Raw genomic sequence first — 71,534 nt, 5'->3', positions numbered from 1 at the left:
AGATCATAATATCTCACGTCCTAGAGCAAAAATAGCAATAGTAGCAACACCCCAAGCAATATGAAATAAAGCCTAGTTTCAAGGCTCAAAAATCAAAATGTCTTGTATCCAAGAGTAACAACAATAATAACAACACAAAAAAAAATAATTAGAACAATTAAGCACTCATAGTAGTGCCTGGACTATATAGTATATATTGCACATATAGCAAAAGCTATAGCCTCACTGTCCATGATTAGGGCCATGACCATAAGGATAAGACCCAGGTGGAGAAGAAGCCCCAGTATAAAAGCCATAGGAAAAAGGAGCTAGCGCCGGAAAGTCAAGATTTGAAGAAGAACCAACAACGTCAAACCGATCGCCATGATCAGTCTCACGAACATTTTGAAAGTACAAATCATTCAACATCAATGCTGGATTAATAAAGAACCCCTGATGATCTTCACCAACTTGAAAAGTCAGATTCATTGGAGGTAAGAGAGGTGGTGTAGAAGTAAGCAAAGGAGGAGGGCCCTGCGCATCTGGAAAATAAGTGGTGCGCCTAACAGAAGCGTCCCCATGTATAATATTTTTAGCAGCTTCATTTTGACGATATCGCTCCAGAAAAAGAGTGAGAGGACCGATATAGTTGCTAAATCCAAGCCTTGCACAAGCATACAAAAGATCCTCGGCAATGATGGTCTTGCGTTGCTCACAGTGACAGCGTTCATTAGCTTCCCCAGTGATGAAGTGAATGTACTCTGAAAGACATTCTTGGATGGTTGTCTTGACCTCTTCAGAAACCTTGACATTTGGCGGCAAGATACGCTTCATGATGCGAAGGATATTAGTTATTGGAACCAAATAGTCAGGATGATGCCTTGGGTATGGCTCGGGTGTCCCAGAATTGTTGTTGTTGTTAACATTGCTACCACTGGCGCTGGGGTTTGTAGCCACGTGACTTGCAGCATCTCCTGGTTCTCGAATCACTAAAGCTGAAATTAACGTTAAACCCATATATTTTAGTCATCTATCCTTTATGTATATGTTTATTCTCCACACAACAAGGAGTCTTTGATTAATTCAATCTTAAGATTCATTTTCTATGTCTTAGTTTTTTGTTAATTACCAATGATACATATGCATGATATAGTATATATTGTCATGAAATGGAGCTAACAAAATATGTCTAAAATCATTCAACAAGTATCAAGTTTATAAATATCATATAAATTCATCAAACATTTCAATTTCTAAACTTCTTCTAGATTTGAAAATATATTGGAGTTAGAATTATGTATAACGCATTATTCTTGATAGAGATTAGCAAACAAAATTTCACAAATATTGTCTCCTTCTCTTTTACTCCATTTGTCCATTACTATAAAATCAAGGAGAAATAAGCCTTGGCAAGCGCTACAATTGGACTATGATTTGTAACGGATGACTTGGATTTTGATTTTGAAACTAAAGAAGGCATCTTGGAAACGTGAAGTGATAAGTTGAATCCAATATTGTATTCAATGTGAATAGTAGAATATGACAAATTTTTTGGAGTATGCAAAGCATGGTATTGGTCCCACGAGTGAGTAATCAATGCTTCTAAGTTTGCCCCCGCTAGTATGCAAAGCATGGTATTGGTCCCACAAGTGAGTTGTCAATGGTATTGGTCCCACTCTCTTTGTGTCTATCTCACTCTCTCTCTTTCTCTCTTGCATTTTCTCTCTTAATGTGCGTGTCTACACTAAAATGAAATTTGGAATCTAAAGAGCAAGTTTACACATATCCATTTAGCATTATCATATGATGTAGTTCCTTTCAACTCTAGGAAACTATGGCTTCTTTGGACCTAAACAAGATGAATGTAGGAAACGATCAACTTCTATGTGTGTTTAGATTCAAGGCCAGATCAACTACTTTGAGAGCAATGCTCCTTTACTCAATTAAATAATAGTAATAACTAAAACACCTATTATGTAGAACAATCGAGTTACACATATCCAATATAATGTACAATAAAGTCCAAATCTTGATCAAAACAATAACAAAACTGATGATGGTTTTTCTTTTTTTTCGATCTAACTCGAATAAGTTCCTCCTTAAATGTAACAAAAACCTATCATACTTCGCTAGTTGTGGAGCTATAGATAATTTTATATATAAGATAAGTGGTTGGCCAATTAGCTAAGAAGGTAACTAATTATTGTTGCAACTAATGTGGAAAGGTAATATTTATAGTTAATACGTGTATGACTAAACAATCATATTTTCTTTTAAAGAGCGCATAATTAAAATTCAAAATTTTATAAAGAATAAATAAAATAAATATTTTTTTTTAATTCTTCAAAAATGTCATTTAAAAATATATTTCATACAAAAATATGTTAATCCTTAATTGACTAAAAAGAGGCTTTCTTTTAAATGCATAAAGAATTGGTTTTTTTTAAACTTTTTCTTACATGAATTAGAAGTTTTATAAAGAATATTAGTTACTTAAATATATGTGTGTGTGTGTGTATAAGATTGAAAATTTATTTGAAAAAAGTTTCAAACTTCCAATCTCCAACCTATCTCGATCTAAAGAGTATAAAGTAGAAAAAAATTTCCCTAAAGCAAAATGCATTAGAAAAACCAACATGAAAAATGATTGAAAAGGTAATGATTATAGCAAATTAGAGTAAAATAACTAGGCTAATTACATTTATATATAGGTATAACTTAACTAAATAGATAAGATATGGAGAAATAAATCCTCTCATTCAATTTTGACCAATGTCATTTCCAAAAATTCATCCCTATAAAATTGAACATCTTAAATGTAGCAAATAAAAGAAAAACATATTAGTTTTAAATGGATATATCACCATATAAGCACATAAAAGGAGTGGCTATCAACTTAAGAGAAAAAAAATTTGAGATGTAGATAACAACAAAATCTAGGAGATTTACAAGAATTAATTGGCATAAGAATTAATGATATCTAACTAAGAATAAATTTCGCATGTAAACAACAACATGCAAACATCACGTAGCTCTAAACAAGCATAAAAGAAGAAGGGAATAGTTTTTTGGTGAGAAGAAATGTAAGTTATCTCATTACCGGAATTTGATCCTCTACTGCCTCTAGATTTGCAACTTCGACTGGAGTTTTGACTGTTTTCCATTTTTTCTGCAGTGTAAGAGAAAATTTTGTAATTCTTTGCTTCTTTGAGTATTGCTACTTGTGACAAGCACATTATATATAGGGAGAGTAATACACATTAAGGTAGAGAGAGATTAAAAGGGAGGGGGAGAACGGGTAGGGGTAGCTCCACGCTTCCCTGGGTCAAAATTTTGTAAAATCTAAATAGGCCACTAAAATTCTCTAAAATCTATATATGGAGTATTAATTTTTTAAAGCGAATTTTATCACTATGCTCCTTTCCCAATATGTTCGTCAATTTCGCTTTTAAATATCAATTAAAGAATCTCCTTTAATTTCCTGATAGGGTGCAAATTTATCATTTAATCTATAATTAATTTCCTTTGTTACCTTACAAAATGTGGATTAATTGTCAGATTCTACTCACTTTTAAAAATTTACATTTATTACACGGAGTAGAACAAAAATACCATAACAAGTGCCAATTTGACGGTTATCAGAAAAGGAGTTCAAGTAGCAGTCAAATCTGCTCCCTTAATCCAGGGGCACTTTTGGAAAAGGGGAACTTTTCCCCTTTTGGTAATTGCCCAAGAGAGAAGAGACGGAACAAGGCTAGAGTCTCCCTTTTCTTCCTCTGAAGCAGCTGCAAAGAAAAAGGCAGAAAGTAGATAGGAAGTAGAGATAGCAGACAATGGGGACACTTTTTAGTTTTAGCTTTTGACTTTTCCTTTTTCATCTTCTTGTGGTTTTCTTCCTCCGGATGTCAAGACCAAGGAAAACAATTGGTCATACTTTGTAGTCTTGGCTCTTCTTTCCCAATTCGAACGAATTGAATCATCGAAATCAAAGACAATGTCTGCGATTGCTGTTTCATCAACTTTGTGTGGGTGTTACTCATCAGGGATGAACTAAATCCCTTTTTTCTAGTCCAGAAACAACGGAGGATTTGATTCATTTAAAAAATGTGAGATCAAATTAATTTTATTTATTCCTCTTATTTACTGATATTTGCATATTCTCTGTTTGTAATGTTTATGGTTGCTTTGTTAATTAAATATCCTGGGCCCGGACGTTGAATTAATTTAGCAACCTGATGTCAATTAGAGTATTGAATCTGTAATTGTTTAATTGCTCTAAAATAGTGACAACTGGTATGATTAGGTTTGTGTCAGGAAAATACGCAGGCAAATCTAAAATAACCCTGGTAGTGTGTTATTTGGTTAGAATAGGGCTCCTCTAATACGTAAGGCAATTGGAGAATTAAATCTTACGGGCGTACTTAGAATTATTTCTCAATTAGAGCAGTGGTTAACGGGCGTACCTTAATCACTGACACAGTAAGGAGGGGTTAACTGTCATCACTTGTTTGGCAATTATAACCTATTTATTAGTAAATAATTGGAGTTACCTTTGCATCGATGATCAATTAGGTGAACCATTGCTGAAGTTATTTCTTAGCTAGACCTTTAGTTATTATTACTCTGGTTACCATTGCTGGTACTTTTCGAGTATATGCCCCGTTCTTCTCGTACAGGTGAATTAATTTTCGATCCCAAGGTAGAGAAGACTGTGCGTAGAACAAGGAAAGAGACCAGACAGCTCAGAGAAGAGCACTCTAGTGCTGTATCTCAGAGACTTGAGCCAGAAGTTGAACCAGCAAATTCGTTTGGTGATACTTCGAGTGACTCGGATCAAGAAAAAGTCACTATGGCTAATGTACAAACACTAAGGGAGTTGGCTGCCCCAGATTTAAATCAGCAGCCATTATGCATCACTTTCTCAAGTTTGAATGATAACACTCCATTTGAGTTAAAATCTGGTCTAATTCATCTCTTGCCATCTTTCTATGGTTTACCAGGTGAGGTGAGGAGCCTTACAAGCACTTGCAAGAGTTTGATGTCGTTTGCAATAGCATGAAACCCCCAGGAATTACAGAAGAGCAAATAAAAATGAGGGCATTATCCTTCTCTTTGAAGGATTCCGCGAAAGATTAGCTGTACTACCTACCACCAGGTAGTATCACCACGTGGGACCAGCTGAAGAAAAAATTCTTAGACAAATACTTTCCGGCGTCTTGAGCTGCAAGTCTAAGGAAAAAGATATGCGGTATCAAGCAGCATCCAGGAGAGTCAAACCGATCATTATTGGGAGCGGTTCAAGAAGTTATGCAACAAGTGCCCTCAACACCAAATAAGTGAATAATTGCTCATCCAATATTTTTACGAGGGGCTCCTTTTCAGAGATAGGAGTATAATTGATGCTGCAAGTGAAGGGGCATTGGTGAATAAAACTCCTTGAGAAGCGTGGGAATTAATTGAAGGAATGGCTGAAAATTCGCAACAGTTTGGTGCGAGGGAGGATGTCCCGACACGCAGAATGAGTGAGGTAGAGACATCTTCTATTCAACAGCAGTTGATTGAATTAATATCATTTGTTAGGCAATTGGCTATAGGAAATGCATCACAAGCCAAGGTGTATAGGATTTGCACTGCTATGGGTCATTCTACAGAGATATGTCCGCTGATTCAACAAGAAAGTGCGGAGCAAGTGAACATGGCTGGTCACGTGCCCGCGCCAAGAAAGCCATATGACCCGTACTCAAATATGTACAATCCGGATTGAAGAGATCACCCTAACTTCAGTTATGGAGGAAATAGGTAGTCAAATTTTGCACCAAATAGACAGCAAGGGTATCAACAACAGTATCAATCTCGCCCGCCACCACCCCCTTCAAATTCAAGTCCGTCTATGGAAGAGATGATGAAGCAATTAATTGCTAATCAACAAAAGACGGATTCTGACGTACAACGTATGAGAAATCAACTGGGACAGGTGCAAGCAATGCAGAGTCAGATGGCAATAGCAATCAACCTCCTGGAATCCCAAGTTTATGAAAAATTGCCGTCTCAACTTGAACTACACCTGAAGAATGTAAGTGTAATGACCTTAAGGAGCGGGAAGGAAATTCAGGGACTCGAACTCGTGATCCCGAAGGATAAAAATGAAGATCAAATTGAAAAAGAGCTTGAGGAGGAAGGAATGAGAAATGCAAATCCAAAGGTAATTCCTGATTCTATAATTAAAGTTGGAACTAACTCACCGCCTTTTTCAAGTAGGTTAGAGAAACCAAAGAAGCAAGATAAAGAAAAGAAGATTTTAGAGATGTTTCGAAAGGTGGCAATCAATATCCCTTTGTTAGACGCAATCAAGCAAGTGCCAAGATACGCTAAATTCTTGAAAAACTTGTGCGTCATCAAGAAGAAGTTAGGGGGGATGAGCACATTGTGGTAGGTGTGAACGTTTCAGCGATTTTACAAAGGAAACTACCACCTAAATGCAGAGAACCATGTATGTTTATTATCCCCTCTCAGATTGGACTTTCTAAGATTAAAAATGCCATGCTAGATTTAGGAACTTCAATTAATGTGATGCATAAATTAATCTATGATTCCCTAAATTTAGGACCTTTAAATGAAACAGGGATAATAATTCAATTGGCTGATTGTACATTTACTTATCTGAATGGGGTAGTTGAGGATGTTTTAGTGCAAGTAGATGGATTATTTTTTCCTACTGATTTTTATGTGCTTTACATGGATGATGGAAGTGCCCCAAATCCATCACCCATTATATTAGAAAGGTCATTCTTGAGTACTGCCCAAACTAAGATTGATGTTAGTAAGGGTACTCTCACAATGGAATTTGATGAAGAAATAGTCCACTTTAATATTTTTGATACAATGAAACATCCTGTTAACTCTTACTCTGTGTTTGCTATTCATGTTATTAATCCTTCTGTACAAGAATTTTCTGAGTTTGCTTGTAGGGATAAATTCAAAGTTGCTGCGAACAACTATCAGGGAATGAAAGCAGTTTATGAAGTGAAAATGAATAGAAAATTAAGAAAGAAGGCTGCACTCAATGGCTATTTGGATCCCGGAGGAGGGCCACCGATTACAAGAAAATTTGAATTACATCCAGATTTGAAGAGTGGTGTTTAACGTCTAACCAAAGACGTTAAAGAAATGCACTTTTTGGAAGGCAACCCAAATATTGGTTTTGTAGTTTTTTATTGTTCAATTCTTTCAATTTGTCGTTTCTCACTTGGGTACTGATTGCTTTTGATGTTTTCCTCAACTGTGGCCAGGGCAGGGAAACTTGGCATGCCCGCGCGAGGAGGGCACGCATTAATGTTATAAGTCCCAACCTCATGGTCAGTATACTTTTACCAATCTTCGCGTGCCCACGCCATGTTGGTAAAACCTCCACTGTTCGAAACGCAAGCAGGCCAAGGAATCATGGCATGCCCACGCAAGGAGGGCACGCGTTAAATTGCGAAAGGTGACTCCCAAGGTCAGAATATTTCTTCCAATCTTAGCGTGCCCATGCCGTGTTTGACAACCAAAAAAAATTAAAAATAAAAATATTTTCTGTTTTAACCTTCAATTTTGATTTTCAAAATTCAAATTTTAAAATTTAAATTCCAAATACAAAAAAAGGGAGAAAACACCAAAAAACTATTTCTTTTTCTTTCTTTCTTTTTTTTCTCTTCTTTTTCTTTCTTTTTTCTTCCTTTCTTTCTTTCCCTTTTCTTCCATTCTTCCCCCGCTTTCCCATGTTTCTCCTTTCCCCTCTTGGCCAAAACTCGACCGCCGCCACCGCCTTCTCCCTGCTTCGCCGCACGCCGCCATCGCCATCGCCAACCTCCACCCAAGGTCTCGCCCTTCTCTTGCCGCGTGACTCTCTCTCTCTCTTGCTCTTCGAGTCAAACGCACGCCGACATCCTCACGCAACCCCACACACTCTCTCTCTCCTCGCAGCGACCGCTGCACCACACCGCTGCCGCTGCCACCCATGACCTGCGACGTAACCGCGTCGCCTCGCCTCATCTCTCTCCTGCTGCTCTCTATCACGCGCTCCTCAACGCGCGCTGCCGCTGCCTATCGCGCACTTCCCCCCTCAGCGTCGCCTCCTGTTGATCTTGATGTTAACAAAACAAATGGATGATACTAATATTTCTTCAAGATATATTTTCAGTTATGAAGTTATTTGATTCCATGAACAAGTGCAATTGAAAGAAGACAAAGTATGCTGAAGCTGTCGGACGCTCAAAAAAACTGCATCGGACGTCCGACAACCATTGAGTATCTTCGGACGCAGAAAACCAGCCTATCGGACGTCCGAAAGAATTGAAGAAAAAGTCTTAAACTCTCTGCTTGCTGTCGGACGCATAAAACAGGGCTATCGGACGTCCGACACTGCCAATGGATAGTTGACTGTTCAGCTACTTTCTATCCGTTGGAAGCATTAATGAGGCACTTTCTTGGTCCTATATAAATAGTGGTTGGTCAGATACTAAAAATAACTTTGGCACACTGAAGATACAAAAGATCTAGAGAGATTTTAGTGAGAAAATACTCTTCAAAGAAGATTTGTAGTCTTAGTGGTGTGAGGTTCATTGTAAACTTTTCATTTGTGAGTGAATACTTCATGAGTGTAGCTCTGTGAGGGTTGTCCTGAGGGATAGTAAAACGTCCTGGCTTGACCGAGGGAGTTCGGGGCAAGGAGGAGGTGAACCTTCCTTTGTACACAAGAGTGATTGTAATTCATCAATTTGAAGTAGCTTGTTTGAAGCTCAAGAGGAGCTGGGTAGTTAATTGGTTTGTAATTCTTTCCTTTTACTTATTGTTACATTTATGATCTTTGCATTGTTTATCTCTTTCACTTGGTTGTTTCCGATCCTAACACCTCCTTCACTACACTCTTGCGTGAGACAGGAGCCTTACCGTCGCGCAACTGCCGGCATCAGCACTACTCCAACCCTGGTGTCAGGTTTCTCGCGTAACTGTGCCCCAGTCGAGCCCTTTCTTAATTTTGTGATTCATACACAGTAACTTTGCTATTTGGCATTTATCGATTGACTATGTGTGATTGCATGTGTTTGACTGCCGGTATCTGATTTTGATTGATCGATTTTAGATTGATTGCATTTGATTGAATTTGGATGATTGAAGATTCGTTCCTATTTTGCTGTGAATTTTTGATACTGGAACCAGTGGTACTAGTTGGAGTATTTTGACTAGATTTGGTAATTCTATCTGATTGGTTGTCTGATTGACAGCTAAGAACTTGTGACTGAGTTGTTATTATCAAATCTCTGAACTGCTACTGCTGGAATTGTTGAATTCTTGAGGCATTTGCTACGATTTTGATTGGTTGAATTGTGCAGTTAACTGTATCATTGGGGACATGTATTGAGTATTTGGGTGGACAACTTTTGCATTTGACTATTGAGTTGGGGAACACCAATGGCTATTGATTTGCATTTACTGGTTCCTATCTTTGTTGGATATTCTGTCTTTTGTCGCTTGGGGTGATAATTGGCGAAAATGGTGAGTGGCGCCACTTACGAGCACAAGTTCACAACGTAGATGAGCGGGTGACGAATGTCACCAATCAGGTGGCTCAAATGTCTCCGAACCTAGCCGCGTACTCCCACCATATCAGCTTCACTCCGCCATTCCCGCCTATCCTATAGCCGCCCCCGAGGGAAGTTTCAGTGTCTTCTCTGCTTGATTTGCTCTATTACCTCCATTGAGGCCAATGTCGGATTTAGGTGTGGGAGGGAAAAACTGTGATACAGCTAGTATTTATAGTTTCTAGTTTTTAGTTTTTAGATGTTTTTCCTTTATTCTTTTGTTATTTGTTCTATTTTTCATTTCTTTTCTTTTCTTTTCATTTATTAGTGATCAGCTCTTCTATGACTACCAAGGTTTGATGATGGTCGTTGACTCTAATTCTACTATTGTCAAGTTCTAGTAATAAAAGTGTATCAAGTTAATTTGATTGAGTCCAAAAATATCTCTTTGGTGAATATCAATGATCTTATGACTTATAATTTTTGGTTACCTTTTCTAGGCAAAGGGTATAACTGTTTGGCATTTTCATGTGAATTGGTCCAATTATTAACTTTAGTTCTCCATGTTTGAGGAAATAAGACTAGCTATTGCTATTTTATGTGAGATTTTGAGTTACTTTGTTGCCTGGCTGTGAACAGAAGTTGACTGTACTCCGCTAGTTATTACTACTGAGTAACTGGGGATCTTCACCAAAAGTGTCGATTCTCGCGTCAAAAGTAGTAATTGCTATGAGTACGTGGTCTCATAGCGATAGGAGCTGAGTAACCGGGCTCTTCCATCTGGCAAATATTGGAGTTCGAGTCAAAAGGCTCAATGGCTAGAGACTAAGTCTTTTGTTACTATTGAAAAAGAAAAGAATAAAAAAAATGAAAAAAAAGAAGAGGAAATAGAAAAACGTAATAAAAAGGTGTGAAGGTGGTGTCAATATGTGATTAAAGTCAGCTAGCCGATGTGTGGATTTAATGTTGAGATTTTGGTTAATAGTTGGACTATTTACTGATAAATGTTGAGCGACAATTCCTTTTTTCTAGATTAGTTAACGTGAAACTGGAGGAGTTTGTGGTTTAGAAGCTAATCGGGGTGATGTTTCTTGGATCTTGATCACTGATGCTTGATATATGTTTTTCTTGGTATTTTGGCAATAAGGTAGATGGAGCAATGGCCGTTGTCAAATATTGGTGCTTGTCTGCTGCTCTCATGCTCGAGGACAAGCATGGTTTAGGTGTGGGGGGAATTGATAGGGTGCAAATTTATCATTTATTCTATAATTAATTTCCTCGGTTACCTTACAAAATGTGGATTAATTGTCAGATTCTACTCACTTTTGGAAATTTACATTTATCACAGGGAGTAGAACAATAATACCATAACAAGTGCCAATTTGACGGTTATCAGAAAAGGTGTTCAAGTAGCAGTCAAATCTGCTCCCTTAATCTAGGGGCACTTTTGGAAAAGAGGAACTTTTCTTCTTTTGGTAATTGTCGAAGAGAGAAGAGACGGAACAAGGCTGGAGTCTCCCTTTTCTTCCTCTGGAGCAGCCACAAAGAAAAAGGCAGAAAGTAGATAGGAAGTAGAGATAGCAGACAATGGGGACACTTTCTTGTTTTAGCCTTCGACTTTTCCTTTTTCATCTTCTTGTGGTTTTCTTCCTGCGGATGTCAAGACCAAGGAAAACAATTGGTCATACTTTGTAGTCTTGCCTCTTCTTTCCCAATTCGAACGAATTGAATCATCGAAATCAGAGACAATGTTTGCGATTGCTATTTCATCAACTTTGTGTGGGTGTTACTCATCAGGGATGAACTAAATCCCCTTTTTCTAGTCAAAAAACAACGAAGGCTTTGGTGCATCTAAAAATTGTGAGATCGAATTAATTTTATTTATTCCTCTTATTTACTGATATTTGCATATTCTCTGTTTGTAATGTTTATGGTTGCTTTGTTAATTAAATATCCTGGGCCCGGACGTTGAATTAATTTAGCAACCTGATGTCAATTAGAGCATTAAATCCGTAATTGTTTAATTGTTCTAAAATAGTGACAACTAGCATGATTAGGTTTGTGTCAGGAAAATACGCAGGCTAATCTAAAATAACCCTGGTAGTGTGTTATTTGGTTAGAATAGAGCTCCTCTAATACATAAAGTAATTGGGGAATTAAATCTTACGGACATACCTAGGATTATTTCTTAATTAGAGCAGTGGTTAACATGCGTAACTTAATTAACGACACAGTAAGGAGGGGTTGACTGTCATCACTTGTTTGGCAGTTATAACCTATTTATTAGTAAATAATTAGAATTACTTTTGCATCGATGATCAATTAGGTGAACCATTGCTGAAGTTATTTCTTGACTATACCTTTAGTTATTATTACTCTGGTTTTAGTAAATTGTCATTTAATTTTTAATTAGCTATTTATTTTTAGTTGAACTGCTTTAATTGTCATCTTTTATACAAAAACACCCCTCGTGTTACGTTGGATTTCAAAAGAGACAAATATCCCCAATCCCTGAGGAGACGACCTTACTTGCCCTTTTTACAAATCAATAATTTCTCGTGAATAAGCAACCTCATTCTGGTATATCGGATTAAGCAAACTCTTCAGGAACATGGTGAATCAAGTAACCCATTTCACACCTAGAGTCCCTGCTCTAGTACTTAGAATTGGGTTTTGATTACTTTAATTGACAACTAAGTTTATTTTTATTATTGCACAGGCGTCGACAACCTGTCATTTCCTTTGTGACAACATCCTATGGCAATCTTACTTTCCTTATATTTGCATACGATATAAAATTAGTATTAAATTATGCTCAATATACTATTAGTAGTTGATGTAACTTTTAAATATCAAACAAGGGGTCTCTTTTAATTTCTCTTTGTAAAAATATTCTATAACAATCCGACTCTTAGTTTCCTTATATAAGTATGCAAATCCATATCACTTTAATGTTAGTATATGATAAGTGCTTAGCATAACTCTTACATAACAATTAAGGAAATACTAATTAGCTCTCTTTGCTGGAACTTAATTTCGTCTAATTTCTTTATTACATATGATTATTATACCTTGATACTAAATTTACTTGAACATAGACAAAAGAAAAATGATGAAGTATCAATAAAAAAATAAACGCAAAAACAAAAGCTTTGACTTTTGTCTCTGTAACCAAGCATCAATCTTTCCCAACTCCATTGAGCTTATTTCATGCATTAACTCCGCTAAATTCCACTTTTTTAAGGCAATTCTTTTTCCTTGCAAAATATCTTTCTTTTATAGTTTACATTTTAATTATTGGTTATTTAAATGATTTATTTTATTCTAAGTTTGAAATTTAAAATTTTATATCAATTTATAATTTACAATGGTGCCATCTTCCTTAAATCCCCTGCAACAAAATTTTGAGCTCAAATTCATCAAACATACCTATTTGTTAACACTATCCCAACGTGCCTCCTTTATTAGAAAATCAAATTAACTTAATTCATTCATTCAGCATCCAATCATATTGAAATATACTGAAAGTTGAATCACTGAACCATTTATAATCCTTATTAATAGAAAATAGAAAATTTGAATAACTAAAACTTTTAAAAATATATATCGTAGAATGACACAAAGGAGAACAACAAATTAATCAAAAAACTGAAAAATTCAACTCAAATGATATGAAAAAGTACAATCAAACCATATAAATTTAAGCGAAAGACAAAAAAATATTAATACTAATAGAAATTAAAGTTGCTCTTAGAACAAAAGAAGTCTTGTTTCTTGTGCTTAATTTGTGTTGGTGAGAGTAGACCAATTTCAAAAAAAAAAAAAAGAAGAAGAAGAAGAAACAATTCGATTTATGTTTTGTTATTGTTTGAATTAGAGTAATTCTATTAAAACCATCCAGTTTCTCTAAAAAAAAAAAAAAAAGAAACCTGAAAACATTTTTGTTCACGGGCGCAAATCACATGATCCATGACTAGTTTCATACTAAGAGATACAGTTAAATTTTTTTTAGAAACCAGTGGTGTGTGATAATGTATGTTATATTTTGGTATATGCTATCCTCTGCATATTCGATACTGACTATTATTTGGAGTCTTGTACCCTATCAATATTTCGGCAACCACATTTGTTGGACGTGTAATCATCAAGAAAATCAGCGTACAGATGATTAGCCACAATTGTATTGACACAGCAAAAATGAATAAATACTACTGCATAGGCTATACACCATGCTTTGGTACTTACTAATTTATTATTGAGCATTACATATACACAAACTTGTGCTTTTAACATGAATCGACTCCATCATTGTGCCTACGTCCAAATCTCAAGTCCAAACCCTTATATACAATCACTCATCTCCAACCCATGTATAAGGTTATATGTCGCCCTTGCGTGCCACTTTTTGTAGTATGCCAACCCTTACCTATTTAATTTATAAACCACATTACTTGGCCAATACCCAAATAATAACAGGAAATAAATGTTAATTCCTAAACTGGTTTAAAATAGGAAATAACTCATAATTCCTAAACTCATACAAATAGGATTTTCCTTTGCTACTATGTCAAGTAACTAAAACTAATTAGAAAGCTAGTTACTTGCACACGAAAGAAAAAATTTTCCTAAAAGAAATTAATCCAATTTCCTAACATTAATGGCCAAGAAACCTTGAATTTTAACTAATTCCGTGGTTGACAGTCACCTTTGTGCAGTTATAGTAAATTAGCAAATAACTTGGTATAGAAAAGTTGAAATTGATTGTTGTTGGTTGTGTTTGAAACTATACTCAAAGATCTTTCCAATGGTGTAAAATTCAAGCTCTGATTCATTTTCTATAAGTACTAGAAAATCTATAAATCTGGCCGAAAATTGGAAACTGCATAGCCCAAAACTGAAGAATTGTAGTGGCTTGTGACTAAATTTAGGCTAGCTTATGATCTGAATCTCTAAGAGATGTCTCTAAATATTTTTAGCCCTTCAATTCTAGTTTCTAATCGCACCAATTTCATAGTTTTTCGATGAGTCTAACTTGAGTTATGCTGATTTAATCGAACACTGTTGCCACTAAAAATCTCGAGCCAGCATCCTTATTTCGAGTAGCTTATTTGCTTAATTTGTCTGGCATCTAATTATCCTATAGATATACTAAAAGTACCTCTAGCTTGTTATTGCAGGAGAAGACAAAGGAGGCATTTTAGTAACTTTGACCAGAATTAGGGTTTTCTCATAGTGGGTAAGTGGCTCTTTCATACCTCTATGATTTTTTAAAATGTCTTCATAAAAGACTTTATTAGCTAATTGTTATGCAAAAATATATTTTGCTATATTAAAATGGATTGAGCATATATAATTATTTGATGGCTATGTGCCTATCATGATTGTGCTTTATGTTTAAAAGCGATTGCTATGCAATATTTGGATATGTTGAACTTGTTAAATAAGTAAAGGATAGGAAATGGCTATAGAATTGCTACTTTTGAATACTGATACATCCCTCCCATGGGATATAATAGTGAACAAATTGCCCTGTCAGGGAAAAGAATAGTGACCATAATAATTATCCAGAACTACATTTTAACTGATATATGGCCCTATTATGAGAAAGAATAGTCATATTTAATGGTTTTGCCACAGGATACAGTAGTGGTTGTAGCACATTCTTTAGCTAAAGGCAAAATGAAAAGAAAAGGAAGGTTCCACGGATTATAATTAAAGAATAATAAAATATGAATTTATGCATAATTATGCTTTGAATATATAGTATGCATGTCATGTGCTAATTGTTATTTGCATCATATACTAATTTCTTCAATCTTATAGTATCACTTGGTGGATTTTTTTTTCCCTTTAGAGTACTAAAACTTAGCCACGAGATCCATGAAACTATTTGTCGTTAAAAAAGATTTCATATATACTAATGTTTTCGACACTAACAGTGTAAAAAATTCTTTGCACGAGTTACTCTAGATTCATGACACAAGTAAAAAAATGGAGGCTTTGCACATCAATAGAAAATATGTACGATGATTTAGACAAAAAATAATTTATATTGACAGTGTAAAAAATTTATCCTTGGTTAAAATGTAAAAGAAGCCACGACATACACAAAATTAGGAGTATTTGATTATGTAAACGGATTTCAACTGATTCTATTACTAAATACACATACAACTTCATCGTTCTATGATTGAGAACCCAATTTGTTCACCAGGGAACAAAAAAGTACAGGCACTAAAGGAATGTTGGCACAAAAAAAACATGCGAAGCAATTTTAACATATAAAAATATGTGAGAAGAAAAGGAAAATAAACACACAAACAAATGCTCAACTATTTATTAACGTAAAACTTAATAATAACAAATATCAAGTCGTAGTCTTTCGCTCACAACAACTCGCAATTCTCAACTATAAGGCTTTCCCTCAAATCTATTTTTCAAGACTCAACTCAACTCTTCAAGGAAACATTAAAACACTAGCACCCAATTTATATACTACCAAACGGATTCAAACCACTCGTAAAAGGAAATTCGCAAAACCAAATACTAACAGGACTAGACACAATCTACCCTAATAAGGAAGCTGCACTTACCAGCCAAATAAGCTTCAGGTTGGGACTCCGGCCAACCGACAGAGAATTCGAGAAAAACTTGCTAACTTAGCAACGGCTATGATCCCATGCAACTTCCATAACTAAAACTTTTACAATCATCCAAACTAAATAACTAAACGCTACTAAATTAGCTTGATTTAATTTCCTTCAAGGAATTAGGATCCTCAACTACGTTGTTCGATAATCACATCTCATATTTGTTTTTATTTCTTTCTTTAAGAAACGCATTTGTTTTTGTTTTTTAGCACATTTTATCTCTTTCAAATATGTTCCATCCACAGCTCCTTTACTAGGTCCAGCTAAACAATTCATATCAACTAAATCCATGCCAAGCAGCACATAGTAACTCTGACTATAAATTTTATTTACTTTTCCTCAAGGAGGCTTAGTTCCAGGATCAAAAATTCCTCCAATGCATCGTTGTAGCTATAAAGTTCTGTTACTAGACATGTGGTTTCTGAAACATCGTGACTGCCCCCATCCGCAGAATCCGATCGATCAACAGCTCTTGCAGCCTGAAATAGATGATGGTGCAGAATATTGCATAATTAAGGAACTTAGATGATAAATAAGTACTTCAAACACACAATTACGTATCTCAAAGTTTGACAATGAAGCGCAACTTTGGTGGTAATTGGTAAGACATTTCAATTGTAACCTAATAAAATACCCATGGTTAGAAACTTAGGTTGAGACCAATTTTGGCCCACTTGATTTTGTAAGGGAAATAAAATTAGTTTCGCTAGAAATGAGAGACGAAAAAATTCATTAAGTGAAACGTGAAAGACATTTTGAGCGATTTTCCCTTTCTTCATTGACAAAAATTATGGACCCTGTAAATTCGACAGAATATGTAAACTTTAGGTCTTCCTCAACATGATTTTCGTACATGAAACGGTTAATCTTTGGGTAAAAGAGAGAGTTTGTTCAATGGCAAAGGAGGAATACGAATTATTTGCAGTCTTAACTTATTACATCAGGAACTCTTGGAAAGCCAAACTGTTTGATTGTAAGGATAATGATCCCATGTCCTTGGTTAGTTTTGCTTCTGGAATGTTATCTTCTTTCAAGGAGGCCAATTCCCAATCACACACACATACATATACAATCTTGAAAATTATATTGCGTAAAACTAAGAATGCAGACCTTGAAAACTATATCGAGTAAAAATAAAAATGCAGACTTCATCATTAGGCAAAGAACGTGACCAAAAAACAGAAATTTCAGCATATTCCTGCAAGAAAACCAATGCACACAAGCAACTGTAACATATCTTTAGTTGAGAAAAGTTACTAGTTGCAATTTGAATTGCATACCAAACAATGACAGAAATAAGTATGTTATTCCCTAAAAATTACTTCTATCACCAGCAAAAAGAGTTCCCGATTTTCTATACTCCTCCTTCAAGCTAAATAACCAGTCCACCTAAAATCATTAGAGACAGAGCCAAGCCCCAAGGGTGAAGGCAGAGGAGAGGAAAGAATAGATTCAATATACTGATTAGGAATTAATAACATTTATAAATTACAAGATGGTCCCTTTTTAAAAATATTTATATAATATACCCTACGGATCGAATACTCGCAGGTTTTTGTTTCCTGATTCGTATCTATATCTGAATTTTGCAGATACTCGACCCTCATTTGCCCCGCTAAGAAAATCGGATCGGATACCCTATTTTTCACAGTAGGATAAATCGTATCCGTCAGTTTTTCGGATCGGAAATTTTTTTTTGCCTCCCGCCCCCCAGGTATAGGTATGAGTATTGAAACATTGGAATAAATTCTCAAAATTTGGTGATTCTCAATTCCCAATCAATTTGGGGGGTTTTGGTTGATTACCAAATTTGATTCCTAAATGGAAAATGAAAATTCAAAAAAAGCAATTTCCATCTTTTCCAAATCTCTTCCCTCTCGTACATCTCTCTCCCCTTCCCAAGCATCTCCACCACCATGCCTCCCTAACAACCAAACCTTCTTTCTCTACTTTCTTGCTTGCCATCGGCCTCCGCTCTCCTTCCTCGCTCATCTCTCTCCTCCAGAAAAATTTTCCTGTGGTTAAATCTCTCTAACAGCAAATTATTTTAAAAAACTTGGCAAAGTTTTCCATCTAAACACAACAGCTTACAAGCCTTGCGTGATGATGAAGTTGAGGGGTGATTTCTACAGCAAAAGAGCATGAACTTTACCTGTACTTGAATTACATAGGAAGATGACCATTCTGCATCTTGGAAGCATAGAAAGATGACCATTCCGCATCTTGGATTTCCATTTTTAGTTTAGATCTTTGATTCGAAAATCTTGGAAATCCTAAACATGGTTCAAAGTCGCGGTCCCGGTCGCGGTCGCGGCCCGGAACGTTCCACATCGGTCTCGGCATATCGGTCGCGGTCTCGGTGAGACGCAAATTTTAAAGTATTTAATATTTTAAAAATTGTTAATAATATAAAAAAAGTATGCTAAACAAAAATAATAAAAAATAGCAAAAGAAATGGCCGAGTCAATCCGTCGCGGTGTAACTCGGCCGATTTCTCGTCTTGCCTCGGGATAACTCGGTGTGACTCGGCCGAGTCAATCCGTCGCGGTGACGTCTCGGCTAATTTCTCGGCGAGTCAAGTATCTCGGTATCGTTTCGTCACGGTATCGTATCGGTAGGAGCCGAGACGGTGACGACTCGGCCGAGTCGTCTCGGTCTCGGCCGAGACTTCGAACCATGAATTCCTAAACTCAACAAAGCTTAGGAGCTTCAAATTAGTAGAACTAGCTGTGAATTTTTCTTCATTTTGAAGTTGATTGGTGGTGGCTAGGCTACCCTGAGATGTATGGAAGGAAAGAAATGAAAAGCTCCTCAAAAACAAATACAAATTTTCATTTTGATACCCAAACTAAGAAGTTTTTACCAAGCAATCGATATTGTAATGATGCCATAGGCTTATACCCACACTAAAATTTTGTAAATGATACCATTTACAATTCCAATTCCAGAACCTAAACCAAGCGAATTTATGAAAATTTCATGCTCGACTCCATGAGCATAAGTTGGAAATTTTGCACGTAAAATCAATTTACTTGACTTTAATTCAACTTTAGCTCAATAATAATAAAGGCTCATGTGAATTCAAATTTGAAAAGTAGATTAGCCAGATTTGAGCACAATTTACCCAATATGAAGTATTGTTACATCTTCACTTCATGATGGTTCACTCACTAATGGAATTCTATAACAATACACACTATTAAAGAAAACAATTATCATGTTTAAATTGTATTTTAAGTTTTGAAATTTTGTGGTTGACAGCTTTAGCTACCTGAAATATATGGCGCAGAACATTGCATGATTGGCTTGAAGAACTTGGATGATTAAGTACTTTAAACAAACATTTACATCCCTCAGAGATCCAGTTTGTTCTTGCAGCAAGGATAAACAGTGTGAGTGATTGCAGAAAAATTCGGACAATCATTCCCCACCAAATTCCCTGAATGAATTGGGTTAAGAGGACATACTGTTTTTCAGGACATTCATCTGATAAACAAATGCTGATTGTTAAACAGGAGAAATAGATAACTTAAAACACCTCCTGAGCTGGTCTTGAAGCATAGAACACATCCAATTGGAAGACCAATGATATATAGTAGGTAACCAAGTTAAGATAGCCAACAACAGTTTGCCATCCACTCCCAATGGCCACCCCTGAAATTTATACAGTATGTTACTGAGTATGCATTTGATGTCTCAACTTGAACAAGCACTAAGCTGCTCAAGGAACCTTACCAGACAGTATGGGTTGAATGCCATTTGAGAAGACAGAGATGGCAAGCAATGGTGTCAACTCTGGCACAGCCTTAATGAGATGAGCGTCGCTGGTGAAAAATTTCACTCAGTCCAACCCTAAATATCAGCATTGTTGCTGCCAAAATTATATTTATTAAAGTGCTGGTTGTGGTTACAACAATGACTGAGAACTTTGCAACCATTGGATGGCCTGATCCAGGTTCGTTACTGACTCGAACGCTGCATTAGTGTACCAAAATTAATCAATTTATTGTCCATATGAACATTTGCTCTTTAATCCTGAAAATGTAAAGCATCCAGCAGAATGTAAGAAGGTAGTTATTCAGTGAATCTCATACCTTGCTGCAGCTGATATCCCAAGCATAAACATCATATCCCAGTTCCGGTAATTCATGCTGTCATTTCACTTAAAACGTGAGCATTACAAAATCTGAAGGAGACAGTAGAGAGTTGTAGTCAACTTTACCATATAGAAATGGAGTCTAGTGCAATTGCAGGATTGGAAAGGAGACCTGATATGGGAACAAGACCTTGGGGGTACCATATATCCAAAGCTGCACCATCAACAAAGCCTCACAAATCAATTTTGCAAGGAGTTTTGAAACTCATTTATGCATGTGAAAAAGAAAGAATGCAATGAACATACCATAACATAACAGCAGAAGCAATGGTTAACTTGAAATAAGGCCAAATGCCTTTGAAAGCCATTATGGAGAAACCTGTCCGAGTTTCTTTGCAGGATGGACTAAGAAATATGTAAATTCCATGGAACAGGACCAGCAACCACCAAGAAAAACTAAGCGATAGAGAAGCTTCCAATAGCCCATAGTTAAGGACATCAATTGCCAACCAAGTCAATAGGATGTGCATGAGGAACACACCAGCAGCAATATAAGCTACCTGGAGAAATCTTTGCATCAGGCAATTTATGGCAAATGCATAAAGTTGGAGAATCAGCCCTCAAGCAAAAATTTGGCCTTGTTCTGCTATATCATTTGATTGCCCCTATTGCTCTGAGGACTGCACCAGAGTACCAGTTGTAGGAATGTCAGGACAACAGCTGCAGCGATGTGCAAGACAATTGCCCTCTGGCAAATCATTCCCATCGCTGAATAGCGTTTTGCCCCATAAGCTTGGCCACAAACCATATTGTTAATTCATATTGTTAATTCTGAGCTGTATTATCAATTGTTTTTTCACTTTTTAAGCTTTTTCCTATGCTACACAAATTCATATAGAAGTGTGGACATTAATCAGCAAGATTATTAATAGCATAAAACCAAAAAATGTTGATGAAGCATACATATACTCATCTCACAGGTATAATCAGAGGTTTCCTACAGCCAGTCCTTTATATGAGTATTAATAATCAGAGGATTGACTGGTTGGTACACGAGTTTATCTGCAACTAATTAAGTTTACATTGTTAGAGAATGTTAAGGTGGATACTTGATCCTATTCCAAGAGTCGTAGGTCGTTGAGCATACAAAAACCATTAAAGATAGCACATATTCTATTCCTGGATGAATAGGAGGTCATTGTCGCCAAGGTACCGTCCAGATATAAAAGGAAGATGTCTCAGGTCTCAAGTCTCAACTAGGGATGCAAACAACCCGAGTCGAGTCGAATTTTGACTTAATCAATCCGAGTCTCAAGTTAATTTTACGAAACTTGAACTCGAGCTTAAAAAAATAAAAAAAATAATTATTTTTTTTAAAAATGAATAAAATAATAATTTTTTAATAAATAATAAAATATTATAAATATATATGTAATTTTACTATTAAAATGAAAAATAATATATATATATATATATATATATATATATAATTAAGCTCGCAATTTGGTATTTTTGAATTCAAGTTTGAACTCGAGTTCGACTTGATTAGCTCGCACTTGATTCGAATTCGAGATTAACCGAGTTCGACTCGACCTCGTATCCGATTTGCAACCCTAGTCTCAACTACCAGCCCGAGGCTTCAAGCTTCAAAAACTTCAAACACCTATTCTTATGGCACTAAAATTTGACTGCAAACGAAGTGAAAGGCAGGCAAAGGACAGAAGACAGTTGTACGGTCAACACTAATCCATTAATACCAAAAGCAATGGCGAAAATTGCTGTGTACCAGAAATCAAATCTACCTTTCCTAGTTTCAACCACAAATGTTGCCTTAAAGCACGCGAGTTTTATTCCTTTCTCTTTGCCCCTTTTTCTTCTATTCTTCAATATGTAGAAGCAGAATGAACATGTACACATTTCGCTACCTTATGAAGCAAATAATCAGAACTCCCAACTTTATTCGGCTTCAAGGAATTAGCTTCATTCATGCGAACTTGGGTATTTGACTTGTTAACAATAAATCCAGGAAAAATAACTAGTGGATCACTGAAAAAGTTGTCCAACTCCAACATCCTGGGAACGAGTTCAAAGCAGCAACTAGCGTTTTCAGTGGCAATTTATTTTCCTAGTTAACATTTCAGCACGGATAATCACCATGTTATTATGGAAATCACCGTAAACCAGTATTCAAGAAGCCTGTTAATCATCAACGTTCAATTGCAAAGGTCAACCGTAAATTGGAAAAGATTAAAAGAAAATAAAGACTCCAGAATAAGAACAATGAAAACTACACGTACAAGAAACTCAAGCTTCTGAACAAAGCTAATAAACGTAAGCGGATGAAAGCCTTCAATTTTCACCCACGCTTTTCCAGAAATGCTTCAGCTTAAAGTGCTCAAGAGATACTCGGAAGTGTGCTCTGCTCAAGCCTTTTGGCTTCCACACATTTTCTACACTTTTAGTCCATGCTAAATGAGCTAAAACGACATCATTCATGCTTTGAGATCCTAGAGAAGTTCACTAGTTTCGTTCTGGATACTGACCATGTTGGCATCATCACGCGGTTTGATCGCCCTATATAATCGAAGGCAAATACAAATGGAGTATCAGATTATCATTTACACGGTCATTCTCTAAGAATACAAGCTTCCGATGCACTTCGACTAATTGGATGGTCAAGTTACATTACATCCCCACTGACCTAAGGAGTACAAAAGAAATATACTGATGCAAAGCGAGGTCAATGGTACAACTGATATTGTACAAATAACCTGTAGAAAATTACTGACCCACTAGGTATTGCAAGTCATCAGTAGTGCAGTGATCCCACGGATGGGATCCCATTCATGCTATTTCTGGTTTCCTTCTGGCTCATATAATCATCGCAGCTATTGCCGCTGCTGGGAAGCCTATGCAGTGGAGCAGAATTAGGAAGGTCAATGCCCTCCTTTCCCATCTGCTGCACTTCAAGGGGAGACAGTATCTTGATATACCAGACATTGTTTACAAACTCCCTGCAGAAAGCAACAAAAAATACCAGCTTGTCAAACATATACGGTTGTGGTTTATATCGTTGGATGAGAACAGTTCATTTTGCCAAGTTAAACATGCTGCATAGCAATTAACAAGGATTACCAACCAGTAAAATTCTGGAAAAGCCCTGGAACTTTTCTCGTATTGCATGCAGGTATTGCAATTAATTAACTATAAGCCACTGAAAATGTGAACACAGACGAGTACTAGTGCACTGATTGTGCTAATAGGTTGCATAATAATACCCGTTTTGGGTTCAGGAGAACAGCAAGATCAAATCAGTAGACCTCTTAATGAGTGAAGCATCTTACTAAAAGATTCCCATGAAATTTGGATATATTGAATACATTCAAATTTGTATAATTGAGACAGAAACAGAACAGATGGAACCAGGAGGAGGGGATATCATGCTTCCTTTAGTTTGGTTTAATCATTTTGTGAGCCAAACCATTCACATCAATTTGGAAAAAGGATAAAATAGAACATATCTGTGTGGTGCATTTCTTTAACAGTTTATGCACTTTGAGCCATTCAGCTAACTAAACAAAGTATACCCATCTCATATATCCATGCATGTGCGTGTGTTTGTTTTTGTGTGTGTGTGAGAGAGAGAGAGAGAGAGAGAGACCGACAGACAATATAAAGTAAAAAATAGTCCAGGGAATCAGGAAGTTGACAAAAAATAGTATCGGGTAACACCCACCGCGAATTTCACAAACTTGGAATGGACAATTCTACAAAGAAGCTAAGAAGCAAGAAAGTACATGGCACCAATGAAACTACAGAATATATCCCCATATATAAGAAGCTCCTAAATTCATGGTTGAAACTTGGTGAGCCTCATTAAATCAAATAACAAGAAGCTTTATACAAAAGACATAGTTCTCAAAAATGGCTCACACATAACCACCATCCCATTGGTTAAATTCTTCTCCTGTTTTCTGAAAGAAACCAAAACTGCTAGTGTTGGTTTCATTCAATTCAATTCATGTCAAAGTTAGTAAAGGCTAGTTAGTCCCTCTTTTCTTGCTAGGTAACTATGTTCTGCTTGCATACCAACCTAAATGCCTAAGTACTAAATTACTATAGATAAAACAGTATTCATAACAAATCTAACATTTCAAATTGGCAGAATGCTAAAATGGGGTCCCTCTAAAGGTATCACAAGCATGTAGACCATTTTTCAAAGACTACAACATTAGAGAATCACCAATACAAGTACAAAATAATTAAGATGCTCATGTGTACACAAGGCAACATTATTTCAGCAAAAACAAGAAAAATTGCTAGAAACTAATGAGTGCTTACTGCCAAGGGTCATCACCGAGGAGAAGAACATCATTCTCTCGGTCAACAAATACAAGCTGCCAGCCTGATCTCTGAGGGTCCTCCAACAGGCCTTCAAGGCCAAACATGCGAGCCAGTTCAATCCGCAGCTCATGGTAGCTGCTAAATTTGGAGATATCAAGCGATCGTCCGAAGGACCCTGATTTGTGAACCTGTCGAAGTAGACTACCATCACAAAATACTCAACAGTAAAAAGAATATCTTACTGCTCCACTCATAAAAGAATTTATGGATATAATGAACCAAATTCAAAGGATCATCTACCAAGTCACAAGTGCAGGATCTCAAACACAGAATCAAAGAAGTCAAGTTTTCAGCTTATGCTCCTGATAACTGACAGATTAAAATGCAAGACATACGAAAATTTGGACCAATATACTTGCCGGCTTAACAAGCTTACCTTCACAAAGGTTTTAGTTGGTGGGTTTGCTTGGTCCACGTTTTCAGCGGACTGCATGAAGACTGATTCATCCATACAACTTGAGGTGGTCATGTCTGAACTAAGTGGCAAATCAGTGCCCAAAGCACTTGTATATGTAGAGGTAGCAAATGGTACAGAAAATGATTCGCTTTCACCACTACCATTTATAAGATGTGAAATCCCATTTTGCAGCATAAGGGAGGAGTCACTATTAATTCCAAACAAACCATTGTTCTGAGAATCAGTCATTCCTTTAAATTGCGCAAATTCTCTACCTGAAACAGGAGGCAATAAAGTGGAAAGGTCAGAGACCTTAGAATCAGGTGTTGACATGTTGTCTGCCCGGGCTGCCACGGACTGAGTAGCTCGAGAAGAGAGCTGAGAGTCCAGTGCAATTCTCTTTGATGAAGAGGAAGGAGAGGCTAGAGAGTAGACGCCATGCATGTTGAGTAGGTGAGATGCTCCATCACTGGAAAATGAATTAAGAAGACTCTGCATTGAAGAACTATTAGTGCTTGTTACATGATTGATATCAGAGAAGGTCTGCTGCTGGCATGTTGAACCCAAGGCCTGCAAAGGTGACAATTGGGATTGGGTAACAGACTCTATTGTAGAGAAGTTTGAGACGTTCTTCGAGATTTGTTGCTGCTGCTGAATTTGTGCATGCAATTGTTGTGAGGGCTGAACTCGCTGCTGTAAATCACAAGAGAGATGACGCTGCAACTGTTGCTGTAAAAGCTGAGCCTGAGCAATTACCTGGTCTTCTGGAAAGCTTTGGATAAAATTTTGCTGAGACTGAGATTGCTGCAACATCTGACTCTGAACAAGTGAAGCAGATCCACTGGAGGTATTCTGTGAAAATGGCAGAAGGGACTGATTTGCAACCTTGGAAGGATCAAAATTTCTTGTTTCTTGGAGTGCAGCAGCTGTCATTGCTTGATAGATATCCGGCTGCAAACCAAGCACAGAAGCATCAAGCCGTGGCTGCATCCAGGGCGTAGCACCAAATCCTTGAAAATTTAGTGACTGAATCCCCTGAGCCCCAATATCACCTCGAAGCCATGAAAGTTGGGCATTTATGTTCATATCACTGCTGTTGAGGCCTGATAATGAAATATCAAAAGGATCAGAATCAAAGACTTAAGCCCAAAATGAATCTGCATATATTGCAAAACTAGATTATGTCAAACTACATGTTAGGAACTAAAGCCAACCTGGTAAGGAGGGTAATCCTGACGGCCATGGTCGTTTTAGTCTAAGGGAGAATGGAGAAGGATACATAGGGAAAGTAGTCAATGGTTCAATCTCCCACAAGGAAACTCTAGGCTGCCTCTCCCCTGCTGTTGATTCATCCCATCCAACCTGCATAAGCAGAAGAACATGTCAGATATCTGGTTCAACAGTATTCATCACAATATACAAAAATGCTGCTCTAGATAAAGGAAAAGAAATTGTTTGCTTTATATATTGTGTAGAAATAAGAATGAGCTGCTGTCTGATTGACTTATGCTACGTCAAGGGAAATTGACTCCGACATTAAAGACACTGACGTACAAGCCACAGAAGAGGCAGCTAGACAAAGGAGTTATGTATTATACTGTATATGGTTGAAATTAATGGAAATTGTATTCATGCGATCATCAGGACCATTCTTCAAGCTTAATAACAATTGCTTAGAGAATCTGTGATTTTGCCAATTTCATATGGAACTGACAAAGCAAGTTATAAACTAGTAAAGTTTGTTTTAACTTTTATACAAAACACATATTGAAGGGACAAACATTATTTCTTGCTTAGCAAATATAGAAGATGATGACAGATTAATCAGACAAATGAGTTGAATGTCTTGCGTGATTATCTAACAGAATCCCCATTGATAGCTGGTGAAAGGAACAAAAGTTTGGGCTGTTGGTAGAGGGGAAGCACTGTTTACTTGAAGTCACCCTTCCAAACCTGGGAACCTTTTGGCTAATTATAGTGCAAAACCAATAAAGTTTTTGGAGAGAAAGTGCACTTAGACATCATGACCACGCTACAACAGTTATCTATTACCAACCAGACACAAGCCCCAGGTTTCCCTCTCCTACCCCAAAGACGAAAGATCAGAACAAAAAAGCTAAAATAACAAAGAGAGACAATGTTTTGAACATTAGTTACTTGAGCATATATAAACGCCAGTATAAGTCTAATTTACACAGGCATCCCTCCTCTCCATGATCACTCTTAATAACTCGTTACAAACCTTCACAGATCGCCAATGTGAATTTGGCCAGCGAACAGGATCTAGATCACTAATGCCAGTAATTGTTCCCATGTATCTGCATTGAACAGGATATAACATGTTAGAACAGTTCATATCATATGCTGTGGCATGCAAGTTAATTTGCCTGACAATGGGAGTTTATGAGTACCCCATCCTTTATCAAAATTAATTACATGGTGACCATATTCAGTCACAAACATGTGCCCAAAAGATCTTTTATTTTTTAAACAATAACTGTATGTAAATCCATCCTTTCTCAAACCTGGATATTTAAAAAGAAAAAAAAGCTTAAATTTAGAAGAGATCACAATCTTGGTCTACAACAAGACTTCAAAAGCAAAGCAAATTAGCAACATAAAAGCAGCACAAAACATTCATTAGAACCAACAAAAGACTGTCCTGCATGATGTTCTACTCAGGAAAACCATCATTTCGACAACAACCATACTGCTCATACAATCTCCATCAACCCTACTCAATTGCAGAGAGGAAAAAAAAAAAAGTCAATGCTGCCAAATTCCCTTCCTTTGAAAGCTAAAAAGCAACTAAGATATGGTCAGGGCTTAAGCAAAGAAAATTTTCCACACTTTGCCATTTCAATAGGAAGGTGGAACCAAGAGAGAGAACACTAATATGTTGTCATGGATTCAACCCCAGAAGAAAATTTGAAATCACAGGCACTGGATGTTTCCAAAGCATGGTACAGTTTGAGCTGCCCTAAATTTTGCGATTCCATTAACCAAAACAGGTTGCATGACATCCATTTCCCCTAATCATGTAGCAAATATCAATACTAACTTTTGATTCCCCAGTAGCTTGTTTATACATTCAAAAAGCAAGCACAAAAGCAACTTGAACAAGCAAATTAATGCAAGATGGTCATTGAAATTTGAGTTAAAACAAATCGCTTGCCAAACTCCAATTCCCAATTTATCCTTCTTTCTCTACATGATTGTAACAATTGTAGCACCTATCATGTTCCTGCACTTCCTTAGCATGTGAAAGGTAAAAGCACTATTTCCCACATAGAATGAAGGCCTACCTACGAACACTTGATTCTTCTGTTTCAAATAGCATCCGAAAGCGCATGCCAACTGAAACCCTTGTATGATATACAGCCTTAGCATATTTGGCTAAAGGTATAACGAATTCTGATGGACTAGCCCTGAATATACAACAAGATTGTCAGATACTTTCCCTCTCCATTAACATAAAATGTATACGCGGGGAGCACAGAAGGGGGGAAGTATGCACAGAATCTTACCTAGGATTGTAGAATATAGTAAAGCGGGTATTGGTTGCAGCAGCATGAGCTGCAGCAGCAAGAAGACCTATGTGCATGCTATCACTTGATAATACTGAGGAAGGCATGATAGTTTGTGGGCGGCTAGCACGCCTAATCCCCAGAAGCAACTGATTATTTTCATTCCTGGGAAAAAGATTAAAACTTGATCATCAAGTTGATAATGCATCACAAATCCAGAAAAGGAATGGCAGAAATTGCTGCATTATTTTTTCCAAGTTAAGCACCTGTTAAGACAAACAGTTTCCTCAAAAAGGCAAAGAAAATGCATGCTTTAGGCTTGAATTCAACAAGCCTTGAGATGGATTTACTTATGAACCATCTCAAGCGGAGACCTAGGATCAAAGTTTAGGTTCTGTTTCTCTAGCTTAAACGAATCAGATTGTTCTATGTAAAAATAGCAACTAATAAGGATAATACTGCAAATAAGGATTATGTTCCTGTATGGACCATATCTTAAGAATTTAACTGTAACTTTACGAAAGTATATCTTGTAAAAAATGAGATTTGTTCCCAAGCAAGTATACTGTCAAATCAAAATCGCTATTAAACTTAACTTCCTGCAGAACTTCAGCTGGATTTAATCCAGAGCATAATTTGTACAGCTTAAGCATATTTCATAGCAGCCCTAGTTGCTTATCCAAACATTAATGCAAAACCCAGGTCCCAAAAAAGACGTAAGGCCTTTGTCAATGACCCAAAGATCCTTGATAAGCATAGTCAACGCACAAAAGTTCAAATACGAAGTTGGCTACATGCTAGGAAATGAAAGAGGAAAAACACCACTTCCCTCCCCAACACCAAGTATTCACCAGCTGAATGAATTATACAGAGGTACAAGATACACATTTCATAGATTAAGAGAGTCAGATGAAAAACACAACTTTGACGTTAACCAGCAGATTGTAGATTGACTTACCAGATAAAAATTACAGAGTCACCAGCAATAAGCCTCTTTGCACTTACAAACACACTCCAACCTGTTGTAAGCAGATGCCTCTTTGGCTGGCCTGCAAATCAGAAAACGCAAGTGAGCAACTGAAAAATATTCAGCATTTAAATCGCCCTATCCAAAGCAATTCCACAAGTGTTCATGACTAGTAACATTGAAGTGTAACTATGATTCCTGCATATCCATGTAATGACTGTAACATGCACTGTTTTATTTTAGATCAGACCACATGATCCAGCTCATCACCAATAGTGGGAAACAAATCTATAGTACTTAGCTTGGAGAGACATCCATAGTCAACCCACATAACTGTCACTCATAGACAGTGAGATAATGTTTGAAAGTTTATCAACCTGGCAATTAAACTAAAATTAAATGAATAAGGTCGCTGCATCCTAACTTATTCTTTGTATTTCATAATATATGCATGAGAGTACTTCTATTGAGAGGAGTTATTAAATACATATGTAAGATGAAGACTCCAAGGTCCTGCCACTTCCAGTAGTCACAATTTGTTTATCACAGTTCACAGCTGTAAATTGATCAGACTTCAAGTCTCTACAAGGCATACATGGCATTGAGATATTTTCACCTTATGAATAGTACACATGAAATATGTAAACCAAAAGGAAGTACAATGCTTCTGGATACAAAGACCTTGAAAGCAAGGAGTTTATCTTGGAAACTTCTCATCATAAAAGATGAAAGCAATGGAAGAGAAGAACAACTTTCAGCTTTTTAATCCATGGAGGAATTTTAACCATGATTAAAGGCCCAATGGTGGTGCACAATTCACAACATTGAAAAGGCTAATGGTGGACCTCATCATATTCAGACTCAACTTTTAGATACATTTCCACGCAGTCAAAGAAAGAGAAGTATTTTGATTCATCAGCTATACAGATTGTCACTGAGAGTTGGAAGCTTCACCAAACTTTCAGGTTCCAACTTAGAATTCTATATTAACTCAACTGGATGAATAATCAATCCAGACTTCAAAATTTACTGATGACTGAATATTGGTATGGCTAAGGCAAATGACTGGAGATGGATATAGGTATTATAGCAAAATTATCAGGATAAGAAAGCTTTCAAGGTTCCAAATGTTAATCAAGCACTAACACGTGCAGTAATATAACTCACAAGCAACTAGCAGCATATTGGTCAAGCAGCCACTAAAGATCAAATCATAACCAGAATGACACATTAGGGAACGGCAATGAAGATGCGGTATTATGAGAACAACATCTTAGCTTGTAACAAAAAGCAAAAAGTCAAGTTAAATGGCATATGCGTACGATGCAGCATATCCAGAGCAGGGAAGAGAAGCGGATAAAAAAGCAAACAAATTAAGTATGAGACCAGATAGCCTCAGAAATCTGGAAGGAGACAAGCAAAGGAATGTCAAAGAACAATTTAAGATGCAGATGACCTTAAACTAGACAAGGAAAGTTTGCTATAGATGAGTGCTAACTGTTCAGTTTCCTTCTTTTAACCAAGTTTCTCTTTTGTTTTGTGAAAGAAAGAAGACAATAGTTCGGAATTATAATGTAAACTGAAAGGCAAGGCAACGGCTGCAGCAATTATGAATTATCTATGTCAATGTCTATGAACTTTAGATCTAACTTCAGCTTTGCCAAAAATATAACTCAATTATTCACAAGATTAAACATTACTGCATGTATGTAAGATAATCAAACAATTTATGTTGCAGGAAACAAAAATGGAAATCATCATGTTCAAAAACATTCATGCACAAGTCAATACAAGAAATTCAAAGCCCCGACAAAAAGTAGGCTTTGACCTACTTTGACTATGTCCTACATCACTAAGTGAAAGTGTCTCACAATTCTCAGTCATTGCAAGCACGTATAAGTATGCCATGAAATTTAATCTTTATCAGGGTTTGTTGGAAAAAAAAACTCACCACGAAAGATATGCCGAAATTTCCATTCATTGCCATGAAGATCTTTTGCAATCAACTCTTGAGCTGGAGGCTGCAGAGTATAATCCTGAAGTATATATTCATAAAAGGATGACGTGAACCAAAGCCACAACTAGCCACGTGTCATAACTAATAAACCAAGAACAGGCAGTGGAGGTATACTAATGTGACCTACAAGAGTAGGAAAAACTTTTTCTGCAGCTCGACGAGGAACAGAAAATCCACCATGAGTACTCGTGTCACTTGCAGTCAGTGTTTTACAGAAGTAGTTAGTTGGCTGCTTGCTTGCAGTGCCAAGTTCAGCAGGTAGTAGACAAACATCTTTTTGCTCTTGCTACAAATACAATTGCAAGGAACCTTAAAATGAAATACATGGTTCAACAGGCAAAAGGAGGCAAACAAAAATATGGCAAATGAACATACTGCACTTAGCGGCTGCAGGGTCATCTGAGCATATACTTCATCAGTTTCCACATCAGCCTGAAAGTACAAATATTCCAATTATAATAACTTTGGCCTAAATATAAGGTCAGGAAAAACAATCAAATTCAAAAAGACAGAGATTAAGTAAGCATACATACATGCATGGTCACATTGTGAAGCTGACATATGAGCTGTGCTGGCAAGCCAGGATAGTTAGGGATATGAGCATCTACCTCCTTGTTGGTTGAGGCAGCAACCTGTTAAAATAAAAGAATGAGGACCAAAATTAAAATAAAACAAGACAAGATTTACCACAAAATTAATCTGGACAAAAAAATTCTGAATGCTTCACTACAAATTTGCTAGAGGGACAACTTCTCACCCTACTACTTTATCAATTATGAAAAACATTTTGTTCAAGAAATGCCACTGAAGTTCTTGACCAAGCAGACAATATTGAACAGAGTCAGTTGATAAAATTCATCTCAAACACTGGTGACCAGCAATTGTACTTTTCCTTATGCAATTAACTAATTTATTTTTATCTCTTAGCTGAAAATATGTTTGTTCTCTTGGTGAAGGAGGAAACTGCAACAAGTCATAAATTTCAAAAGAACTAACATTCAATTATGGCATCTTAAAAGGAGTAGAAGAGCAAGAAATCCGGCTGACTTCATCGGACCAAAACAAGACGCAGTCAAACAAAGTCATCTGCATCCAGTCTTTGAGGAAAGTAATATGTTAACTTAGCACCATTGAAGAGGCCTACTAGAATGGAAGTGCAAGTATACGAAATTCATGTATATCGCAATTTACAACAGAAAATCAATTTCTTCATACAATTCCACAAAAAGAGGTTACTAATTCATAATGCGCTAACACCTAAAATGCATTCACAAAAACCAGGGTACGGCAGATTTACCTGCTCACTATGACCTTGAGGAAAATACACTACTCGGCTTCCCACAGCTGGAAGGGACACCAACGGGCCAGCACAAGCATGCCATAGCTCTGCATTCAAGCACTTCTTCTCCCCTGTAGCCCATGAAATCATGGTTCACCAAAGAGTCAAAAATTTTGCCAAACAACAACTCAAACCAGAATTTTCTTAAACAGAATTAACTATTTTAACTCAGAGAATATGTATGCAAAATTGCAAACCAAACAAAGGAAATGATATGGGACCATTACCTTCCTCTGGCTGAGGAGGAGTACTCAACCCTGGAGTAGATAACCTCATTGCAGAATAACCAAAACCCACCTAATAAAAACACTACCCTTTTCCAGAAAAAAAAAAAAAAAAAAAAAACCAAAAGAAAAACCCCCCAAAAAAGTTCCAAAAAAATAAATAATAAGAAAACCCAGGTACTAGCAACAGAAGCTAAAAACTACTCCTTTTACCTCCCACCCCCCCACCCTCCAGAGAAACACCCAACCAAACACAAGATATACATAGTATTACAACAACCAGTACTAATCACTCATCCAAACCCACTCCAGCAACCAATCACTCCCATTTCCAGCTCCCTTAAGCTCGTCCCACAAGCTTCCAGATCTTCCAAAATGCCAAAACAATGAAAACCCAGAAATTATTTTACCCCAAAAAGTAAAAGAAAACCCCCAAATCTACTCTCCAACCCTTTTAGCACAAACCCAAAAATGGGAACTTTCTGGTTCACAAATCCAGCAGATCTCAAAGCTTCCCTGCTACAGTTTGAAACCCTAAATAGATTTCACAAAGAGAGAAACAGAAACCAAGACAGGGTAGAAGAAGAGCAAGCAGATGAAAAAAAATAGTAGTCCAGCAGTACTTTTGCGGTAGCAGTACTAAATACTACTACTACTTTCCTACCACTAACTAATGAGTAATGAGTAGTAGCTTTTTCTGAGCTTTCTTGGGAGTAATAGTGGAATACTACCAGATTGTAGCTGTAGCAGTAGCAGTACCAGTAGCAGTAGATCCCTAGCTCCCCCTGCTAGCTGGTTTTGCCTTTATTTTAGTACTAATAAAATTTTTTGTTGTATTATATGTTGGGTTGTTAGTACTTAGTAGTGTATTTTTGTAGTAGTAGTAGAAGAGTAGCAGTACTCCTTCATATTTTTTAATACAGTTGGGACTAGTAATCTAGCGAGTTATTCATTCAAGTGATTAATAAGGGAAGCATATTCAAGTAAGATTTCTTTAATGAAAAAAAAAAAGAAAGTAAGATTGCTTTAATTGTATGATTATCCAGGTGAAGAGCACTTAACACTTATGAGCTTCCAAGTAGTGCATCTAGTTGATGTATTTTTTTTCTTTAATTTAGTTTACTGATTACTAATGAGTTCATCTAACGAGTGGTCAGCCACGAAATTCAAGTAGTATTAATTTTTAGAAAAAAAAATAACACCGAATTTGGAAAGTGTGTAAATACAAGAGAGAATAGTTATTGTAAATCCATATATTCACATGTTAAGTTTCATATATTAAAGTGTATTAATGAGTGATCAATGACAATACTTTAAAAAGCTACTACTTTTTGTGTTTATAGACCTATTTAATTATTATAAATATTTGAAAGTAAATAAAAATTTGTTATATCTGAATTAAGTCCTTCAAACTAGTTTTTTTTAAGGATTTTGCATCCAACACCTTTTGTTGAATTACAGTTGACTGTATTTAACTTCTCAATGCTAGGTTAAGATGAATCCTAAATTTTTTTCAAGTGTTTTTTTTTTTTGGAAAAAGAAATTCACAATGGTTTTCATACACGAATTTTCTCTTGTCGTTTGCCCATATCAAATTTTGTTTGATAACTATGACGAATCTATTATTGGGTGACATTAAAATCGAATCCAATGTCTTTGCAATTGCAAGGACACTGAGTGTTCAGTTTAAATTGTACTACATCAGCCTAGTCCAGCTTAGTCCAATTTGAATATCACAATTGCAAGTGCACAGAGTGCTCAAAATATGGTAATGCTTGTGAGGATGTATAATAATGCTCTCGCAATAATGATTATCACGAAGATCATCATTTTGGTCTCCATATCAAAATAAAATTGCAATGTTTTCTTACAAAAAAAAAATCTTAACTTTGTCCTTTACTTTAGAAATTTCAATCAATTTGATATTGAACTTTTTTTTTAAAGTATTGAAGTTGTGCAATCAGCCAATCACAGCTAAAATTAGTGCACCATATAATATGTACAATTTTTGAAAGCCTGCCTCTTCAAGTTTATGTAATGGTTTTCTAAATTTTTGGTCTCACCTATGCACTTTAAATTGTACGTGGACAAGCATAAATTGTACGTAGAAAAAGTGTATTCTCGAAAATATGCAAAGTTTTCACTTTTTACTCTTCATTGTCTATGTGAATAAATCTATCCCCTAATTTTTTATTTATTTTTCCTAATATGATACAATCAACTTAGCGAACCCCATATCGAATTTGACTCATCATGTTAAATAAACATATTACATAAAGATGAGATATATACTCTTAGTAGCATTAATAATATGATGAGAAAAGTTAAAAGTGGGATTCACATGTATAATGCAAAGTCAAATATATCTTTTTTTGGCAAAATAAGCAAATTATGGTTCAGAGCCAAAATGCCTAAAGTGTAGTGGAAAGTTTTTGAAATGCAACCTAATTCATATGGACACACAAATTTTTTATATATTCCAAAAACATCTTCAAAAATATTCTAAATACACATAATTTCAAGTACACATAACAAAAATACAAAACAATATATAAAAATAAAGTAAACCTTACCACTTATTTCTTCTCCCACCTATCACCACCATCTACACATACCGCCATTGCCACCATCCTTCCCCTCCTGCACCACCACCGCCGCTTCTCTTCCCTCCCTCTTCCTTTCCCTCTCCTTCCCCCTCCCCATCCTCTCTTTCCCTCCTTCTCTCGCAAGCTCTCTTTCTTTCCTTCCTTCTCATTTGGCCGTGACGAAATTTGATCACGGTAAAAAGGGAGAGGAAGAGGATTGTCGGAAAAAGGGGGAGGGGAAGAAAAGGAAGGAGGAGGAAAGAGAAGAGGGAGAAGCAGGAAAGAAAAATGATAGGAAAGTGAAAGAGGTAAGAGAGAGGAGGAGGAGGGTGGCGGCGAATGTGGCTAGTGGTGGTCGGTTGTTGTGGTAAAAATTTTTAAAATCATCCCAATAAAACTTTAAATTTTGAAAACACTTCCAAAATACATCTATGGTAAAAGTTTTTTTGATTTACAAAATTACAGTAAATTTTTTTAAAAGTACTCGTAAAACCACATAATTTGTAGCTAATCTTAAATGAAATATGAATTTTTTAAAGAGTGACACTACAATGAAGTTTTTTAAAGAATGACTTTATAACACGTAACGCGTCAAGGAACATATTGTAAATTTGTAGCTAATCTTAAATGAAAGATATTTTTTTTTTTAAAAAAATTTTTAACAAGCATTGTCCAAATTATAGCATGTTTGGATAGCAGGTTTTTTCAAATAATATTTTGCTTGCATCATAAACATATTTCCTAATCTACCTTTTTATATTCTCAACCACCTTTTTATCTCATATATATCACATTACAAAAAGTGCTACAGTAATTATTCCAAATAATGTTTTAAATAAAACTCTATCCAAACATATAATCTATTTCTTGTCCTGTCCCTTATATTTATCCATTCTTCCAAATTTAGCTTTACTTTTTAAAAAATGTATATTTTCATCCCCGCTATGGTCTCTACTCTCTAGAGTTTATATCACTCATTAGACATATCCAAAGAGAACGATGTTATAAATTGTACTGTGAATTGTGCTAAAAATTAGATGAGTTCGGATGAATACTTATTTGAATTCTTGCAAAGTTTTCTTTCCAATTGCAAACTAACCTTTCTAATTATTCATTGCAAAATAAAAACTTTTCTTATTGCTTGCTTCTTCTAGTTAGCAGCTTCAAAGTTCAGCTCAAATGATGATACCCTTTTTTGCAGTAAAAAAAATAATCACTTTAAGACAATGTTTTCTTAGCCTTTCAGACCCAAACCTGTTGGTTTTACTTGAAAATGTCATATTTTTCAGGCCATGTAAACCATTTCACTCAATTAGAGGACGCAAATGCAATTCAGAATTATTTTCAATACCTAAGATAGATTACACAGTTGATCAAGATGTAGCGAGGGCCAACTCCATGATCAGTAGGCTGAGCAAAAAGGGTCGAATTCTTGAAGCACAGGAACTGTTTGATAAAATGCCTGACCCAGATGTTATTTCGTGGACGGCTTTGATTACTGGGTATGTGAAATGTGGCATGATTGATGAAGCAAGAGATTTGTTTGACAGAGTTGATGTTAAGAAAAATGTGGTAACTTGGACAGCGATGATTAATGGCTTTGTGAAAACGAGGAGGATTATGGAGGCAGAGAGGCTATTTAATGAAATGCCTGAAAAAAATGTTGTTTCTTGGAATACTATGATCGATGGCTATGTGAAATGTGGTAGACTTGATAGAGCTTTGGGGTTGTTTGAGAGGATGGACGAGCGGAATGTGGTTTCTTGGAATATAGTCATTGCGGGGTTAATTCAGTATGGTAGAATTGAGGAGGCCAGGGAGATTTTTAATAGGATGCCAGAAAGGAATTTGATTTCTTGGACTTCTATGGTTGCAGGTTTGTCAAGGAATGGGAGAGTGGATGAAGCTAAGTTGTTGTTTGAGAGGATGCCTGAGAGGAATGTTGTTTCATGGAATGCAATGATTACTGGTTATGCACAGAATTCAAGGTTGAATGAAGCTTTTGATTTGTTTGAGAGGATGCCAGTGAAGGATGTCACATCATGGAATACAATGACAACAGGCTTTATCCAAAATGGAGATTTGGCAATGGCAAATAGGCTGTTTAATGAAATACCCGAAAAGAATGTTGTATCATGGACTGTGATGATCAATGCACATGTGCAAGGTGGTCAAAGTGAGGAGGCATTGAGGATTTTCATTGATATGCTTGCACATAGTGGGGTTAGGCCTAATGAAGGAACTTTTGTAAGTGTCTTGGTTGCTTGTGGTGACTTGGCTTCTCTTGCTGAGGGAAGGCAAATTCACCAGCTAATTAGCAAGACTGTTTATCAGAAGTGCGATTTTATCATTTCAGCACTTATAAGTATGTACTCCAAATGTGGAGAGTTATTAACAGCTAGGAAGGTCTTTAATGATGGGATAAGAGGGCAGAGGGATTTGGTCTCTTGGAATGGTATCATCACAGCCTATGCTCACCATGGACACGGTAAAGAGGTAATAAAATTGTTTCACGAAATGCAAAATATGGGACTGAATCCAAATGATGTGACGTATGTGGGATTGCTTACTGCTTGCAGCCATGCTGGTCTAGTGGAGGAGGGTTTCAGATATCTTGATATGCTTGTGAATGACAGGTCCATAAAATTGAGAGAAGATCATTATACATGCTTCATTGATCTGTGTGTTCGAGCTGGGAGGTTCAAGGAGGCCTCTAACTTCATCAAGCAGCTTCCTAGCAAGGCATCCCAATATGCTTGGGGATCTTTTCTTGCTGCATGTAATGTTCATGGGGATGCAGTTATAGGAAAACTGGCTGCACAAAAACTTTTAGAGGCAGAACCAGAAAATGCTGGTTCTTTTGCACTGCTATCTAACATATATGCTGGCAGCGGGAGATGGAGAGAAGCTGCAGAACTCAGGATGATTATGAAGGATCAGGGGCTCAAAAAACAGCCTGGTTGCAGCTGGATTCAAGTTGGCAACGGAATACATCTTTTTGTTGTAGGCGATAAATCTCATAGTGAAACTGAGCAAATATATACTTTAATTGGAAATCTTCATTCAAAAATGAAGAAAGATGGTACAATTTCAGAAATCCTAGTATAATAGAAGACAGTGTATCTATTAATGGAAATTTTGGAGTATTAATGGTTCATGTAGGTATGTACTGCATGGAGTTGAAGAAAGAATGGTTGACGTAATGATTTTCAATTTTCCTGTGTATGTTGTGTTATGTTAGGTTTAACTATCAAAGGATTGAAGGTTGATGAAGCTTTCAGTTTGTTGAGAAGATGCCATAGAAGGATGTTTCATCATGGACAGGAGTGATTGAAGGCTTAACCAGAATGGAGATTTAAGGAGAGAAATGTTGTTGTTCAAAGAAATACCAGAGAAGAATGCTGGATTTTGGACCACAATGAACAATGGGCATGTGCAAGGTGGTCAAAGTGATAAGGAATTGAGGAATTTCTTTGCAGGTGTTAAAATCATGCAAGGCCTACTCTAAGAATTTTTTTTGTTGCTTGTACTGGCTTAGCTTGTCTTGGTGAGGAAGATAAGGTCACCAATAGTTAGCATGACAGTTTCCAGAAGAGATATTTTGTATAAATGCAATTACAGCCAAGGATGAAGCTGCACAGCGAAGGATGACACTGAAGGACCTTGTGCTGAAAAAACAACATAGTTATAGAAGGATAGAAGATTTGTCACTGGGAACAAATTATGGTATTACAAGTAAACACAATCGTTCTCCTGGTTGGAATTCTTCATTCAGAATTCAGAAATGAAGAAAGTTGGCAGTATACATGCAGAAAATGGCAGTTTAATTGATGATGACATATCCAATGAAAAAGAATGTTGGATTTGTTAACCTTTAATGATTGATATCAACTTCGGAAGTTTGCTAAAGAATGTGATTGGATTGATGGTTGATCACTTTGTTTTGCGTGTTGTATAGGCAAGTTCCAAAATGAATGCTCTCTTACCAACTTATTGCTTATCTCACCACATCGTTGCTCACTCATATAAATTTAGATTTTGGCTGCTGATTTTGTATGAAACTACAACCACAGCTTTCTGCCCTCATTTTTGGGCCAATGCCAAAGGGTTATACTATACCGAGTTTCTTTTCACAGTGGATGAATGACCAAGGTTCTACCGAAAGTCAGGTGTGCATCAGATGCTTCTGAAAAGAAAGCTATTCAACTAATTTATGACAATTGATGATATGGCGTACCTTCAAGCTGGAATGTGATGTTGGAAATTTCTGTTTCTGGGCAGGGGTGAAAACCTGATGATTATGTTTGCCTGCAAATTGCTGTTGTCTAAGTTACTTACATTGAGGTAAGTTTTCTGATGTCCTGATGTCATGATCTTGAGCAATTAAATTTTGGAGAGAAGTTAAATTTTGATATGTTTCCAAGTGGACTTCTTATTTTCTTGAAGGATGAAATATCTACAAACTCAAGGCTCTTGAAGACTTCTCTGATACTTTCAGGGACTCTGTTCAAGCTAGACGTACCTATATTATTGCATTGGTTTGTCCTGGGAAAGTCCTCCATGTTGCACTTAATATTCACCTGAATGGGAGTTATCCCTAATCTGCTTCAGGTAATGAGCTGCATTTAGTTCTATGAGCTGCACCAATCCTAGGCTCATTCTGAGGTCTAATATTGTCTGGTGTAACTCCATGGCATGCATTGGGCTTTTTGGCTTGGTATTGGCATAATTAGTTTGCTTGAGATAAAGTGCTTAAGTAGGGTTCTGTCCTATTAGTTTTATTTTTTAGCACCAAAAGATCACAGTTACTGATACATTGTATGTACATTTGTGTTCAGAATCTGGTACGTCTCCAAGGCCAATTTTGCACTGCCGTGGCCTCCAATGAATCTTCTGGGATGTACTTATAGTCTTATAGATTGGAATTGGTTCAATTTGAACTGGCGGGTTCCTTTCATTGTTTTAGTATGGACTATGGAGTGCGAATTAATGCTAGATTTCAAGACGATATGTTGTGCCCAGATGCAGCATTTATTTTGTTACTTTAAACAAAGGATTTGTCATTTTCAATTTCTCAGGACTAAACCACTGTACATTCGATACTGTAATACCATAATTGAAGTCCTTTGAACTCCCAGTCCCAGATACCTGCCACATTAATTTGGATGATAACTCCAGGTTCCCCATCTTGACTTTATCCGCTCTTCTTGGTACACATATTTTGACTGTAAGGTTAAAAAACCAATTAACTAAAACTGGTTGAAAGAATGAGTGAGATGAAGTCATTTTCTGGTTTCCAAAAGAAAGAAAACAGGAAAAAGGAAAATATCCGTGGACATGGACTCCTCTGTCTCTTCAAGAATTAGTCAATTAGATCATTAGCATCTCTTAATTGACCAATGTTTAGTCAAGAACAATTATCAAGTAATATTTGAACCAAGTTTCTTGACAAACAGCTTTACTTAGCTTGGACTTTAAAGAGAGGTGGAACATATGACAATCTGACTTTCTTCTGAACATTTACTACCTGAGAGAGTGTGGAAGCTGCGCAGTATAACGATAGACTGTTTCTTGATCACACAGCTTGAAAAAGAAGATGTTGTCAGTTGTTGTGTTTGTAATAGCAGTCTTGACGATCTTAACAACTCAGTGGTTATGGAGACGGATGCATCCAAGATGTGAGAATGGAGTTCTGCCCCCAGGTTCCATGGGATTGCCTCTCATTGGAGAGACTCTACAGTCACTCATTCCTAGCCGCTCTTTGGACCTCCATCCCTTCATCAAGAAGAGACTTTCAAAGTATGGTCTTATTTTTCCCATTCCATGGCCTTTTCAAATATGACTTAATTACGTGGTGTTATGGAAAACTGTAATGATAAAACTGCACCATGTGGAACAGAGAATGCTTTAAAGACTTGAAATTATTACAATGATAGCTATAGATCACTTGGCTTGTTGGTTTGCCTGCTACAGAAAAAGATGGGGTCTTGTATTGTGTAATTGATCCTTTTCATTCCTCTGATAATCAAGCTATATATGCACTACGGATCTCAACCATTGAAACTTGCAATGTCAAGATAAAAGCCTTCTGCTAGATCTTCATTTAGTGAACCAGGAAAAATTAACTGTTCAAAAGTCAGCACTTGAATGCTACTATTACAATTGTATGTTCAGCAGTTCTCAACTTTACTACATTCTTTTCTTCCTCTTTTTCAATTTTCTGCAAGAAGTGATAGGTAATATGGAACAACTTTGATACAAAAAGCATTTCTTCCCTCTGCAAATCTTTGGAGGTTTCTTGCTCAGGGAAACTAAAGGGGAAGCTAAAAATAACAGAATATGAAATACTCTTGAAAGTTTATATAAGCTGATTTAACTTTATGAAAGCATAATTAACGCACTAATATTTCTATGAGTTATCTGATTCCTTAATATTCCAGTAAGGGATAATAATTTTTAAAATTTTAAAATTCCTAAGGATATGGTGCATAAGTGGTTTAGCAAAGAGGTAACTAACCAAAATTGTCTCTAAAAAGTCGCCTATTTGGTTGCATCCCATTGTTCCATACCATGCTTCCAACCTACTCACATCTTGGATCCAATAAATTAAAGTGCAGTACTAATACCACCAGATTATAATGTAATTCTGCTTTCTTGTCTTTCAGATTTGGTCCAATTTTCCGAACTAGTTTAGCAGGCAGGCCTATTGTAGTATCAGCTGATCCCAAGGTCAACCATTTCATACTTTCACAAGAAGGGAAGTTAGTAGAGTTGTGGTATTTGGATACGTTTTCTAAGCTTTTTAATCAAGAAGGGGACTCTAGGACAACTGCAGTTGGTGATATTCACAAATACATAAGAAGTAGAACGTTGAATTACTTGGGTGTGGAGGCACTTAAGGAGAAGTTGCTTCCCCAGTTGGAAGAAATGGCATGCAGAACTCTAGACAGTTGGTCAAATCAGGAGTCTGTTGAAGTGAAACGTGCATTTGGAGCTGTATATTAGCTAATTAAACAAGCTCACTTTTTCTCTTACAAATTACAAGTACTTACTCAATAGCTTATGGAATTTTATCTTCTAAATTACCAAAAATCTTACTGCAGATGGTATTCAATTTCACTGCAAAAGTTTTTCTTGGTTATGACTCTGACAAGTCATCAGATGACTTGAGTGAGAAGTTCAACAAGATACTTGAAGGCCTTATGTCTCTTCCTTTAAACATTCCCGGAACTGCATTCCACGACTGCATGAAGGTAATGGTAGATAAAGAAGTATACAAATATCTTCCAACATATGTTTCATTTCGTTAAACCTTACACGAATGATACCGATGTAAATCTGATTCTCTTATGGTAGATAAAGAAGTATACATATATCTTCCAACATATGTTTCATTTCCTTAAACCTTACACTAATGATGTAGTTGTAAATCTGATTCTCTTATTTTTTGTTAGTCAAAGAAGAAAATAACGGGATTCATCAAAGGCAAATTAAATGAGAAGCGTGCTGGCCTTAGAACATCTAAAGAAGACTTCCTCGATCAGGCCATTGATGACATGACTACAGAGAAGTTCCTGGGAGAAGACTTTATAGTGCAAGTGATGTTTGGCCTTTTATTTGCCAGCTTTGAGTCAAATTCATCGACGCTTACGCTTGCTTTGCTCAAGCTCTCTCAACACCCTTCTGCATTAGAGATGCTTACAGTACTCTAATTTCCATAGTTTTTGTGTTTCAGACTGATAATACATGCATATTTGAATTTAATGCCATCCTAACCCTGACTTCTTGTGGTTACCAGTCTGAGCATGAGACTATACTAAGGAACAGGAAAAGAGTGAAATCTTCACCCACATGGGATGAGTACAAGTCAATGACCTTCACTCTTCAAGTCAGTCTCTACTATGTTCAAAAATTATTGTTTAAATATGCATAAATGGCAACTATCAAAATGTCTTAATGATGAGTGTGAATGATAGGTAATCCATGAAACTCTGAGGTTGGCAAATGTTTCTCCAGGATTACTACGTAAAGCGCTTAAAGATATTCAAGTTAATGGTAATTATGCTACCAATCTTTGGATTAAATAACCAAGTTGAAGAACTTTCTTCTTTAACATCTTACAATCTCTTTATAGGTTACACAATTCCAGCAGGGTGGACAATTTTGGTTGCTGCCTCTGCTCAGCAGTTAAATCCTGGTGTCTTTGATGATGCACTTGAATTCAACCCCTCACGTTGGAAGGTGCTTTTTTAATATACATTTGTTTCTGAGGTGTAAGATATGATATGTTTAGCTTCTTTTACATCATTAACTGCTTGCTTTTGCTTGATGCTTTCAACATGTTGCAAATTTGTCATACCAGCTATTTTTAAGCAATGTAATGCGATCTATTGAGTTCTATCATTTTACAAGTTCCAGGATAGTTACGTGGAAATTGAATTGTAGCTAGGATTCTGTACATATCTGCTGCTTTCTAGTGGTAGATGCATTACCACTTAGTGATGGATTTATTTTATCAATTCTTTGTACTTGTTATGAGTGCAGGACATCGATAAAGCTGCCATAGAACAAAATTTTATGCCCTTTGGAGCAGGAATGAGACAGTGTGCTGGTGCTGATTACAGCAAGGTGCTATTATCAACTTTTCTCCATGTGTTGGTCACCAAGTACAGGTAACTTCAATACTGTGACATGACTAGCTAACTAAGGACTTGTGATCATTCAATATTTTCTGATGTATACTTTTGTATCAATGCCGAGGTAACTAATTAGTTGGTGTTTTGCTGTTCAAACATAAAGGTGGAGTGTAGTGAAGACTGGAAATATTGGAAGAAACCCACTTCTCAGCTTTGGAGATGGTGTCCACATTAAGATTGCAAAGAAAGAATGAGTAATGTGATTGGAAACTTTTCTCATTTTACACTTTCTATATTCCTTAATGAATGGAAGTTATACTCAATGTGCTCTGGGTTGATACAGAACCAGGAACTCAGGGTTCAGAATCCCTCATCTGTATCGATAACGTTGCCCGAGAACTTGTTTAGGGTTCTTAGTTGGGGTAGTTTTTATCATTTTATTAGTATTTTTAATTGTTTATTTGTTATTTTAGTGTTTGTGTCAATAAATAACGGTGCGCCAAAAACGGCTGAAGAAGGAAGAAGTTCTTAGCTTCTGTCAAAGTTGTGAAGGATCTGGTATATTTCCAAGGGTCAAGTTCTACAATGGACTAAAACTTGCTGCTGGAACTCTGAGATGACATTCTTGTACTTGTGAGATTTGTACTTTTGAAGAAAGGATTGGTATATTTCAACTCCACCATGCTTTCATATATAATAATGATACCACAAGTCAAGTCCTTCGAACTAGTAGATACCTATTACATTTATTTGGGTGATCACTTGAGGTTGCCTATCTTATCTTTTATCTGTTTTTTTTTTCTTGTTTTGGCACAGATACTTCAGTTTGATGTTTAAACATTAATGCAAACTGGTTTTAAGCAAAAAGAGTGGTATGAAGTCATTTTCTGGTTTCCCAAAAAAGAGAAATGAAAATGAAACGGAATAAAAGGGGGACGCCAACTCCCCTGTTTCTTCAAGAATTAGACAATTAGCTCAAGTGCCACCTCTTAGTAATGACTTATGTTCAGTCAATAGCATTTATCAGGTAACTATATTAAAAGCATGATGAGTTTTGGCATTATAGAGTCTAAGCACTTGTTTATCTTAATTTTTGTTTTACCTATATTACCCTCTTGTGTCTTTCAATTAGAGTTATTTTATTTCAATTGTGGTAGTAATTACAAATATAAAACATTCCAAATGATTAAATCTCAATAATATTGGTAATTAAAATGAAAATCTACAATTAAAACGATTTAGCGACCATTACACTCCATTTCCAATTCTTATGTGTGTCAAAGTTTCTTACCCAAAGCAATTTCTTACTAGAAATTGTGTGACCAATTGCATTAGCCATAATTTTAAAATTGTAAAATATATCAGTATAAAAGAATAGATGCTTTAGAACAAAAGAGAAATATATAAAAAGAAAAGAGTCGATATTCATTTAGAGAATCTTTGTATGAATATCACGAGATAGATGTGTAATTACGTGCTTTTTAATCAATATGAATAAATACAAAAACAAAAGAAAAAACAAAAGAATCCAATCATTTCTATCAATTGAATTTCAATTGACAACTAAATATCCAATCTAAGAAAATTGAGCAATATAAATCATTTGCATTCTTTATTAATCTCAATAACACTTATAAAAAAATAAATAATCCAAATTCAACAATGCACCTAACATTATTCAATTCAAATCCATAAAAAATTTAAAAGTTTAATTAAAAAGATATAAAGTAGAATAATTAAATATTCATGCAAAGTTGGATATGAGTAGGGTTCACATATTTTATTCTTAAATAATTAATTCATTCTAATTGTACAATTGCATGTTGTTTGTCTTAATAAGAAAAAAAAATAATATTCAAAATGTTATCGCAATAACATTCGAAATGTTGATAGAAGATTTTTTATTTGTTAATTTTTTATGATTTCATAAAAAATTTAAGCATGGGTTTTATTTTCAAGGGTATAGCTAGACTCTAGCTAGTAACCAAGCTTGTGAAGAAGTAAAGGAAGGGGTGAGTCTAATGTAAACAGTTAGAATAACAAAATCTAACAAGCCGATTCAATTACTCAAATACCCCTCCAAAAATTGATCTTGTGGTTTAAGTCTTTACTAATAATTATGAATTCTATTTATTAGGTTCACACTTGACAAGTGTACATATATGTTTTGTTTAACAACATCTTTTGTGCTACATTAAAAATACAATATTATGATTTAATGGTAAAAGTATTATGAGTGTACAACAACTTTGGTGAAAACATGACCGTATTAAGAATTGTTTATCAAAGTTGAATCCATAATTTACCAAAAATCTCAAAATAAATTCAAAACCAATAAATCAAAGAGTTTGAATCTAGATAGTCTCTGTAACAACAATTGGTTAACGAAATTGAAAATATAAAATATTCTATTATGAGGTAAACAAATAAATTTCACAAAAAAAAAATCAAAGTTGATGTTATATTTGGGTTAATATAATTACGTGCAAAGTACACAAACTATTACTAGTTCGACTAAAATATGAGGATGGCTGATATGGCTTATCTTCAAGGTGAAAGGTGATATTGGAAATTTCCGTTTCTGCTAGGGGATAAAAACCTGATGATTTTGTTTGCTGGCAAATTGCTGTTGTCTAAGTAAATTACATTTGTCAATTTTTCTAGCACCCTGATATCATGATCTTGAGCAATGCAATCTCTTATTCTCCTGTTAGTAACTTTCAAGTGATTAGGAGCAGAGTTAAATATCGAATTGGTTCAGAGTGGACTTCTTTTTTTTCTTCACGGACGAAGTAGCTACAAACTTAGGGCTTTTGATCATTTCTCCAGAACATTTGAGGACACTGTATCAGGTGCACATACCTCTTTTATTTCATTCACCTGTCCCGCGTCATTTTACACATAGTTGTTTTTTTCAACAATCGCAACAACCTACAATACTCCTACACTACGAGGAAGGGAGAACTCAACTGAACTTGTATATGAATTGAAAGGTGAAACTTCAGATCAGACAAGTGTACTACCGCACTCTTTGAATTTTTTGAACATAGGGAAGCACAATGGGCTCCAACGAGGAAATATGCAGTAGGAGTTGGCGGAATTTGTACCCTCGACCTAAATGGGAGTTACACTCAATGTGCTCCTGGGATTGATCAGCTTTTTTTTTTTTTTTTTTTGGTTCCATGAGCTGTACCATCCTTCAGATATGGCAGGTGATGTGATTCCGTGGTGGAGGAGGGGCAGGGACGGTTACCGTCCATGGCAGTTTATGGCCAAGATTTGGCCAAAAAAAATTGTAAGGTCCAGATTTCAACATGTGTAGAACTCACAAAATTTTGTTCTAGAGTTACACGTTATTGAAAGTAACTTATACCGTGTGCAAAATGCACATAATTCGGCTTAGAGTGGCCTGCTCTTATTATCATTACTTCACTTGCGATAGTGTTGAGCCCGGAATTTCTCCATTTCAGACCATCCGACGTGCCAAAGTATGCAACCCAACATGAGATAGATTCCCACAGTTAATTTGTTGTGAAACTCCCGCGAGTTGAATTCACGGACTGGTAACAAGAAATGAGCTGATGTTGGCACTTGCTACTTCCAAGCAGTTCCTTTTTTTTTTTTCGTTTGGCTTAAAGGACTTGAATATCCATTCCTGCCCTTTTTAGTCAGCTTCAGGAAAATTTAACCAATCAAAAAAACATGCCATAATAGATCAATTCTTTGTTGCAATATGGTCAAAAGAACTCAATATAATTTGGTTAGTTGCAGGGATGAGCAAATTCAAACACGCTGTGGAAATAGAAAGGGAAGTATGTGAATATTTTAAAGATCATTTCAGCATATCAACCACTTTCCATGTTCCTGTTTTTCTTAACATTCTGCCAGGATCAATCTTGCAATGAGGAATTAAGCAAGTGTTTAACCAATCACAGGCTTGATGGATGTGTGTATATCCCCATTAACGGGCTAATTTCTTAGAATATTTGTATTAAAAAAAAACAACCGCCAAATGCACCTCTAACGTGGGTATTTCTCATTCTATAGTCAGCACGGCAGCATAATTAAAATACTCCCGCAATCTCACTGCAACGTCTGCAAAAATTTCAGTGAGGCGGCAGTTGTCAGACGCAGACGTGCTGACTGGGCACGTCTGCGGCCGACACAAATCGGTGGCAGTCTCTGTGTGTCAGACGCAGACGTGCCCAGTCAGCATGTCTGAGTCTGACATTTGAAAAAAAAATAGTTGATGCATTGCCATTTAGAACGTCACATAAGCGGGGGATGGAAATGACCTTCATTGTTAAAAATGGAAAGCATCCGCAGGAAAAATTGCTGCCTCCACCTCCCGACATGCCACTTTGCTAATGTTGCTTAGACAAAATATTACAAGTCTTGGAATACTACGGTTTGCTAATGAAATGCTTAATACGTTATTTTAGTTCCTCTTTTTTTTTTGGTTTATGTTTGATTACATTTTGAATGAAATCAAGTTTACACTTTATTGTGTAATTCATTGTGTTTCAATTATGGTGGTAATTATTAATACAAAAGAACCTTCAGTTATCTTTAGTTATATTTGTATAACGATGACAATAAGTATATATAAAACAAAAAACTTCCTAACTAAAACTCTTTATCCACCCAGAGTTGGTAAAAAAAATATTAATACTATTGAAACAGATTGATACTGACAAATACAAAGAAAATATGAATCAAAATCAAAGAAAACAAAAACTACAAATCAACATAAACGAAAAAAAAAAATTACAAATAGGATTAAAAGAAAAGAATGAAAAGGATAAACCCACCTGCATCTTTGCTGATGAAGTTGCAATTACGAAGATGAACAGCCAATTAGGAATAATTAAGGTGGAATTTTTTCGTCCCATTATTAACAAAAGTGAACACTCAAAATATTAATACTATTGGCTGCTCCGACACTCAATGTCTCGGTATATTGTTCTCCTTTAACACTTTTTTTTTTTTTTGTGTAAAAAGCATAGTATTACGTTTTTACTATAACAAAAATATGAGTATTCAATTATTTTGGTTAAATATTATAGATTAATATTTGATTCGTCAAAGTTTGAGTTATAAATTATTTACAATAGTTCAAAAAATGTTTTAAAATTATATTAGTTAGATCCATAGTTTCAATGTAAATAATATTTTCAAAAACCACTTTAAAGAAAAAATTATAAAGTTAACGTGTTAACAATCAATATTTCACAAAATACCTTATTGAAGAAAAGGACATATAAAATTTTGAGAGAATATAATCATGTGCAAAGCACGTGAGGTATTACTAATATAGCAAATCTAAAAATAAATTGATGCAAAAAATCAATGAATATAATAATAACATTGCAACATCAAAACATATTCCATCCATCTTGATTATTAGTAGTACAACCCAATAAATCTGTGCACGTGTTTTACTTGTTAGACGTGATGAAAGAATACAAGACCAAATAGAAACTTATTAGATCTGATGTAAAAGATGTAATAAATTCCAGTCCAAATATGAGAAATCAGAGATTTAAGAAATCTTAGATCAAAAATTAAATATCAAATTTGCATTCAACCAGGATATGTTCAGAATTCTTTCTCGCTAGAAATGGCACAAGACATTCTAGGGTTAAATGCAGAAAACCTCTAGAAACTATAAAACTAGTTGCATTTTACACCATAAACTATTTTAATAGGCACTTTACATCCTTAGTGTTATTCTTGATTTTGATGATCACAAAAGCACTTTGAAATGTTTATCTAATTCTCTTCAAATATAAGTGTTTTGCTTTTTAGAGAATCAGGTACAAAGGTGTCAAGGAAAGAAAATCAACCAAAAGAAGAAGCAAAAACAGGGCACTCATGTCGGACGTCCGAAAGGATGAAGAACATCAAGAAGGAAACTCCTTCGGACGCTCGTGAGGAAGCATCGGACGTCCGGGAGGATCGGATGCACTCTTCGGACGCATATCGATCGTGTTGGACGTCCGAAAAATTTCGTAAAGTTTTGATGACTCTCTGGACGACATTCGGACGCAGATGCTTTCGGACGATAAAATCCAATCGGACGTCCGAACGACAACTTGGTGAGTTTCGGACGATGGGATCGGACGATGATTAATCTGTCGGACGTCCGACAGCCCCAACGGCTAGCTGACTCTTCATCTGCCTTCTATCCGTTGGAAGCATTAATGAAACCAATTTTTAGTCCCCTTCAAATACAAACGATTCTGAACGAGAAAATGACTTTTGCACACTTTGTCTACAAGATCTAAAGAGATATTTTAGCTAGAAAATAGTCTCCCAAGCAAGATTTGTTCTCCTAGTTGTGTGAAAGTTCTTGTAAGCTCTATTCTTGTGTTTGAAAAGATATGAATTGACTGGATATGTGGATAAATCTGTGAAGTAGCCAAGTGAGGGGGAGTTTTTCAATTGCTTAACTATTTTTGGATGGTTGAATAAATCTGTGAAGTAGCCAAGTGAGGGGGAGTTTTTCAATTTTTGTTCTTCGATTGACTGAGAAAGGGGAGCCTATTTGTAATCATCAAATTTCATTTCAAATCATTGTTTTGTCATCATCAAAAAGGGGGAGAATGTTATTCTTGATTTTGATGATCACAAAAGCACTTTGAAATGTTTATCTAATTCTCTTCAAATATAAGTGTTTTGCTTTTTAGAGAATCAGGTACAAAGGTGTCAAGGAAAGAAAATCAACCAAAAGAATAAGTAAAAACAGGGCACTCATGTCGGACGTCCGAAAGGAAACTGTCGGACGTCATCATCGGACGTCCGAACGACAACTTGGTGAGTTTCGGACGATGGGATCGGACGATGATTAATCTGTCGGACGTCCGACAGCCCCAACGGCTAGCTGACTCTTCATCTGCCTTCTATCCGTTGGAAGCATTAATGAATCCCATTTTTGGTCCCCTTCAAATACAAACGATTCTGAACGAGAAAACAACTTTTGCACACTTTGTCTACAAGATCTAAAGAGATATTTTAGCTAGAAAATAGTCTCCCAAGCAAGATTTGTTCTTCTAGTTGTGTGAAGTTCTTGTAAGCTCTTCTCTTGTGTTTGAAATTTTCAATAGTGTAACTTTGTTGAGGGTTATCTGAGTGATAGTAAAACTTCCTAATTTGACTAAGTGAGGTTTGGGGCAAGGAGGAAGTGATCCCTCCATTGTATATTGAGTTGATTATTGTTCATCAAAGAGAAGGTGTTCATCTTTGTGATTGGTCTTCAAGTTTGATGAAAGCTTGGTAGACAATCGGTTTAATCAACCTAATTCACCCCCCCTCTTAGGTTGTCTCTGGGTCTTACACTTAGTCAAGTAGAAAATAATAAGAAAATTAACTCCATCCAAATAATTGATGAAATGACCAATTTTTCTCCATTAAAAGTTTTTAAGTGACAAAAATACTTTTTTGATAGAAAAAATTGTCACTTTAAATTGATTAATTTTCAGTTCATAATAAAATTCTAATTGAAAACATATAACAAAAGAATATATGATCACTTTGAATGATAATTGAAATAAAAGAAGTAGGAAAAAGAAGAAGAAAAGGAATAAATTCAATTCAAGAATCTTAGCAACCCTATTTTACTACATATTTCAAGTTAGTCTAGGTAAGAAAAGATTGTTAGCAAGGAAAAGTAAATAATTTAGGTGTTTTATTGAAATTTCTTAGTCCAATAATTTGTTTACTAAGGCGTGGATTTTAATCTTGGTTCAGCATTAAAACTTTATTGTAATTATTGTGCTAAATTCATATGAAAATTTTTGGATTCTACTCCAATTTTATTCCCAATAATTTGCGTACGATTTTCACATGGCCTTGTCGGCCTTTGTTAGCAAGTGTGACTGTCAGGCGCCTGACACCTTTTTTTTTTGGACTGGCTGTCTCCAGCCGTGCTGACTGGGCACGGCTGGGGACAGTCATTCGTTACTTTTTGACTAGCTGATTTTTTCAAAAAAAAAAAAATCAAATTTATTATGCGGCCGTGCTGAGTCAGCACGGCACGTATAAAATGAGAAACATCCCATGTCAGAGGTACATTTGGCGGATTGTTTTTTTTTTTTACATATAATCTAAGAAATTAGCCCCATTAACGACTAAAAGTTGCACTATTAGAACTACTCAGCACGGCACGTATAAAATGAGAAACATCCCATGTCAGAGGTACATTTGGCGGATTGTTTTTTTTTTTTACATATAATCTAAGAAATTAGCCCCATTAACGACTAAAAGTTGCACTATTAGAACTTTTTCCAGCTGCTTATGTTAGAAGATCCAACATGGTTTTGGCTTCCAACAATTTGTAACTATTAACCTGAGGGAGATAATAAAAGATCAATTAGATGAAACATTAGTTACATATGCAGGATTTTCAGTGGATTAATTACTGCAAACAATGTAAAATCATAGCACAAACATAAAATGGGTGACTTTTGCCAATTTTTTGTGTGCAAAAGCATAAAATACATTGGTGAAGTGGAAAATCCACACTACTTTTATATTGTCATAAAAACATGAGTAAAAAGGAATCAGAATCCCCAAACCCTGCCTCCTGCAAACCTGGGATTGTGGAAGTGTTAAGCCCCAAGAAGTACAAACTTATGCTGTCTGTCATATTTTCATTTCTGACAAGTGATAGTTTCATGTCTCTGGAGCCCCTTCCTGCATTCAATCTCCACAAGTTTCTCCTTTTCTTTCAAGACATATATGCTAACTTATTATGTTACACTATCATGTTTTAGGCAGATTATCTAAACTTAGGGGCAGTGCTGCATTATGTGGTTTGACAAATTGGTGTTTAATTGCAATACAACAATATAAAAATCAGTTCAATAAATGTTCTGTAACGAGCAAAAAAAAATCAAGAGGATAAGAGTAGGAAACACCAGCCAGAAAGGAAATATGCTTATTCCAAGAATCTCAATCTTTACAACTTCTGACATGAGAACCTGGCTAATGACAATAGAAACCTATAGTGGATAACACACAAACGAGACTAAAGATCCCAAAAAATTCGAAAACCAAATTAGTATGACAACTATGATAACACAATTTCACAATATGACAGTGTGAAAAATGAAAGCAATAAGTCACTACTGTGCATTTTTTGTTTGGGGGGTGCTTTTCCTCTTTTTTTTTTTTCCCATTTATCCTTGCTACTGTACAACTTGAAATCTTCAGTAATCAACTTCTGATAGCATCCTTTCGACTTTGTCTCATCAAAAAATTCCAAGCAAGCAATGCAGCACCAACTGCTGGTTCCACCTAAATTAGAAATCAATTCCAAATGGACTGTGCATCAAATTTCAAAACCAAACCAAAGGACAACTAGATTCAAGAACAAGCCTGAAGCTAGAACTACAAATAAATGATCTGAAGAAAAAACTACTTCAGTTTTGTCTATACAAAAGATAAATTATAAAAGCTAAAGAGAAGCATTTCTTATCCTCTTCCTTCGAACAGATGTAAGGCATCAGAGTTCATTATTCACTGTCAATAAAATCATTAGATGATCACGTTTAGTACAACTAATGCTCAAATAAATTGCAAAATTTAGACCAGGTCATTAGCCTTGCTTAATTAACCCTTCTTTCTTGATGGCAAGGTCTTCTAATGAGGATATTATTTGACTTATTAGGGGAGACAAAAAGGTGATTGAACCAGTTTAAATTGAAGAATTTCACATCAGAAACCTATGTTTCCCAGATGAAAATTTGCTTTCAACTTCTATTATCCCCCACCCAGCAGAAAGTGATATATTTCCAAAAAGATTTATGGGCTTATGTATCAAACTTAGAAGTTTGTTTTTACAAGAACACATTTAAAGAACAAGAATAAAACATCCCCCTTCAGAAATAGCTAACTGGAAGTAATAGAAAGGTTTAGTAAACTAACAAGTCCGACTAAATCAGAAACCTTGGTTATTGCATCAATAGCTTCATTTTTGACATATTTACCATATCAACCAAGCATATTATTGGAATATATTCTAGGTATCAATATCAGAACCACAAGTAAACACAAACTAAGATCAATAGCATATTTAATATCTTGTGTTGCTTAACAGTGCACGATATATACAGCTATAATATATGGAACAAGTCATTACTTTTAATTGACGTTTCCCCTCATGACAATATTTCATAAACTCTGGTACTATTTCTTTCTAATTAACATCTGAAGTATAAGAATAAGCAAAATCCTTGTCACTGGAGTTGTAATAAAAGCAGTGAATTTGAAAGTTGAAAAAAAAAAACTTTGGCATACACTTATCTGTACCTTTGGATGGATGGGAACAGCACCAGGAAAGTCTTTAGATATACAATTTATTACTTCTTTTCCAATATCCCATCTTTTATTTGCTTCAAGAACACCACCAACCATAACAAGAGGAAAATGATCTGTTCCATCTGCAGTCATAAAATTTATACTTATTCAGAAAAATTAAAAGAAATTGCAAATTGCACAGACAAGATTAAACTTTTAAAATAAATGCTTGATTAAAATTTTAAGAGAAGTAACAAATCTTGGGTAAACCATGTTGTGAGAAATAAAGGTCTTTTAAATAAAGAGAAATACGACTGGAAAGTCAATTTAACTTGTTAGAACATCCATCTCTTGATGGACTTTCAAGCAAAGTTGGACATAACTCCCATATAGAAACCCTCTCTCTCTAGCAAAAAACTACTAGTCACACAAGAGGGAGAGAACGTACTTCCAACTCTTGAGAGTGAGACCATACCTTCACCACAGAGCCCCAGTCTCCGAACAACTGCTTTGACACTTGAGGCCAACTCTTGAACTGCATCCAGTAGGATTCTATTTGCCACTTGATCACCTGCCTCTGCACAAGAGACCACATATGGAACAAGAGCAGCAATTCGAGCCCAAGATGGATCTTCATATGTCCACCTAAAAGCATAATGCAATAATACCTCATCAGCAATTTTAATTGTTGTCAAATAGTAGTTGGCTGAACTAACCAATCATGCAAAGGAGTAACGTAAATTCAACACTCTGAGGAAGGGTAGTGATTCAAAGCAGTTTGGGCTACATGAAATGCATGTATGGTAGTTTAGGTTTGCTCCCTAAGCATGGTAAGGTCAATATAATATAGCAAGCAGTTGGAATTGTTTATTCAAGCTTTTCCTTATATCTCTCACTATTTTCTTCTTATTTGGAAGATGAAGAATGCTGCACTCCGGCAGGGAAAGGAAAGTGTCCATGATAGTGAGGATTGGGATACATAAAACGACAAATACACAATTTATTCACATGTCGGAAGTCTATCCAGATGAAAGCAAATCAATTTTATGTGGGTTAAACAAGTCATTATATTTGGCTGTGAGAAACATACAACTTTAACAACCCAAAGCTTAGACAGCTGGCTATCACATTGAGTAAAGTGAGGGAAACTGCAAATCCAGGGGACACATTGATGAGATCAAACTGGAACTCAACAGTAGTCTGACTACATGCAAACAGTAAGTTGATTATATACTACCACAATTAACCATATGCTACTTGTAAATCATCAATTTAAGTAACTTGAATACCCTTCCTGGATGAACATGCTGAATTAATTGTGGGAACCACATTTTTGCTGTCTATTTGATTCAGACTGAGGTCCCCTTATCTGAGGGCAAAGCAAATTGTCCAGATATGCAAGTATTAATTAGGAATGGAAATGATTGTGCTTGCTATCATGATTAGGTACAAAACTTAATCAGTTCCAAAAAGCAAAACAGTCACTACAGGTATAGATATTCTGCAGATGAGTTGTGTTTGAGATATTTACCCAATAAGTTCATCTGGTGAAGATAGATCAAGGGCATGTAGAATACAATTTGTCAGTGCTGTATGTGGACCACGGCCATCATGAGCCCTTACAATTGCTGTCAATGCTTGTGCAGCAATACCATAGCCGCTGAAAGTGTAGAGGAGATAGAACTTAGGCAGCCAAAGATGGGAAAAGATTCAATTCAAAGCTTTAAAATGGTATCCGTTTGAAATTCGATTTGATATTTTAGTCCTTGCAATCTGGTAATTACAAGAAAGAGAGAATTGAACCAATTTATACATCAAGGACTTGGCCTTTATAATCTCGTTTTACAAAGAAGATAATCAGATTAATCTGATTCTTATATGAAATGTATTTAGGGCCACATTGTGTCTCAATCTACCACATGAAATCCATTTAATTACAATCTCAATTAATCTCAATTTTAGTCTTCTCTTCCTCAAGATAATCAGATTAATCTGATTCTTATATATTATGCACAGTGCATCATCTTTTGTCTGTTCATAAAACATATCTGCCAAATTTTATAACACTACAAGACTATGACCAGAAATAGTGCACAATGCAACAAGACCTGTCGATGTTCTCTTAGGCTAGGAATAATAACATAGAAATGGATGAAGGTGGGAAAGTATTTCCTCCTACAGGGGTTTCTACATGCTGTGACTTATTCATTAAGATAGAAAAGAAGAATCGAGTTGATTTAGTAAAGATACTCATCGGGTAATCAAATGGTATTTTTGAGGATATGTAATTGAGCTGCTTGCCACTAAATAGTCACACTCCCTAATACTTCCTTTTGACTGGGCATCACTAACTCTCCTATAGGTTTCAAATCAAGTATAAAACTCGAAATGATATACCTTCCCCAATCACCAAGGACAGGTCCTGCACCAGCTGCCCGAGCCTTCCTCCCATCTTCTGTATAGCCATAAGCAATGGTTCCAGTACCAGCAATTAGGACACATCCATGAAGCTTTCCCATTGTGCCACTTGCCAGAGCTGCCACCGAATCATTCTGGACAAACAACCTTACATGGCTGGGGAATATTTGTCTGCACAGAGAAATGGAAAAAGATAATATCATTATCGGGAGATGCAAAAGATGTGTCATCAACATGTTAAGCTTTTTTATTCAAAATAAATTTCTATAAACAGGTATCCTATTGAGTTGGCCATTCCTGAATACCCAGATCTGATGTACCCACTGTTCGCACTTGCTGCTACCCTAAGTAAACTATTTATTATGTCCTTTTGAGTTGTTTGCAACTGAAGTTTCTTATTCCACAATTATGTCTTAGGTACCACAGAAGTTGGCATAAAGGTAGATTAGCCCCTTGAGGAAAAACTAAGTTGGTTAAACAAATTAAAAGTAACGTAGAAGTCTCAAAACATTTTGCAACACTATAAACCAGTAAATAGATGCAAGAAAAAGAAGGACCTGAGCCAACTTAATATTCGGTACTCATCCGTTGGATGGTTAACACCAGATACTGCAAGACAAACAGCTAAGACAGCAGAACGAGTTGAACCTGATCTTAGAAGAGCTTCTGCCATAACTCTCTCTAATGTCTCCCTTGCAGCAGTTTCTATTAAAAAACAACGGTTTGAGAAATATAATAATAATGAAGAAGCCAGCAGCAAGAAATGATAATGACAAATATAACTATATTAGAAGGGAAATGGATTGTAATTTCAGATCTGAGAGCAATCATTTCAATGATATTCAACAAAACCAAAAGTAGAAGTCATCGAGTTGACTCTGCCACCCCTCTTTCTTTGCTGGGAGCCTAACTAGGCCATAGTCCATTGATCATCATATATAAATCACCGTCAGATTATAGCATACACTGTAACTGCACATGGACATATACTGCCAGTCCAACTAGAGATATTTATCTCACCAGAAACCTCATGCTGCACTCGAGGAAAGTTGGTAATACAACTGTTTGCGCAAGATTTATTTAACTTCTACAAAGCACACAAGCAAACTTCTTGAGCTTCTGTTATTTGCTTTCCCATTGAAGTTCATGCTACTAGTAATCTGTCAACAATTCAAGCTTCGAATGAAACCTTCACATCTACTCTTTCCACCTCAAAAGGTCAAGAATTGTGGCATGGACACTTTTTCATATTCATAAAGATCACTCCTATAAGGAAAAGCGGACTGATAAGAGGAGAGTCAGAAAGAAAAACCTAAGGAAAGGCCTCTCATGATACTTCATAGCAGCCAAGTTGTCACTGCCTCAGATAGGCTCATACACCAATAGCATTGAACTTTTTGCAACCAGATTGAGAACCAAATGGGCAAGTCTACAACCTTAATTATCTTGTATAGGAGTCACAAAATTTGTATTCAAAAGGGAAATTTTAAACAAAATGGGATATACACATCTTTCATCAATTTGACAAAGTTAGGACACACAAAATGGCTTGATCAGACTGGTATGACACCAAACCGTAAACATTTGAAAGGCGCTCAATGAACCTCTTACTTAGGCTACATTCCATTACGCAGTCATGATTCATGTGAGGCTTGAGAGCAGTACTTAACTAGAATGCACCCCGATGATCAGCTACCTAGCAATTCAACTTTGAATGGCACAAATAGAATCAACATTCAATGGAAATTCTACAACTTTTGGCTTCAAAACACTCCACTACCTAAATCCACAGCAAAATTCAAACTTCCCCTGTTCCGTCACTTCAACACATGTTCCAAATCTTTCCGTATTTCCACCACTTAAATATGTCAAATAGACAAAAAGCTCCTCCTTCTGAAACAAATTAACGTAAATCGAGAACAACACGACTAATGATCAGCCAAATTACAACATTAAAATCCCAATAGTGACGAACAATACAACCCAAAAATCGAAAAAGAAATGCTAAAATCTCTACCTGTTCAACCTGTGCCTTAGTAAACTACGCTTCAGACTATCATAGGAGTTCTGTACCAATGCATTAGACCACCCAGAAAAAAAAAATGAGCAAGCTACTCAGTATTTTTTGAAGGAAGGGGAAGTTGGTTTATTACCGCCAACACTATTGTGGTTCGAGCAGCCGGCAACAGCCCGGGCGAGGACTGAAGGAGGCTCCGGCAAAGGGCCATCCTCACTATTAACATTATTATCAGTGCAAGTGTAATTGAAGGGTATGCAAACACACACAGTGGAGGTGGTTCCACCATCCAAACCCAGTATAACAGCCTGTTGCCTATAACGACTATCATTATTATTCAGCTCCATTTCAGCTTCAAAATCCCATATCTCCCCATTCCTATACGGCCTCTTCCTCATCTTTCCCCACCTGGGTTTTCCTCCTTTTCCACTCCAAACAAAGAAAAACACTTCAAACCGATAAAACTACTGTCAAAATGAGTTGCGTTGGCAGCAGTATCTTGGGTTTTCTGGTGTGAACGTGAATTTATAGAGATGGGTTTTTGGTGATGAATTTATGAGGATTGAATATTCGAGAGGGAATTGGATGATAGAATATTGGGACGGCAACAAGGGGACGAAGGCTACAGGTTGATTTGGATAGGTGTGAAATTGACGACTGTGTTAAAATTTGATTAGAAAAAAACCATAATTGGATGGGTTTTTGTCATACTTTTAATGTATCTACTGAGCTGATTAAATTACTGTTCATCATCATCATTTTGTTTAGAACAAGAAAACAAATGCACGTTGATTATAGTATTGGGAAAAAATCTCTCAGACGACAACCAAGACCAGGATGAACTGCCGCCTTTTGGCTTACCACAAGACCCACCATATTTCTCGCCGTCAAAAGGATGCTCTATTTGTAGAAAGTGTACATCAACTCTTGTGCAAGAAAGACGGAATTGGGGTTCTTGCTGCAGACGCAAAAATGATGATCTTGTTGAGTTTAGCATTTTTTTTTCCTTCTTGGTCATGAGTAATTTTTAGGTAATTCTTCTACGAACATTATGTTTGTTTTGGTTCAAATATTATGGTCGGTCTGGTTTGGTCAACTTTATTAGTATTGTTATCAGGCTAAGTGTTGATTTTAACAATTTATTTTTTAAAATCAACTACTTCTAAAGTAATTAGATGAAAGGGCATAAAACCAACTGTTTGGTTACCAAAAGAGTTTTAAAATTCCAAAAGAGTTTTAAAATTCTACTTGGACGTATGCATTTTAAATATCCAAACTTTCTTGAAAATTTCACCAGTATGCACTCCAAACTTTCTTGAAAATTTCACCGGTAGGTGCATAGGTACTCGTTTGGAGCGATGATGGTTCAATTTTCTCCGAATTCTCTTTTGAACTCTTTAGATCCCTCTTATATAAAGTAAAATTAATTGTAGAATAAAATATATTGTGTTAATTAAAAAAAAAGAGAAGATAATAGGTATTTAAAACGAGACTAATCGAATCAAATATTCTAATGTTCAAACTTGTTTAATTATTTTAAAGAACTTGAAATTTTATTCAAGTTTGTTGAACCGACTTTGAACGAACTTTTTATTAAAATTGAATTTTATTAAACACAAAATGCTGCTCAAATTTGATGAACCAAACTCGGACAAAATTTTACCAAATCGAGTTCGATTCGAATATTGAATAGTTTAATTCATCTTTTATCCAAAAAAACTAGGATATTCTGAGCCGGCTAAGAGAAGAATGAGAAAGGGACTTCAAACCCAATGAAATAATTGTCCGAATACACAAGATTTTAGAGTGCTAAAAGGATCTTTGCGTTGATCCTCTCACCAAATAATACACTCTTAATCCATTTCGCAAGGTGTCAACATATGTCTCTCTACCATTTACTTCTTATTCTTTTGTGTCTATTTCTTTCATTCTTTGCGTTTAGGTATCCATAGCAAGACAAAACTTCCTTAAATAAATTATACGCAAGACAACCATTTTAACTAAATTAAGCTTTTTAAAAGAAGAATAAGAAGAAGAAGAAGAAACAAACATGGAGTAAATTATGTTGAAATCCACAAACAATAACATTTGGACAATAAAACCATGCAGTTGGCTCCTACCACTAAAAACCAAATAAATTTATCAGCTAGATACGACAGTAGGCCAAACGACCCTCTAATAGAAAATCACACAAGGTCCCAACTGATTCCTTGTGTTTCTTTGCAGTTTGGCCTTGCAATTATCCTTTTTTTTTATTATTATCTACAACGCCTGTGGGCTGTGGGATTAGTATACTATTTCGAATAGAATTTTGCAGGAAAATTTTACATTGTGAGGGGGTTCAGGCGTAAGTTTTGGCCTAACAAATATACATGTGATGGTGACAAATACATATATATTGTTTGCTTGACCCCTAGGTTAACGCACTATTGTTTGCAAGCGAATTTCTTCCTGCTATGCTTAGTGAAAGTAGAACACCAGTATCTCCATCCTGATACAAACTCATGCTTAAAGACGAAGTGCACTTGAAAATCATTTTTGCTAACAATTGGCAACCATGATTCAAGAGGTCAAACACCTTGACCCACGGGAATTGAAATATATTCCTTCAAATCCACCCAGATTACTTTGAAGTGGGGTTCCGGAGTGTGCAATTTCCTATTAAGGAGCAGCAGTTACAAATACACTTTCTTTTTTCTTTTTCTGGGAGGGGAGGTAGCAGTTGCAAAAATATGAACTGAATGAAACATGTATCAAAATAGCAACTTCAAGCTTTTATTAGAAAACCAAAAAAAGAAAAAAATCAACTTCAAATAGAAGTCAGCACAATGGCATTATGTATGCGTTAGCAGCTGCAGTAGGCAATAATTTTTGCAAGGAAATGGAAAGCAAATATTTCAAGCACTTTGACTTACTTTTGACAGGAATCATGACTAATGAAAAAAATATAAACAAGGATAACAATGCGATCTTTGAAAAAGGAAAAAGAACGACCTTCGATTGGCTAAAATATATTACACATGGGAACTTTTCTATGCAATAATAATAATAGGTGGTGGGTTAATTATCTAATGATATTCAAGCACAATAAATACTAGTATAGTAGAATTGGTACTGTAAACCTGGGCTGAGAGGTAATGCCAATGTGCCACAAAATGGACTTTAAACCTTCGGCCCACCTGACAGTCAATCCACCGTAGCTATCTTCTCTAATCTTCTCATCCATGAGAGAGCAACAAATAAAACCCTATAGCAATAAAATAAAAGGAGGGTGCATCAAATACAAGCAATGAAAACTGAATGACTTGTCAGAAATCCACACAAGGTGGCACTAGACTGCAACCTACAATTTCAGCACTTCAGCTGTAATATTGTCTATCACTGCTTTAATGCACTAAACAGGCTAAGAAGGGATGCCCTTTTGCCTGCACTCTTTGCTTTAACTACATGCCTGTAATGTGTATATTGGTTAAAACTTAGTTTCATGATGCTAGAGCCAGACAACACTAGAAAAGAAATCAGCAGTTTGTCAAGCATAACAATGCACGATCAAAATATTACTTGTCTTGTACATTGTCATTTCATTTGGATGTCCAGATAGTAGGTGTGACAACTAACTAACTGAACAGCTAATATTCAGCTTCTTAGAGGTAAATACATCTTCTGGGTCAGATACAACTGAACACGGAGGATAGAGGCTGGCAGGAAGGGAGAACCAAAATTACCTCATACTGAAGTTAGAAAAATTTTCTCCCAGACTTCTGATTATCAAAATTCATGTCATCACCAGAAGGATCAGACCCTCCTGAACGACCCTGACCAGAACTTGTATCACCAAATCTGCTGCTATTAAGACCAGAACCTCCAAAGCTACCTGTGCGATCTGAACCTCTCTGATTGCCGAAACCACCTGGACGGCTAGATCCAAGCCCGCCAAAATTGCCTGACTGACGGGAATTAGGACCACCAGATCCACCACGTGAACCATATCCGCTAAAACCACCTGGTCTACCAGAGGAGGACCCACCATATCCACCAAAACGGCCACTCCCAGAATTACCAAAGCTCCCAGATCGACCAAAACTTGAACCACGACCACCGCCCATGCTTCCGAAGGAGCCAAAGCGATCACCACCACGTCCAAAGTCATCAAACATGTCCGATGACCCACCCTCAGTAGCAATTCTTGGAAGCTTTGCAATAGCAACATAAACAACCAAACCTTGTTAGTGCTAATTATATTTGCACTTAGATGTAAACATTTTATGCCATTGGGATGATGGTAGGAAGATAGGAAATCCACATATTGAAAACACCATATACAACATCCTATATACCTTCTTCCTACTGCCAACATATTTAATTATTCCCCGTCTTAGTTACAAAATGAAAAAAGAGTTTCACAAAACACATGAATCAATAGCATTGTAATCTTGTTTGAGCAGTTAATTGTCAGAGCAATCACATATAAGTTTACTGGTATGACAAGAAGTTGAATGTCATTAGCCAGTTCAATGAGGTTTGAGCTCTTCAACATCACACACATGTTTAACACTATCCAGGTATACCAACACAAGCAATCCTACACAGTATTAGTCTTAACCCATTTTTATTTGAGTCCACTAAGAAGTTCTCATCCCAATTCCAAATTAAAAAATAATAATAATAAAGTTCTCATCCAACGAATTCAAATAAGTTTGCGGCAATTTTACAGAGTGCTAATGCTAATGGCACTCCATTTTCTTAATGTGTAATTGCAAAAAATTAATAGCAGATGGAGTGCCATTAGCAATAATCACGGTACCATTAACAATACTTTTATACAGAACTACATCTAATTGTAGGAAGTCACTCTATCAACAAACTTAAAAAACTTGCAGCCAATTTGTAATTTGAATTCTGGAAGTAACTTTGACTGCAAATAAGAAAACAGGGTTCGTATTTATTAGCCAAATACAAATTCTCTCTTAAGATATGAACTATAAACTGAATGAAACTAGTTAGGAGACTCGCCAATTCACATCCAATGTTGCTTTTGCGTACAACTGCAATATCCAGGCAGTAAACTTCAACAAACTGGAAACTTAATTGCAACATCACCAAAAAACACAACAAGTACCTCTGTGAATCTGGACCCTACGTCCCGCTCAATAGTCTTAACATCTCTATACTGGTTTGAAGAGTAAATGAGAATAGCAGTTCCTTTCTTCCCTGCACGTCCTGTTCGACCAGACCTATGCACGAAGATCTCTGAAGAATTTGGGAGCTCATAATGAATCACCTGCAGAGCAAAAACTATTTGTGACCTTAGGTAGATTGGTACACAAGAAAACTAGGATGACACACTTGAGATATGATTAAGCAGCAATTGGGGGAAACATCCCAAGATTGTATAGAAGGGACTTCAAACTGCTCACAGTAGCAGCAACGACATACCAAAGTTAATGTCATGTACAGTACACTAAACACAAACCAAGACGGACAAAGTAAAATACCTGATCATCCAAAATCAGTTTTGTATACATACCAAAACAGAAAGTTCTACCAAGCACTGCATTAACAGCTTTCCTAGTAAGTTCTAATGAAATAGACCCACCAAAACTTGATGTTAGGAGCTTGGAAGGCAAACGAATGCTTGAATCCAAGTAGAAGCCTTCAATTACAATGATAGTCCAAGGAATGTTAAACAAATCCTAATGCTTCCTTACAAATACAATTCCAGAAATAGGTAAATTTGAAATATCATTAGAGCTGCAGAGACAGAACAAATAGCATTGTAATCATCCATCTAGAAGACAATGCCCACAGAGAAAAACGAAAAAAAGAGGGCGAAAAAGGCATAGAAAAAGTGTCATGCCATCATGCCCACATTTCTTTCATAACTAAACAAATTCTATTACCTCAAGAATGAGTTTGAGAACAATATGCTATCTAGCCAAACATTTAAAAAAAATACCCATTTTTAATGTTCATTGGCAGCCCACTGAACAACCAGAAGTATATCGCATGAATAACATGCCACTAGAATGACTCAAGGATGGACAAGAGAAGAGCAAAATCAAGAAACTTCATCGATATTTATACCCTTTGCTATCATGATAGCAGCTAACACCCACACCAACCCTTCCCTGCTGCCCTCCTGAGCTGTTGGAATGTATGGAATGTAATAATGCACACAGACATGTCAAACCTCTGGGAAGGGCCATGCCAGGATATTTGCCTTGTGCTATTTGTGGCGTATTCCCTCCAGACTGCTACAGGATAGCCAAACAACCTTGGTAGTTTATCATGGCTATAACCAAGGATAACATTGACAGACTTTAATCAGCCTGTAAGACTCACTTTGGGTACTCATGTTTAACTCATTGAAAAATATAGACTGGGAACAGCAAACTTGTAAATGACTTCGGGAAGTAGAAGGTGGTCTTACTCCTCAAGTCTTATCTTGTCTCTAACAGAGGTACCATACATTGTGTTCTGTCTTTTGCGTAACTGGTCTGTTTGTAACTCTTTCTAAGTACTCAAATTACCCACACAATCTCTTCAGTTTTTTCCCCTTTTCCTAAGCTCTTGCTCCCTTTCTTCCAAGGCTCTGACCTTTACAAAGTCCTTGTTCCCCTTCTTAGGCGGTCTTTCAAAAGTTTTTGACTCTTTTAATTCAAAGTTCTTCCTTATGCTACTTTCCAAAGTAAAATCAAAACAGGAGCAATTTGTATTTCCTTGTTAGCACTTGCTTACTAAGCCCTCCCATCATAACCTAAATTGAAATGCAGAAGCATGACAAAAAAAGTAGTTACAATCTTTTACAAAGAATATATTTTAGTTGGTGATGGTCTCCAATTTTCTGCGAACAATACTTTCTGCTCCTGGTCATATTTCTGGAAGTTAAAATCCCGATGCATAAAACACACCATTTTTGGAAAATATTTTTTATGGGGAAAGAAAACAAAAGGAAAGAGGACTGACCAAATCTACGTTAGGCACATCAAGGCCCCGTGCCGCAACATCAGTGGCCACAAGAACATTGAAGCGGCCATCTCGGAACCCGGACAAAGTTCTTTCCCTCTGATTCTGAGAAATATCTCCATGCAAAGCTTCACATCTTAAGTTTCTTTGCATAGAATATGCCAAACGGTCTGCATCACGTTTAGTTTGAGTAAAAACGATGCATTTACCGCCTTTAGCATGCTCCTGAAAACAAAAAATAACACCATCATCCGCAAAGGTCAAAGCTATCAAATTCAGGACTTTGCCCAGATTCTTCCATGCTGGAACAGCTAAAGATCAGAAGAACGCAAAACAAACGGAATAACAAGAAAAAAGACCAAAATCATAACGACAGAAGTATGAGAGTATCGGTTAATACTGTTATTAGAGGTCCAAGAATAGAAGGTTTCTGATGCATCTCTGATGCAATTGCAAACAAAGAAATTCCTTCAGCTAATTTCTGGTCAGAGTCTCCAACCTGCAACATGTATTTTTTTCATCACAATCTTGAGCAGGAATTACAAGTGGCATTCACAGAACAAACCAAAACAAACGAAAACACAAATTTAATCAGCATACTAACAAGATCAATTTCCACTGGATTTTTCAGAAATTTCCGAGTTATTTTCATAATCCAACCCGGCATTGTAGCTGAGAACATCATGGTTTGATGCTCTTGCCGAATATTTTCCAAGATTGTCTCGACATCTTCAGCAAATCCCACGTTAAGCATCTGATCAGCCTCATCAAGAACAACAAACTGAATTTCGGATAAATTCAAAGCACCCCTTTTAATCAAATCAATCACCCTCCCAGGGGTGCCCACCACAACATCAACACCGCGATCAAGGGTGCTCATTTGGCTGGAAATGGGTGTACCACCATAAACACAAAGCGTATCCAGGCTAGGTGCAGACTCATAAAACTCCTTATCCACCTGGCGAGCAAGTTCTCGAGTAGGGGCAAGGACTATTGCCAAAGGATTCCTCCCACGTCTGTACATTTACAAGAAGTGAGGAATACAATTGTCAATGTTGCTTGTTGGTAAATCACGGTATAAAGGAAAAAAGGAGCATTTTTACAACTCACCCATGCTTTTCATTGAAACGGATTATCTTATCCAAAATAGGGATGCCAAAAGCAAGGGTCTTCCCGGTCCCTGTCCTAGCACGGCCTATCATATCACGGCCTTGCATTGCTGGTTCCAGAACAGCTCTCTGTAACGAACATCAAAAGTTACATTTTTGTCAGCAAATTAACTAAAAGGGCTCCTTTTTATATTGGTTAATCTTGTTTGTCTTTCCAAATGATTAGGAAATCAAGCAAATGATTAATATCATTATAAGAAAAAAAATTGTCTAATCATCAACCAAATGATTGTTGAGCTGCAAAAGTAAGACCCTCCTGCAAGAAACTGTGGTCTACCTGAATAGGAAAGAGTTTAGTGATGCCCTTTCTGGCCAGAGCAGAGACGATGTCATTGGCAATCCCAAGCTTCGAAATCTCAAGCCCATCAGCATCAGCACTACTACCCCCAAGACGACCGGCCGATTTCTTCTCATCATCAGAGAAATCCGCCGTGACCGCGAACCCGGCAGCCCTCAAAGGCCGACCCGCATGAAACCCCCTTATTGCTGTCGAAAACGGCGGCCGTACTCCGCTACTACCACCACCCGCTGCGGTAGTGGTAAAGTTGTGAACGTGAAGGAGGGCATCTCTGGAAATTCGAGTCCGATCACCATTGATTATTGGAGAGGGGGAGGGGGAGGAGGAGGAGGAGAAGAGATGGGATACGGCAGAAAGGGCGAGTCTGGCTGAGGAAGAAACGGAGGATTTCCTAAGTACAAGGATGCTAGTCATGTTCTCACTGGAAAATTAGAGAGAAAATGAGAAAACGAAAATGGGGGCAGGGCCTTAGGGTTTTAGGGTTTAAGGGAGAGAGAGTACTGAGATCGAAAGTGGGGTGTGGGGGTTTAGAGGTGGTGGAGCTTCGTTTTAGAACTCGGACCGGACAGATGATCGTTGACGGTTTGCTGTTCGGTCCAGTCGGATCCCCCTCGAATTGATAAGAGACGATATGCCATTCAGACTTAATTGTATTCTTCGGTTCAATTATTGAACCATCGACGGTTTGCTATTCGGTCCAGCCAGATCTCTTCCCCCTTCGAATTGTTAGGATGCGGTAGACTACCCTAAATTGTTCTCCATCCCTGCAATTACTGACCATTGAATCAGAATGGTTTTAGGTGAATCAGGTGATTCATTACTTTTTGATGTTATTAATATCACAGCTTTCAAATTTGGTTAAATTTTCATAGTAAATGACAATTTGGATTAAGTGACAACGAATTACCAATGCAACATTGTTTTTAATTATTTCACAATAAATATTTGTACATTTATTACTCACACATACTTTCTTTTTTTTTTTTCTACTTTTTTTACCATCTAATAGTTTATTTGTCAATTTCTCTAACTTTTTTTGTCAAAAAATATATCCACATATTGTTCATACTCTTCTTGAATTGTTAGTGTATTCTTTTTTATTTTCTTTTTTACTCATCTTTTTCATGATTTAATTTTTTTGAATAATTATGACATTATGGGTCAATAATGATTAGTACAAAGATCAAACCATTAACCTTTCATCCAATAACTTTTTCGACTTAATGAGTAAGATGGGTTTCAAAATCTTACCAATTAAGAATCAAGTAGTTCGTAACTTTGTGTTGTTGTGGGTGTATGATTGGCCTTTGCCCTTTTGGACATTTGCTTTCGAGGGAATAAAGGAAATATTAAGGTTTAGTTTGGGATTTAGGAGATAAGAGGGAAAAATAATGAAAGGATAAGTTATGAAAGAGGAGAAAGTGAGAGAAAAGATATGATTTTCTTCTCAAGTTGACTGATAGTTTAAGAAAAAAAGAGAAACTATTTTAGACATTGAGCATTATGATTTTATTATTTCACATGTCATCAGTAAATCTGACATTTTGACTAAGTTTACAAAGGTTTAGTGGAGTTTTCCTCCCATTTCTTCCCACTTTTGTGAGGAAAGTTTTTGGAAAAATTTGGATGATGGAACCCAAAGATTGATTATTCAAAAGAAAAGTTCAACTATTGCTAATTTCGTAAATAGGAATTGATAGCAAATTGTTAAAAACTCAAAGGCAAAAAAGAAGTAGAAAAATGACCCGTTAGCAATACTAAACTAATTTGAATCTGAGCCCATGTCTTCCCCACACACTAGCTTGGCAACATACCATCATCATCTTGTATAAGTATGTTTTGGAAAAAAGATGTTATTAAGGGCGGCTGCTGCTGCTGCTGCTAAACTCCCTTCCTCAAGTTAGCCTCCATAAATCTATGACGAACTGCGGGAGAAGTCATGACTCGTGAAAAAAGTGATCAACCAGAACTCCAAAACCTCCCATCACCGGGAATCGCTTCCCCTCCAACCAACATTCCTACACTACCAAAACCCTCCATTATCTCGGAACCAAATTCTCCCATGAAGAGCCAGTAAGAAAATAAGCCTTCTTACAAACAAACCCTCCTAAAAAACCAACTGATCCATGTAGAATTCACTCAAACTCAATATCTCCAAGCCCTACCCATCTCAGAAGCAAATTCAGCACTACAAACTAAACTTGCTGAAAAGAATCTAGATAAAGTTAGGACCGGTCAGCAAGCCCTTTCCTTCAACAAGATGTCAAAGATTGCGCTTACAGAGGAAGAAAGGAATTGTATGAGATTGCCATGGAAATAGGCTATTATCATCAAGACCATCGGGAGAAGCTTTGGGTTCAAATTCATATATCAAAAAGTAAGAAACCTATGGAAACCCTACGGAAAAATAGATATATTGGATCTTGGACTAGACTACTTCATTGATCGATTTGCAGATCATTAGGACTTCTAGAAAGTAGTAAATCGGGGTCAGTGGTTTATCAATAGTCATTTTCTTATGGTAAGATTGTGGCAACCAAATTTTCTCCCGAAGAAAGATAACATATCTCTCATGACAGTATGGATACGACTCCCGAGATTACCTATTGAATACTTTGACTTCAACTTCCTCAGAAGGGTAGAAGATTCCATAGGCACCTTACTGAAGATAGATGTAGTAACAGTTGCCTTCGCCAAAGGACGTTTTGCTTGAATATGCATTCAAATAGACCTCAACAAACTAGTGATCCAGGCCAATGAAATAGATGATTTAATCCACATTTTACAGTACGAGGGGATGAATATCTTCAACATATGTGGAAGAGCAGGCCACATGGAGAAGGATTGTTCTGTCTATAATCAATGAAAAAGACCAAGAGAACATGGTCATGAACTCAGAAGGAACAACCAACTGAGTCACCTCACCCAAGTCAGAGGTGTCTAGGACCCTGGAGCTTGGGGCAAGTAGCTCAAAAGCCATGTGGAATCGGTCTCAATGGTAAGAAGGATTTTCAACCAAAATGAGCTCAAAAAAACTTTGAAAAGCAAATGGGAATTCAAAAATCAAGCCCAAAAAGGAAGACTTGGGAGACCAAGGGACCATGAGGTCTAAAGTCAAACATTACTATGCTTTCACATGCAAAGACAGATGTAGTAGACATACGACTCTAACCTTAAGAGAAACAAGGTTGCCATGTGGAATCGGTCTCAAGAGAAACATTTCTGTTCTTTCATCAAGAAACAAGCTTGGCAAGTAGCTCAAAAACCATGTGGAAACTGTAACGACCCCACCTCCCCCTAAGGCGAACCAAAGGGTTCGGCGGGCCGCCTGCCCAGCTCTCGCCGGGACTCAGTCGTTCACTACAATCCTCAATTGAATTTCAAGATACAATCTCAAATATAAATCAAATATTCCAACATTTACATATCAAAAGCGAAGCGTCCACGCTTCCACTGCGCCACTCTGATCCTTGATCACAACTATTATACAGGAGGAAGTCCAAATCTAGACTATTACACATCCAAGCAATTCTAAACGTTCAAAACGTTCAATACAATCCAATATGAACGATTACACAAAAGGAAATCCAAATTTAGTCCATACATGAGATAATCCATGATTAAGCACTACAAGCCCTTCCTTCGCCTTGAGCCCTGTGGAGGGGAATAAAACATTTTTGGGGTGAGCTAGAAGCTCAGCGAGTAACCAGTAAAATCAGTAATCAAATCGGTTGAACTATAGTTCATTTCAATGATGTTCAATTCAAATCAAATGATAAGTCCAGAAACAATTTCAACATTTACAAAACATTAAATATGGAGTATCAATAATTCAAGAAACATGTACAATGAAAAGCGATAGTAACATTCATGAGAAGGATACGTTCGTTCTCCTGCCATTTCATTGCATTTTTGGTTTCATTCGTGCATTCATTCACCCCGTCCCTGGCTTTTGGCCAGGCTCCACCAACCTACAAGGTAATACT

The 71,534-nt window shown here is 36.4% G+C and overlaps 6 protein-coding genes and 1 pseudogene across 8 annotated transcripts; 2 read left to right on the top strand and 5 right to left on the bottom strand.

The window, feature by feature from the left end:
* Positions 1–222: 222 nt before the first annotated feature.
* On the bottom strand, positions 223–996 carry LOC113770997 (nuclear transcription factor Y subunit B-6-like). Its single transcript, XM_027315629.1, has one exon. It carries the CDS (start codon positions 994–996, stop codon positions 223–225), a length of 774 nt encoding a protein of 257 aa, XP_027171430.1.
* A 15,522-nt stretch (positions 997–16,518) lies between these two features.
* Positions 16,519–21,093, bottom strand: LOC113770996 (annotated as a pseudogene).
* Positions 21,094–22,611: 1,518 nt separating this feature from the next.
* On the bottom strand, positions 22,612–33,301 carry LOC113770118 (auxin response factor 6-like). Of its 3 annotated transcripts, none has more exons than XM_027314486.1 (15): positions 33,164–33,301; positions 32,895–33,007; positions 32,131–32,229; positions 31,973–32,029; positions 31,725–31,883; positions 31,532–31,616; positions 29,572–29,662; positions 28,614–28,778; positions 28,392–28,514; positions 27,329–27,404; positions 26,301–26,448; positions 25,066–26,189; positions 24,627–24,817; positions 23,075–23,299; positions 22,612–22,859 (listed from the first exon to the last, which is right to left on the bottom strand). In XM_027314486.1, exons 1-14 carry the CDS (start codon positions 33,210–33,212, stop codon positions 23,095–23,097), a joined length of 2,685 nt encoding a protein of 894 aa, XP_027170287.1. In that variant the 5' UTR covers positions 33,213–33,301; the 3' UTR covers positions 22,612–22,859; positions 23,075–23,094. The 3 variants fall into 3 exon arrangements, with proteins under 3 accessions (XP_027170287.1, XP_027170288.1, XP_027170286.1); XM_027314487.1 differs by having other exon boundaries at positions 22,689–23,299; positions 25,066–25,656; positions 25,843–26,189; positions 33,164–33,292; XM_027314485.1 differs by having other exon boundaries at positions 22,689–23,299; positions 33,164–33,292.
* Positions 33,302–37,128: 3,827 nt separating this feature from the next.
* On the top strand, positions 37,129–39,427 carry LOC113772389 (pentatricopeptide repeat-containing protein At2g35030, mitochondrial). Its single transcript, XM_027316981.1, has one exon. It carries the CDS (start codon positions 37,144–37,146, stop codon positions 38,851–38,853), a length of 1,710 nt encoding a protein of 569 aa, XP_027172782.1. The 5' UTR covers positions 37,129–37,143; the 3' UTR covers positions 38,854–39,427.
* A 1,914-nt stretch (positions 39,428–41,341) lies between these two features.
* Positions 41,342–45,000, top strand: LOC113770994 (cytochrome P450 87A3-like). Its single transcript, XM_027315628.1, has 9 exons — positions 41,342–41,544; positions 42,411–42,741; positions 42,849–42,998; positions 43,200–43,448; positions 43,544–43,633; positions 43,722–43,800; positions 43,880–43,986; positions 44,290–44,417; positions 44,545–45,000. Exons 1-9 carry the CDS (start codon positions 41,342–41,344, stop codon positions 44,633–44,635), a joined length of 1,428 nt encoding a protein of 475 aa, XP_027171429.1. The 3' UTR covers positions 44,636–45,000.
* An 8,283-nt stretch (positions 45,001–53,283) lies between these two features.
* LOC113770017 (N-acetyl-D-glucosamine kinase-like) lies at positions 53,284–60,055 on the bottom strand. Its single transcript, XM_027314361.1, has 7 exons — positions 59,252–60,055; positions 57,656–57,803; positions 57,078–57,269; positions 56,212–56,340; positions 55,156–55,325; positions 54,693–54,823; positions 53,284–53,678 (listed from the first exon to the last, which is right to left on the bottom strand). Exons 1-7 carry the CDS (start codon positions 59,511–59,513, stop codon positions 53,598–53,600), a joined length of 1,113 nt encoding a protein of 370 aa, XP_027170162.1. The 5' UTR covers positions 59,514–60,055; the 3' UTR covers positions 53,284–53,597.
* A 1,868-nt stretch (positions 60,056–61,923) lies between these two features.
* LOC113770807 (DEAD-box ATP-dependent RNA helicase 53, mitochondrial-like) lies at positions 61,924–68,074 on the bottom strand. Its single transcript, XM_027315392.1, has 8 exons — positions 67,528–68,074; positions 67,192–67,319; positions 66,686–67,097; positions 66,482–66,580; positions 66,082–66,306; positions 64,235–64,396; positions 62,841–63,308; positions 61,924–62,362 (listed from the first exon to the last, which is right to left on the bottom strand). The coding sequence occupies exons 1-7, from the start codon at positions 67,960–67,962 to the stop codon at positions 62,853–62,855; spliced, it is 1,917 nt and encodes a 638-aa protein (XP_027171193.1). The 5' UTR covers positions 67,963–68,074; the 3' UTR covers positions 61,924–62,362; positions 62,841–62,852.
* Positions 68,075–71,534: the final 3,460 nt, after the last annotated feature.

The sequence above is a fragment of the Coffea eugenioides genome, chromosome 5 (assembly GCF_003713205.1).
Source record: "Coffea eugenioides isolate CCC68of chromosome 5, Ceug_1.0, whole genome shotgun sequence".
Taxonomy (NCBI): Eukaryota; Viridiplantae; Streptophyta; class Magnoliopsida; order Gentianales; family Rubiaceae; genus Coffea; species Coffea eugenioides.
This window is presented reverse-complemented; position numbering and strand designations above follow the sequence as displayed.

Coding starts and splice junctions, on each gene's coding strand:
- LOC113770997 (XM_027315629.1), bottom strand. CDS start 996: ATGGGTTTAACGTTAATTTCAGCTTTAGTGATTCGAGAACCAGGAGAT.
- LOC113772389 (XM_027316981.1), top strand. CDS start 37,144: ATGATCAGTAGGCTGAGCAAAAAGGGTCGAATTCTTGAAGCACAGGAA.
- LOC113770807 (XM_027315392.1), bottom strand. CDS start 67,962: ATGACTAGCATCCTTGTACTTAGGAAATCCTCCGTTTCTTCCTCAGCC. Junction 67,098..67,191: donor CGTTTCAATGAAAAGCATGG/GTGAGTTGTAAA, acceptor GTAAATGTACAG/ACGTGGGAGGAATCCTTTGG. Junction 64,397..66,081: donor ATGTGCCTAACGTAGATTTG/GTCAGTCCTCTT, acceptor TTTGCTCTGCAG/GTGATTCATTATGAGCTCCC.
- LOC113770017 (XM_027314361.1), bottom strand. CDS start 59,513: ATGAGGAAGAGGCCGTATAGGAATGGGGAGATATGGGATTTTGAAGCT. Junction 57,804..59,251: donor GAACCACAATAGTGTTGGCG/GTAATAAACCAA, acceptor GTTTTTTAATAG/AAACTGCTGCAAGGGAGACA. Junction 54,824..55,155: donor ACTGGGGCTCTGTGGTGAAG/GTATGGTCTCAC, acceptor TTATGACTGCAG/ATGGAACAGATCATTTTCCT.
- LOC113770994 (XM_027315628.1), top strand. CDS start 41,342: ATGTTGTCAGTTGTTGTGTTTGTAATAGCAGTCTTGACGATCTTAACA. Junction 43,449..43,543: donor CTGCATTAGAGATGCTTACA/GTACTCTAATTT, acceptor TGTGGTTACCAG/TCTGAGCATGAGACTATACT. Junction 43,634..43,721: donor CAATGACCTTCACTCTTCAA/GTCAGTCTCTAC, acceptor TGTGAATGATAG/GTAATCCATGAAACTCTGAG.
- LOC113770118 (XM_027314486.1), bottom strand. CDS start 33,212: ATGAGGTTATCTACTCCAGGGTTGAGTACTCCTCCTCAGCCAGAGGAA. Junction 32,230..32,894: donor CTCAAGGTCATAGTGAGCAG/GTAAATCTGCCG, acceptor TTATTTTAACAG/GTTGCTGCCTCAACCAACAA. Junction 27,405..28,391: donor GAAGAATCAAGTGTTCGTAG/GTAGGCCTTCAT, acceptor TGTTCAATGCAG/ATACATGGGAACAATTACTG.